General features: G+C 44.7%; 1 protein-coding gene across 1 annotated transcript; it reads right to left on the bottom strand.

Annotated features, from left to right (window-relative positions):
* Window positions 1-15,073: 15,073 nt before the first annotated feature.
* Window positions 15,074-55,258, bottom strand: LOC106589538 (trinucleotide repeat-containing gene 6B protein-like). Its single transcript, XM_045709980.1, has 22 exons — window positions 54,575-55,258; window positions 52,785-52,872; window positions 52,332-52,353; window positions 50,145-50,510; window positions 46,938-49,952; window positions 46,562-46,732; window positions 45,456-45,652; window positions 45,209-45,283; window positions 44,821-45,033; window positions 44,329-44,436; window positions 43,772-43,900; window positions 43,299-43,463; window positions 36,107-36,265; window positions 26,565-26,760; window positions 26,109-26,296; window positions 25,822-25,960; window positions 25,442-25,585; window positions 25,018-25,110; window positions 24,520-24,729; window positions 24,060-24,133; window positions 18,653-18,792; window positions 15,074-18,033 (listed from the first exon to the last, which is right to left on the bottom strand). Exons 2-22 carry the CDS (start codon window positions 52,839-52,841, stop codon window positions 17,487-17,489), a joined length of 6,408 nt encoding a protein of 2,135 aa, XP_045565936.1. The 5' UTR covers window positions 52,842-52,872; window positions 54,575-55,258; the 3' UTR covers window positions 15,074-17,486.
* Window positions 55,259-55,566: the final 308 nt, after the last annotated feature.

Genomic DNA, 55,566 nt, shown 5'->3' with positions numbered 1-55,566 from the left:
CTATGTATGTGCATGACTCAACTCTATACATGTTAGCTACTGCAGCGACTGAAATGACACTTAAAAAAGAGTTGCAGTTAGTTTCAGAGTGGGTGGCAAGGAATAAGTTAGTCCTAAATATTTATAAACCATTGTACTTGGGACAAATCATTCACTAAATCCTGAACCTCAACTAAATCTTGTAATAAATAATGTGGAAATCGAGCAAGTTGAGGTGACTAAACTAAGGAGTAACCCTGGATTGTAAACTGTCATGGTCAAAACATATTGATACAACAGTAGCTAAGATGGGGAGAAGTATATCAATAATAAAGTGCTGTTTTACCTTCTTAACAGCACTATCAACAAGGCAGGTCCTACAGGCCCAGGTTTTGTCGCACCTGGACTACTGTTCAGTCATGCGGTCAGGTGCCACAAAAAAGGACTTCGGGAAATTGCAATTTTGAGGAGAGATTGACTTCATCACTACTTGTTTTTATGAGAGGTATTGACATGTTGAATGCACAGAGCTGTCTATTTGAACTGCTGGCACACAGCTCAGACACCCATGCATACCCCACAAGATATGCCATAAGAGGTCTCTTCCCAGTCCCCAAGTCCAGAACAGACTAAGGGAGGTGATCATCAATAATTTCAATAAGCATTTTCCACGGCTGGCCATGCTTTCCACCTGGTTACCACGGCCAACACCTCAGCACCCCCTGCAGCAACGTGGACCTCTGGCAGTATCTATGGGAGTGCCACAGGGTTCAATTCTCGGGCCGACTCTTTTCTATGTATATATCAATGATGTCGCTCTTGCTGCTGGCGATTCTCTGATCCACCTCTTACGCACACGACACCATTCTGTATACATCTGGCCCTTCTTTGGACACTGTGTTAACAAACCTCCAAACGAGCTTCAACACAATACAACACACCTTTCTTGGCCACCAACTGCTTTTAAATGCTAGTAAAACTAAGTGCATGCTCTTCAACCGATTGCTCCCCGCACCCTCCCGCCCGACTAGCATCACTACTCTGAACGGTTCTGACCTAGAATATGTGGACAACTACAAATACCTAGGTGTCTGGTTAGACTGTAAACTCTCCTTCCAGACTCACATTAACCATCTATAATCCAAAATTAAATCTAGAATCGGCTTCCTATTTCGCAACAAAGCCTCCTTCACTCATGCCGCCAAACATACCGTCGTAAAACTGACTATCCTACCGATCCTTGACTTCGGTGATGTAATTTACAAAATAGCCCCCAACACTCTACTCAGCAAACTGGATGCAGTCTATCACAGTGCCATCCGTTTTATCACCAAAGCCCCATATACTACCCACCACTGCGACCTCTATGCTCTCATTGGCTGGCCCTCACTACATATCCGTCGCCGAACCCATTGCTTCCAGGTCATCTATAAGACTTTGCTAGGTAAAGCCCCACCTTATCTCAGCTCACTGGTCACCATAGCAACACCCAACCGTAGCACGCGCTCCAGCAGGTATATTGCACTGGTCAACCCCAAAGCCAACACTTCCTTTGGCCGTCTTTCCTTCCAGTTCTCTGCTGCCAATTACTGGAACGAATTTCGAAAATATCTGAAGCTGGAGTCTTTTATATCCCTCTCTGACTTTAAGCATAAGCTGTCAGAGCAGCTTACCGATCACTGTACCTGTACACAGCCCATCTGTAAATAGCACACCCGACTACCTCATCCCCATATTATTACTTACCCTCTTGCTCTTTTGCACCCCAGTATCTCTACTTGCACATCATTATCTGCACATATATCACTCCACTATTAATGCTAAGTTGTAATTATTTTCGCCTCTATGGCCTATTTATTGCCTACCTCCCTACTCTTCTACATTTGCACACACTGTACATAGATTATTTCTATTTTTATTTTCTTTTGTGTTATTGACTGTACGTTTGTTTATGTGTAACTCTGTGTTGTTGTTTTTGTCGCACTGCTATGCTTTATCTTGGCCAGGTCGCAGTTGTAAATGAGAACTTGTTCTCAACTGGCCTACCTGGGTAAATAAAGGTGAAATAAAATAAATAAATAAATAAATAAAAACATGGAGCCATGACTACATGGAACTCTATTCCACATCAAGTATCTGATGCAAGCAGTAAAATTTGAGAAAAAAACCCAGAGAAAAATACACCTTATGGAACAGTGGGGACTGTGAAGCAACACAAAAATAGGCACACACACATGCATACTCACACGATAACAGGTGCACTATAGATACACATACACATGGATTTTGTACTGTAGATATGTGGTAGTGGTGGAGTAGGGGCCTGAACTGCCTTAATTTTGCTGGACCCCAGGAAGCTGCCTTGGCAGCAGCTAATGGGGATCCATAATAAATACAAAATACGTAGAGCTTGATCAGACAGTCGTCTCATGCATACTTCAGTGTTGCTTGCCTCGAAGCGCATATAGAAGTCATTTAGCTTGTTTGGTAGACTCGTGTCACTGGGTAGCTCGCATCTGGGCTTCCCTATGTAGTCAGAAATAGTTTGCAAGCCCTGCCACATCCGACAAAGGTCAGAGCCGGTGTAGTAGGATTCAATCATAGTCCTGCATTGATGCTTGCCTGTTTGATTTGATGGTTTGTTGGAGGGCATAGCGGGATTTCTTATAAGCTTCCGGGTTAGAGTCCCGCTCCTTGAAAGCGGCAGTTCTACCCTTTAGCTCAGTGCGGATGTTGCCTGTAATCCATGGAAAGTATTCAGACCCCTTGACTTTTTCCACATTTTGTTACGTTACAGCCCTATTCTAAAATCAATTAAATTATTTATTTCCCTCATACATCTACACACAATACCCCATAATGACAAAGCAAAAACAGGTTTTTAGACATTTTAGCAAATATATTAAAAATAAAAAACTGAAATATAACATTTACATAAGTATTCAGACCCTTTACTCAGTACTTTGTTGAAGCACCTTTGGCAGCAATTACAGCTTCGAGCCTTCTTGGGTATGACGCTACATGCTTTGGACACCTGTATTTGGGGAGTTTCGCCCATTCTTCTCTGCAGATCCATTCAGGTTGGATGGGGGGCACCGTTGCACAGCTATTTTCAGGTCTCTCCAGAGATGTTCGATCAGGTTCAAGTCCGGGCTCTGGATGGGCCACTCAAGGACATTTGTCCCGAAGCCACTCCTGCATTGTTTTGGCTGTTAGTTTAGGGCCATTGTCCTGTTGGAAGGTGAACCTTCACCTCAGTCTGAGGTCCTGTGCGCTCTGTAGTAGGTTTTCATCAAGGAACTCTCTGTACTTTGCTCCGTTCGTCTTTCCCTCGATCCTGACTAGTCTCCCAGTCCCTGCCGCTGAAAAATATCCCCACAGCATGATGCTGTCTCCACCATGCTTCACCGTAGGGATGGTGCAAGGTTTCCTCCAGATATGACGCTTGGCATTCAGGCCAGAGTTCAATCTTAGTTTCATCAGACCAGAGAATCTTGTTTCTCATGGTCTGAGTCCTTTAGGTGCCTTTTGGCAAACTCCAAGCGGGCTGTCGTGCCTTTTACTGAGGAGTGACTTCCGTCTGGCCACTCTACCATAAAGGCCTGATTGGTGGAGTGCTGCAGAGATAATTGTCCTTCTGGAAGGTTCTCCCATCTCCACAGAGGAACTCTGGAGCTCTGTCAGAGTCACCATCGGATTCTTGGTCACCTCCCTGACCAAGGCCCTTCTACCCCGATTGCTCAGTTTGGGTGGGTGGCCAGCTCTAGGAAAAGTCTTGGTGCTTCAAAACTTCTTCCATTTCAGAATGATCGAGGCCACTGTGTTCTTGCGGACCTTCAATGCTGCAGAAATGTTTTGGTACCTTTCCCCAGATCTGTGCCTCGACACAATCCTGTCTTGGAGCTCTACGGACAATTCCTTTGACCTCATGGCTTGGTTTTTGCTCTAACATGCACTGTCAACTGTGGGACCTTATATAGACAGGGTTGTGCCTTTTCAAATCATGTCCAGTCAATTGTTTTTACCACAGTTGGACTCCAATCAAGTTGTAGAAACATCTCAAGGATGATCAATGGAAACAGGATGCACCTGAGCTCAATTTCGAGTCTCATAGCAAAGGGTCAAAAATACTTATGTAAATAAGCTATTTCTGTTTTTTTAAATTTTCAATACATTTGCAAACATTTCTGAAAAACTGTTTCCGCTTTTTCATTATGGGCTATCGTGTGTAGATTGATGAGGCAAAACAAATATTTTTATCCATTTTAGAATAAGGCTGTAACATAACAAAATGTGGAAAAAGTCAAGCAGTCTGAATACTTTCCGAATACACTGTACGTACGTACGTACCGTCACTGTGGGGACAATGTCATTGATGCACTTATTGATGAAGCCGGTGACTGATAGTATACTCCTCAATGCCATCGTATGAATCCTAGAATATATTCCAGTCTGTGCTAGCAAAACAGTCCTGTAGTTTAGCATTTGCGCCATCTGACAAACCATTTTGTCAAACCAATACAACAAACCATTTCGATGGTATTGATATATATAACGCATGCACCACTCTCAAGTTGAGACTTGTTGACTGATGCCAAACGCGGCGGCTGTGAAGAAGGGAGCAGCTGCGGACCAGAAGACTACAGTCATAGCAGCACTGGTCCACACCTGCCCTGACTGTCGGGTGAGTAGTATTGGTTGGTACTGTATGTGCCTTTAGGTTCCTCTTTATGTGAAGGCTGTTGTACTGGCCTGTGTGGTACAGTCTTTTATATGTGTATTCATTTGTTACATCGTATTGCTTTGTTTATCATTTGTGTCAACTTTGAATTCAATCTAAACCACAGATTAACTTCCTCCATTTTGTACATGACATTAGACGCAGACCTGAAGACATTCAAGCAGCACTTAGAGAGCAAGCATCTCCAGTCTCCACTGGTCCCAGTACTGGTTGATGCGCAGGCCTAAGTGACCACACACACTTTAATGGACCTACAGGTGGCTTAAGATTCTTCCATCATTCACACATAGTTGACATAGTGTGAACCATCATGTTGTCAATCAAATTCTGTCCTCAATGCTTAAGTTGTATTGTGTATGTCTCAATTGGTGGAAATGCTGTGATCACTCATCGTCTTTAATGCTGTGATCACTCATCGTCTTTAATGCTGTGATCACTCATCGTCTTTAATGCTGTGATCACTCATCGTCTTTAATGCTGTGATCACTCATCGTCTTTAATGCTGTGATTCACAGACACAAGTTGACCACGATTTGAGTGTGACTAGACATGGGCTGGATATTTATGACAACAACCTAAAGGGGTGCAGAAGTACACATCACCCCATTTTATGTTTATTCCATGGCCATCCATCCCTCTAGCAATGTCCCATTGTCCCTCAACTTCGAACACTTTGGAACTCTTCATTTTATCTTTAGAAATCCACCCTGCCTTCCCCCATTTTGCCTACGCTGATTCCTTAACTTGTTCTTCTCCTGATGTGATAACATCTAGACTCGGTAACACGTTTAAAAGTGTTGTGGTGTACTGTTTCTGCGACCTTTTTTAAACCTGTGTAATGTTGTCCTGCTTATTCTGGGATTCAGGCTGAATGCAGTGGTAAATGTGCTGCTCACAATTGACAGCAGCAACACAGACCTGTTAAATTGACAAGAAGGATGTTGATATAACTGCGTTTAGGCATGACTTCCTTGTTTTGAGTTAAGTGTATTTCTCATTCTGCTGGAGTTGGCCTAGTATTACATATTAAACCTACCTTAGGGACAGTTTGACATTTACTGGGGTAAGAGGGCTGGTCCAAAATAGGGGAGGGTTGTCAAACGTAATATTTTTATATTTGGCACAGAGGGTGGTGTTTTTCCCCTGAAGGTTTTACTATATATCTTCCATGTAGCCACATTTCCTCATATGCTCCTCCCCTATCAAGATGATTTGGTGCTAACCTTATGCACTACTTTTTTCTGTGTGCTTACTATACCACAGGTCAATGCAGGGGCGGAAATCCCGGGGGGGGACGGGGGGGACACGACCCCCCCATCCTGGGAAAAATATGATTTGTCCCCCCCAATATATCACTGAAACATAACTATGTAATTTAAATAATATTAATAATACGCAATGAAAGCAATTGTGCTGATTATAGACACTTAATAACGCATTAAGTTTCAAAAGATTGCGACCCCCCGCCCTTTGCCTCACAATGGTTTGATCCACTGCCAGTTCCTTAGCTTGCTATGTAACTGCCGTGAGGTTCATCCAGTCAATCGCGCACACACACACTAGCTGAATATGCAGAGCTAGCGCGCAAATATGAACTATTAAGCTAGCTAGTACCTATTCCATTTATGTGGCGTCGTCAAAGATGGAATCAGCATGCAGATGATGTAAGTTAGTGCTTCAAAGTCCCTGTGATAAGGTTAGCGATAAACTGAAGTCCAAACTGAACAGAACTACACTCTCTTCTACCATTGTCTTAAATATATTTAATGGTCTCGTTGCAAAAGCTAAATTGTCGCAAGGGAACTTTTATTTATTTATTTTATTTCACCTTTATTTAACCCGAGTAGCAAAGATTATAGCAAACACCACTGAAACTGAATTGGTGCTCGCTAGCTTTGCAAATTCAGCTATTGTTGGAAGCCAGTCAATATGAAACAAACTATTAAAATTACAAAAGGTTGCAGCATATGTTGTGTAAATGGTGAACTCATACAGCTGTCAACTCTTGTCATTTTAATCCGTTTCACATTTGCTAGCTACCTTTTAGATCGAAGCCCATATAGAACGATTGAAGATGATAGAAGCCCATCTCCTACTGTAAATAACCTACACACTGTGTGTGTAGCCAGCCAGGTAGAAAAATGGCAGAAAAATAAAAGACGGACATCAGAGTATTTTTCAATACACCAAAACGCATAGTAAGAACCCTAGTAGCCTAATATCTCAAAGACTAGTTGATAAAATGTTCATAAGAAAGAAATGAAATTCTAATGGAAATGTTTCACAATGATGTCATTAGGCAGAGCAGGCAACAGATGGCACACAGACAGCAGAGTTGGGGACAGATATGCAGGGACAGACTGGCAGAGACGGAGTCTCAGGTAAGTTTGTTGAGTCTTTGTTTGGCAACATTATGAAAGGTTCTCAATTTTTTTGACTTGTAAAATAGGAACATAATTGGAAAATGCCATGGATAACCCCACTCTCAACTTAAACTGGTGACTGAACTAAGATTTGTTAAAGGCAATGGTATTGCTGTTGTGATTAGTTGCGTAGTTTTGGGTACCGGTTAGTTAGGAGTACGGCAAACACCTTATTTCTTTGGTTCCTCAATATACATTTACCATATTACAATGTAGGCTATGTGTTACAGCACTACTTTTGGTGTCCCCCTCAGGAATTGCTCTTGAGAAAATGTCATGTAATTGTCCCCTCCAAAGTGGATATCAGATTTTCGCCCCTGGGTCAATGTAGTCTACCAGTCAATTGTCTATCCTGCCCTCTATCCATAGTGACAATAGTGGTAGTTGGATCGTTTGTCCAATAGGTTAACTAACAATCTTACCACACATAAAATCATTCAAATCTGCACCAATTTTCAATATAAATCCACAAGATAGAGCTGATAGGCAGTTCAAAAAGCTCCCCTATTGATCTTGTTTAGGGACAATAAAATGATTCTACGTAGACTCGCCTATACCACCACATTCCAATGAACAATTGAGTACAATTCTTCTCCAGGCTCTAAACTGCATTAAAAATGTAATTTGAATAATGGCGCAAAAGCACTGTTATTTGAATGTTCCATTCATTCCGTTTGGATCAATTGTGGGTCTACTCTCTACAGTTTATAGAAAGACACAGTAGCAGGCCAGTCGTATTTTTACTTCTGATACGATGCGCTATCTGCAGGGCCTAAAATGAACATCCGCTACCCGCAAAATGCAGGTAGACTTGAGCATTCGCGAGTACGATTTTAGCTAATCACACAAAGAACCACGAATCCTATAATATCCCACCTCAGCGCAACACTGCCTGGCTTGGGAGCTGTGCGCACTGTGATTGAAGTGCCGAAGCAAGATTCATTTTTAGAAGCGCTGTGCACAGGCATAAAAGTTGATCTAATTTACTCAAAAGTAAACTAAAGTGAGACTTTCTCCTTGTGTTTCTTGGCTATTTAAATAGTTTTGTTCACAAGCTCACTTGCTAGAGACACATCGGCTACGAGTCAGATTCTCTATCTCACAGGCAGGTGTAATTATGGCAAAAATATATTTTTACCACCCATAGCCCTGTGTGGTATTGACTGTATCACAAAACCAGCCTGAAATGGTAAAGTCGATATCCACGTTTGTAAACACAGGGTTGCTACAGTTATTTATTTATAGTGGTAATAATCATTTTAGAGTTAATTTTATGAGGGGGATGGTGTGCACATAAACTCAGCAAAAAAAAGAAATGTCCTCTCACTGTCAACTGCGTTTATTTTCAGCAAACTTAACATGTGTAAATATTTGTATGAACATAACAAGATTCAACAACTGAGACATAAACTGAACAAGTTCCACAGACATGTGACTAACAGAAATGGAATAATGTGTCCCTGAACAAAGGGGGGGTCAAAATCAAAAGTAACAGTCAGTATCTGCTGTGGCCACCAGCTGCATTAAGTACTGAAGTGCATCTCCTCCTCACGGACTGCACCAGATTTGCCAGTTCTTGCTATGAGATGTTACCCAACTCTTCCACCAAGGGACATGCAAGTTCTCTGACATTTCTGGGGGGAATGGCCCTAGCCCTCACCCTCCGATCCAACAGGTCCCAGACGTGCTCAACGAGATTGAAATCCGAGGTCTTCGCTGGCCATGGCAGAACACTGACATTCCTGTCTTGCAGGAAATCACGCACAGAACGAGCAGTATGGCTGGTGGCGTTGTCATGCTGGAGAGTCATGTCAGGATGAGCCTGCCGGACGGGTACCACATGAGGGAGGAGGATGTCTTCCCTGTAACTCACAGCGTTGAGATGGCCTGCAATGACAACAAGCTCAGTCCGATGATGCTGTGACACACCGCCTCAGACCATGGCGGATCCTCCACCTCCAAATCGATCCCGCTCCAGAGTACAGGCCTCGGTGTAACGCTCATTCCTTCGACGATAAACGCAAATCCGACCATCACCCCTGGTGAGACAAAACCGCGACTTGTCAGTGAAGAGCACTTTTTGACAGTCCTGTCTGGTCCAGCGACAGTGGTTTTGTACCCATAGGTGACGTTGTTGCCGGTGATGTCTGGTGAGGACCTGCCTTACAACAGGCCTACAAGCCTTCAGTCCAGCCTCTCTCAGCCTACTGAGGACAGTCTGAGCACTGATGGAGGTATTGTGCGTTCCTTTTGTAACTCAGGCAGTTGTTGTTGCCATCCTGTACCTGTCCCGCAGGTGTGATGTTCGGATGTACCGACCCTGTGCAGGTGTTGTTACACGTGGTCTGCCACTGCGAGGACGATCAGCTGTCCGTCCTGTCTCCCTGTAGCGCTGTCTTAGGCGTCTCACAGTATGGACATTGCAATTTACTGCCCTGGCCACATCTGCAGTCCTCATGTCTCCTTGCAGCATGCCTAAGGCACGTTCACGCAGATGAGCAGGGACCCTGGGCATCTTTCTTTTGGTGTTTTTCAGAGTCAGTAGAAACAAGCATGGGAAACAGTGTTTAAATCCTTTACAATGAAGATCTGTGAAGTTATTTGGATTTTTATGAATTATCTTTGAAAGACAGAGTCCTGAAAAAGGGACGTTTCTTTTGTTGCTGAGTTTATTTCTTTACAGTACAATGGGAGGGTCATGTGAAAATCTTTTTTATGTTGGGGAGGTTGGTGTTTTTTACGCATGACCCCCCTTCCACCCCCCACACACATTTCTAACTGTCCTTTACGCTTCCAGTTGTTTCTCCATTTGTAACTCACCCACCAAAAATCACAATATGCTGTTTTACATTTTGTGTTACTTGTGCTGATCTAATTCCTAAAATGGAAAAGCAGAAGAATCTGTGTGCTCTCAAATATCAATAATAGTTCATAAGGTGCTCTTTGATGTACCAGCTTTGTGGCATTGATTAATAAATTGTTTTATCTTTCCTTCAACTCAGATGTTTATATGTTATGTATAAAAGGCATATGTATGCATTGTTTACTATTTTGATCTCTTTAAAACAATGTAATTGCTGGAGTTCAGGTGTTTCACGTGATTGATGGGTGACTAGGTGCATTCTTGTCAAATAAATATGCTTATTCATTCATGATTATAGAGACATTCTGCAATGAGTTAATCTGGCTTTGATTAAATATAGACCTCCACAGGCTGAACGAGAAAAGGATCTGGTAAAATAAAGGTAGCCTAGTATTCATGGCACATTGTAAATATCTGACTGCTACTAGGATAGTATTCTGTACAAGATACAAGAACAAATGCATAAATAAGCATTTGGTATTAAATGAAATATTGAAAATGTTAAAAATATATTTCGTTTAAGGATCAAGGTAGCTATAGTTAGTTAGCTGACAGCAAAGGTGTCAGATAGAGATTATGTGTAGGAGCTTGCAGGGATTTGTAGTCTTGCATGATATCTACAGTTGAAGTCGGAAGTTTACATACACCTTAGCCAAATACATTTAAACTCAGTTTTTCACAATTCCTAACATTTAATCCTAGTAACAATTGTCTTAGGTCAGTTAGGATCAACACTTTATTTGAAGAATGTGAAATGTCATAATAATAGTAGAGAGAATGACATATTTCTGCTTTTATTTATTTCATCACATTCTCAGTGGGTCAAAAGTTTACATACACTCAATTAGTATTTGGCAGCATTGCCTTTAAATTGTTTAACTTGGGTCAAACGTTTCGGGTAGCCTTCCACAAGCTTCCCACAATAAGTTGGGTGAATTGTGGCCCATTCCTCCTGACAGAGCTGGTGTAACTGAGTCAGGTTTGTAGGCCTCCTTGCACGCACACGCTTTTTCAGTTCTGCCCACAAATGTTCTATGGGATTGAGGTCAGGGCTTTGTGATGGCCACTCCAATACCTTGACTTTGTTGTCCTTAAGCCATTTCGCCACAACTTTGGAAGTTAGCTTGGGGTCATTGTCCATTTGGAAGACCCATTTGCGACCAAGCTTTTAACTTCCTGACTGATGTCTTGAGATGTTGCTTCAATATATCCACATAATTTTCCTTCCTCATGACGCCTCTATTTTGGGAAGAGCACCAGTCCCTCCTGCAGCAAAGCACCCCCACAACATGATGCTGCCACCCTGTGCTTCACGGTTGGGATGGTGTTCTTCGGCTTGCAAGCATCTCCCTTTTTCCACCAAACAAAATGATGGTCATTATGGCCAAACAGTTCTATTTTTGTTTCATCAGACCAGAGGACATTTCTCCGAAAGTACGATCTTTGTCCCCATGTGCAGTTGCAAACCGTAGTCTAGCATTTTTATGATGGTTTTGGAACAGTGGCTTCTTCCTTGCTGAGCGGCCTCTCAGGTTATGTCGATATAGGACTCATTTTACTGTGGATATAAATACTTTTGTACCTGTTTCCTCCAGCTTCTATAGCCATGACATAATTTTCGGGAATTTTCCAAGCTGTTTAAAGACACAGTCAACTTAGTGTATGTAAACTTCTGACTCACTGGAATTACAGTGAATTATAAGTGAAATAATCTGTCTGTAAACAATTGTTGGAAAAATTACTTGTGTCATGCACAAAGTAGATGTCCTAACCGACTTGCCAAAACTCATAGTTTGTTAACAAGACATTTGTGGAGTGGTTGAAAAACGAGTTTTAATGACTCCAACCTAAGTGTATGTAAACTTCTGACTTCAACTGTACTTTGATGCTAATTAGCTTTTTCGAATCTAAGAGTAAATAGAGCCAAATATGTTGATAAAAGTTACCTTGTCTGTGATTGATTTAACATGGTCGTCAAAATGTCACGCCAGGGAAAACCTACATGAAACAGGCCTCGTTTGAAGTGCTTCTAAAATCCTCTATCGGAAAAATGAATGGTGAAAAAAACCCAAACGGGAACATTTTCTGTGGGATTCTATTACAGATGACTGTGAAAACAGACTATAGAGGGACAATCCAGGAGGAATAACATTGTTGTGGATGACATACCAGAGTCTCCACATGAGACCTGGACGGAGTCTGAGGAGAAAGTGAGAAAAGATTTCACCAAAAAGCTACAGATGGACCATAGGAAGATTGAGGTGGAGCGCGCCCACAGGTCTGGAAAACCTGGAACCAGCCCAGGTGACAGACCCAGGCTGATAGTGGTCAAGTTCCTAAGGTTCAAGGACAAGATGGCTGTTCTGGAGAGAGCCAAGAACTTGAGGAACCAACATCTAACTCAACAAGGACTTCTCTGAAGCTGTGCACCAGAGGTGGAAAGAACTTATCCCAGCTATGAAAGCTGCCAGAGAGCGTGGGGACATTGCTTAGGCCTACATCCGCTACGACAAGCTCATTGTCCACCCTTCCTCGCAAAAGCCTGGGAGGAGTGAGAGTCAAGCTTTTGGGTCAGTAGCTTCAAGCCATCCACACACACACACACACACACACACACACACACACACACACACACGTGCCTGATTGACTGACTATTAGTCAAACAATGTTTAAATTGTTATTTTACTTATTTTCATTTCACCGATAAGCTACCCAGGAAAGGTCTGAGAATATCCCATATTAATATAAGTAGCCTTTGAAATAAGGTTCATGAAATCAATAACTTGCTAACATCATAACATTCATATACTGGCCATCTCTGAAACTCACTGATAATTCCTGTGACGATACAGCAGTAGCAATACAGGGATATGACATCTACAGAAAAGGCAGGAATGCCTGTATATGTTCAGAGCATTATTCCTGTAAAGTTTAGAGGATCTCATGTCAAATGTTTTTGAAGTGTTGTGGTTGCAAGTTCACCTGCCTTGTCTAAAGCCTCTTCTTTAGGGGTGCCATTATAGGCCACCAAGTGCTAACAGTATCAAAATCAAATCAAATGTATTGGTCACATACATCTGTTTATTGTGGGTGTAGCGAAATGCTTGTGCTTCTAGCTCCGACAGTGCAGTAATATCTAACAAGTGATATTTAACAGTTTCACAACATATACTCAAAATACACGTACATCTAAGTAAGGAATGGATTAAGTATACATATATGTCAGAGCAGCATTGGACTAAGATACAGTGGCATAGAATAGAATACAGTAAATACATGATGGGTGATGCAATATTTACACACAATCAAAGTGACTAAGATACTGTAGAATAGTGTAGTTTATACATGAGATGCATAATGCATGATACAGAAACATTAAAGAGGCTAATGTTTCATTTCCTTAAAGTGGCCAGTGATTCCTAATCTATGTCTATAGGCAGCAGCCTCTGAAGTGCTGGAGATGGCTGTTTCACAGTCAGTGGTGTAGTATAGAATACAATACAGTACATACATATGAGATGGGTGATGCAATACGTAAACAATTTAAAAGTGACGAAGATACCGTAGAATAGTGTGGAGTGCAGTTTATACATATGAGATGAGTAATGCTAGATACGGAAACATTATTAAAGTGGCTAGTGATCCATTTCTAAAAGTTTTAATCTATGTCTATAGGCAGCTGCCTCTAATGTGCTAGTGATGGCTGTTTGACAGTCTGATGGCCTTGAGATAGAAGCTGTTTTTCAGTCTCTCGGTCCCTGCTTTGTTGCACCTGTACTGACCTCGCCTTCTGGATGATAACGGGGTAAACAGGCAGTGGCTCAGGTGGTTGATGTCCTTGATGATCTTTTTGGCCTTCCTATGGCATCGGGTGCTGTATGTATGTGTTCAGGAGGGAAGATCGCACCACCCTCTGGAGAGCTTTGGGCGGTGCAGTTGCCGTACCAGGCGATGAAACAGCCCGACAGGATGCTCTCAATTGTGCATCTGTAAAAGTTTGTGAGGGTTTTAGGTGTTAAACCAAATTTCTTTAGCCTCCTGAGGTTGGATAATTTGTATTTGGATAATATGTGTGCAATGCTTGATAGTGTATGTAATGTTAACAGAGGTCTATTTTCTGGGTGACCTGAACATTGACTGGTTAGCAACTAGCTGTCCTCTCAAGAGGTAGCTTCTAACTGTGACTAATGCCTGTAATATGACCCAGGATATCACTCAACCAACTAGAGTGCATACCAATAGTGTTGGATCTGTGACATCCGCTTGTATTGATCATATCTTCACTAATGCTGCAGAGCTTTGCTCCAAAGCAATATCAGTTTCCCATTGGCTGTAGTGACCATAATATTGTGGCAGTAACAAGAAAGCCAAAGTGCCAAAGGTTGGGCCTAAAGTAATTTATAAGAGATCACACAAAATGTTCTCTCAGGTCTCTTTTGTTGAACATGTTGGTCTGATGTGTATGAGGAAGTGAATCCAAATGCAGCACTAGAATGATTTGTAAAATGATTCATGCCAATTAAGTGTGAGAACCAGTTGGAGAGTTATTTATCCAACAGAACCCAGAGTGTTCTCCAATGGAATCTTCTCTAACATCAGATATGTACTGTGCGTTGTCCCTCAGGGCAATTGTCCTGGACCTACTCCTCTATATTTTTACAAATGATTTGCACCTGATCTTACACAAAGCTAAAATTACAATGTATGCAGTTGATTCCACACTCTCCATGTCAGCACCCAAACCCAGTGAGATCCCTTACATTCTAAACAAGGAGTTAGTTATCAGGATGGGTGATTAATAAACTGGTCTTAAATACATCTAAAACTAATAGCATTGTATTTGGTTCAAAACATTCTCCAAAGACCTAAACGCCAACTGGAGTTGTACATGAAGGGTGTGAACATTGAGCAAGTTGAGGAAGCTAAACTCCTAGGTATAACAGTGGATAGTTAATTATCATGGGCAAGCCATTGAAAAAGAGTTGTGAAGATGGGGAGGGGTATGTGTCATAGACTCACTGAGGTAGTGGTATGGTTTTAACATGTAACACAATGACACCTGAAGAGTTGAATTCAACCTTTATTGTGTTTGCTTAAATTAATGATCTCCTTTGTAAAATCTGAAAACAAACAAAAAGAACCTGAACAGGAGTGATAAAGCCCGCCTTAATTTAAATTGATACACAACAAAAAAATTAAACAATTGGTAACTTTAACGTGTTTGCAAAACACCGCTCCAGCTCAGCTTGGTATGGTAGGTTTTGGCAGCTTAATATAATTGCCTTCAGTTGTTTGCTTCTTTAAAAAAAATATTACTGCAATTCAGACAAAAAAAATTATATTTCTGCTAAAACCACAACTTAAGAGAAATATGCATTAGTGCCTATGTTCTTGAACTTTCCACACACACACACTTGCATCAAGTACATACACACGGAACACCTGATGTAAAAAATGTCCGCCTCCCAAGTGTTTGCAGACACACACACTGTCTCTCACAATCACTCGCTTGTTAATCATGAATCCACTTGTTAATCATGAATCTCTCTTGGACAAAAACACATTCACCACGGCAACGACAGACACAGGGCGCGTTCCTATGCTTAGACGTTGCTGAAGCCAGACAGATCTTACTTAAAATACCTATCCAGGCGTTGTATCAGCTAACCACATCATAGGTTACAGCAATTTGTCAGTCGATGATGTGGCACGCACCCGTTGGTTGTTGCATCGCCTCTCCTTAGCTGTGGACCGCGCCCACAGCCTCACAATATCATCATCAACATCCCGTCACGCCTAGCACATTCACACAGGCAGGCAGGAGGGAACATTGTACAGCTAGTAATAAGTGATCAGTCATCATCATCATCTGCATGACATAATAACCAACTTGATTGAGTAAGAAAAAATATATAACGAGGTCAGCATTTTGAAGGAAAAACAAAAAGAAAAAAGACATCTCGGATTTTTCCACTGTTCCACAATTTGTTTTACAAACAGGGAAAAACAATTACATACATTTTTGCTTGTTAAACATCAGAGCAGTGTGTAACTGGTGAGAAATAGAGAGAAGGTGGTTCCGAATGTCAGAACGGGTTGGGTCAGGTAGGTACTGTAAGCCCAACTGGCCCGGCGCTGTAACGTCCTGTAGGTTTGTGTAGTAGAGAGTTGTTTTAGTAAGTTGTTACACATCACATAGGAAGACCTCCATGTGTTGTCACGTTGTTAGTTCCTCTACAGGGCATGCCTGAGTGATAGGGGCTCAGTATGCTCAGTGTGAGTTCTGGTTTTTATTACATGGGTGTAGAAAGAGGAGTCATCCAGATGAGTGTCAGTCCAACAGATTCCACCTCTGTCTGTTCAAGTCTTGCTGTTGAAGTCTTCATTTAAAGGTAAAAGGTGTGCGAATGTATGTGTGTTTGTGTGTGAGATTTTGTGTGCGGGTAGTGTTGGCATGTCACCGTCTATTCGTGACATAATGTGTGTGACAGTTAACTTCAGTGGACCTGCATGTTTGTCACCAGTGTAGTATGAACTCATTTCATCGGTGTGATAACGTATATACACACACTTAGTGGCCAGTTTATAAGTTACACCAGCTCGTTCCCGAAAAGGGCTCGCTCCTACAGACAGTGAGTCACGTGGCTGGCTATATATAGCAGGCAGACGGGCATCAAGGCATTCCAGTTACTGTTCGATGGAACGCTAGAATGGGCAAAACAAGTGACCGTAGCGACTTTGAGCGTGGTATGATTGTCGGTGCTAGGCGTACCGGTTCCAGTCTCTCAGAAACGGCCGGCCTCCTGGGCTTTTCACGCACAACACTGTCTAGGGTTTACTGACAATGGAGCGACAAACAAAAAAGATCCAGTCAGCAGCAGTCCTGTGGGTTGAAACAGCTCATTGATGAGAGGTCGAAGGAGAACGGCAAGAAAAGTGCAAGCTAACAGGCGGACCACAAACAGGAAAATAACGGCGCAGTACAACAGTGGTGTGCAGAAGGGCATCTTGGAACACACAACACGTCGGTCCTTGTCATGGATGGACTATTGTAGCAGACGACCACACCGGGTTCCACTCCTATCAGCTAAAAACAAGAAGCGGATCCAGTGGGCACGTGATCACCAACACTGGACAATTAAGGAGTGGAAAAACATAATCTGGTCCGGTTCCTGTTGAGTCATGCTGATGCCAGTCAGGATTTGACGTAAGCAGCATGAGTCCATGGCCCCATCCTGCCTGGTGTCAACAGTACAGGCTGGTGGTGTAATGGTGGGGGAATGTTTTCCTGGCACACATTAGGTCCCTAGATACCAATTGAGCAACGTTTCCATGCCCCGAAGAATTCTGGAGGCTCTGGAGGTTTGACCCGGTACTAGACGGGTGTATCTAATATACTGGCCACCGGGTGTGTGGGGGAGAATGTGTGTAAGTGCATGTTTTTTCGTAATGTATGTGTTCATGTATTAGGTGCGGTCATTCAGATAGAATCAGCCCCTCCTCCTAGCAGGTCTCCAGGCAGCAGAGCAGCAGGACTCCCCATCTGGTGTCGATCCTCCATGGCAGGGGACCCCCACATACTACTGCTGGGGTACCCTCCACCCCCCATCCCTCCCCACAAACCCTGTCTGCCGGGCTCTACACCCCCAGCCACCCCTCCTCCCCCAGAACCGTTGCTGCTCCACTGGGCAAACATACTCAGGCCGGGCCCCTGGGTGGGGGTAGGATCCAGGGAGCCTCCTGTACCGTCTAAACTCTGCCAGCCAGAGCTGCCTCCTCCCCCTCCGTTACCTCCTCCTCCAGGGGCAGATCCCTCTCCTTCTCTGGTTCTGTCTCGTTCCCTCTCCCCGCTGCTGTTGGCCCCCATGGCGCCTGTCCCTGTGGGGCCCCCCTGGCCTCCACTGGACCCTGGGGCCCCAGCTGCTCCGCTGGACCCTGCCCCTCCCGCCTGGGAATGTGCAAAATAGCGAGCGACCTCCTCTTCGCTCACAAACTTGGCCAGGATGGTGGTATTGCCCAGGACACACCTGGAGAGAGAGAGGAGATAGTAAGGAGTGATTGAATGTTTGTTTGTGTTCACCGGCTATTATTTATTAGTGTTCACATTCTATTATAGTAGTCGCCATTAAGTCTACGCAGGTTTTCCCCAGCCCATTCCTACAAAATGAGTGTGTTCCAAGCCCACCAGACAGCCAGCATGGAATGTCCTTGATTTTCAGTCTATGGTATGTCCATCTATGGAGCTGGAGCTTGTTCATCAACAGCAGTGGCTCCAAACTGTGGGCATGCATTAGTCATTGCATAGCTTACATGTCTAGATCAACTAGCCCATGTCAGCGAACGGTTGATGTTTTAGGCCGTAGATATTTGAGTGACAACAAAACTACAAGTATCAAATGAACACACATTAGACATGACAAAATGTATACAACTGCAGGAAATAAGCTTTAGACCAGGAACATTCCCGCCACCAAAACAGGGGTGTGAATAGCTTGTCATGAACAGTGCTTGTGCCCATAGAAATAGATGTGGTGCGCACGCGGGGGGGTAGGGGGGTGTTTCCCCCAATGCTGAAAAAGTTTGAGAACCCAGATCTCCAAAACTACACCACTGAGGCTGATTGACAAGCTGAGAGGAGGGGCTTACATGTGTAGTGCGCTCTGGGCCTTTGCTGCTTCCTGTGGGGTGCTGTAGCGAATCAGAGCGCTGCCCTGGGTCAGGCCGAGGTGAAAGGTCAGCAGGGGGCCATGCTGCATACAGATGGTACGGAGGGTGGAGCCGTCAATCTGCAGGAGGGAACAACAGAGGGACATGGGTTAGGGATGACTTGTGTGGTAGAGGGGGATATGTGAAGGAGAAGTGATGGTTTGTGTGCACATGCATGTGGTTGTCTCTGTTTTCCTGAGGGATGAGTGTGTGTGTGTGTGTGTGTGTGTGTGTGTGTGTGTGTGTGTGTGTGTGTGTGTGTAGGTAGTCTTGATGAGGGATGGTGTATATTGTGTGTAGTCTTGATGAGGGATGGTGTGTGTGTGTGTGTAGTCTTGATGAGGGATGAGGTGTGTGTGTGTGTAGTCTTGATGAGGGATGAGGTGTGTGTGTGTGTAGTCTTGATGAGGGATGATGTGTGTGTGTGTGTGTGTGTGTGTGTAGTCTTGATGAGGGATGGTGTGTGTGTGTGTGTGTAGTCTTGATGAGGGATGGTGTGTGTGTGTGTGTAGTCTTGATGAGGGATGGTGTGTGTGTGTGTGTAGTCTTGTGTGTGTGTGTGTGTGTGTAGTCTTGATGAGGGATGATGTGTGTGTGTGTGTGTAGTCTTGATGAGGGATGATGTGTTGTGTGTGTGTGTGTAGTCATGATGAGGGATGGTGTGTGTGTGTGTGTGTAGTCTTGATAAGGGATGATGTGTGTGTGTGTGTGTGTAGTCTTGATGAGGGATGATGGTGTGTGTGTGTGTGTGTGTAGTCATGATGAGGGATGATGTGTGTGTGTGTGTAGTCATGATGAGGGATGATGTGTGTGTGTGTGTAGTCTTGATAAGGGATGATGTGTGTGTGTGTGTAGTCTTGATGAGGGATGATGTGTGTGTGTGTGTAGTCTTGATGAGGGATGATGTGTGTGTGTGTGTAGTCATGATGAGGGATGATGTGTGTGTGTGTGTAGTCTTGATGAGGGATGATGTGTGTGTGTGTGTAGTCATGATGAGGGATGATGTGTGTGTGTGTAGTCTTGATGAGGGATGGTGTGTGTGTGTGTGTGTGTGTATGTGTGTGTGTGTGTGTAGTCATGATGAGGGATGATGTGTGTGTGTGTGTAGTCTTGATAAGGGATGATGTGTGTGTGTGTGTAGGTAGTCTTGATTTTACATTACATTTACATTTAAGTCATTTAGCAGACGCTCTTAACCAGAGCGACTTACAAATTGGTGCATTCACCTTATGATATCCAGTGGAACAACCACTTTACAATAGTACATCTATCTTTTTGGGGGGGTTAGAAGGATTACTTTATCCTATCCCAGGTATTCCTTAAAGAGGTGGGGTTTCAGGTGTCTACGGAAGGTGGTGATTGACTCCGCTGTCCTGGCGTCGTGAGGGAGCTTGTTCCACCATTGGGGTGCCAGTGGTGAGGGATGATGTGTGTGTGTGTGTGTGTGTGTGTAGTCTTGATGAGGGATGATGTGTGTGTGTGTGTAGTCTTGATAAGGGATGATGTGTGTGTGTGTAGGTAGTCTTGATGAGGGATGATGTGTGTGTGTGTAGGTAGTCTTGATGAGGGCTGATGTGTGTGTGTGTGTGTGTGTGGGTAGTCTTGATGAGGGCTGATGTATGTGTGTGTGTGTGTGTGTGGGTAGTCTTGATGAGGGCTGATGTGTGTGTGTGGGTAGTCTTGATGAGGGCTGATGTGTGTGTGTAGGTAGTCTTGATGAGGGCTGATGTATGTGTGTGTGTGGGTAGTCTTGATGAGGGCTGATGTATGTGTGTGTGTGGGTAGTCTTGATGAGGGCTGATGTATGTGTGTGTAGGTAGTCTTGATGAGGGCTGATGTATGTGTGTGTAGGTAGTCTTGATGAGGGCTGATGTATGTGTGTGTAGGTAGTCTTGATGAGGGCTGATGTATGTGTGTGTGTGGGTAGTCTTGATGAGGGCTGATGTATGTGTGTGTGTAGGTAGTCTTGATGAGGGCTGATGTATGTATGTGTGTGTGTGTGTAGGTAGTCTTGATGAGGGCTGATGTATGTGTGTGTGTGTGTAGTCTTGATGAGGGCTGATGTATGTGTGTGTGTGGGTAGTCTTGATGAGGGCTGATGTATGTGTGTGTGTGGGTAGTCTTGATGAGGGCTGATGTATGTGTGTAGGTAGTCTTGATGAGGGCTGATGTATGTGTGTAGGTAGTCTTGATGAGGGCTGATGTATGTGTGTGTGTAGGTAGTCTTGATGAGGGCTGATGTATGTGTGTGTGGGTAGTCTTGATGAGGGCTGATGTATGTGTGTGTGTGGGTAGTCTTGATGAGGGCTGATGTATGTGTGTGTGTGGGTAGTCTTGATGAAGGCTGATGTATGTGTGTGTGTGGGTAGTCTTGATGAAGGCTGATGTATGTGTGTGTGTGGGTAGTCTTGATGAGGGCTGATGTATGTGTGTGTGTGGGTAGTCTTGATGAAGGCTGATGTATGTGTGTGTGTGGGTAGTCTTGATGAAGGCTGATGTATGTGTGTGTAGGTAGTCTTGATGAGGGCTGATGTATGTGTGTGTGTGGGTAGTCTTGATGAAGGCTGATGTATGTGTGTGTGTGGGTAGTCTTGATGAGGGCTGATGTATGTGTGTGTGTAGGTAGTCTTGATGAGGGCTGATGTATGTGTGTGTGTAGGTAGTCTTGATGAGGGCTGATGTATGTGTGTGTGTGGGTAGTCTTGATGAGGGCTGATGTATGTGTGTGTGTGGGTAGTCTTGATGAGGGCTGATGTATGTGTGTGTGTGTGTGTGGGTAGTCTTGATGAGGGCTGATGTATGTGTGTGTGTGGGTAGTCTTGATGAGGGCTGATGTATGTGTGTGTGTGGGTAGTCTTGATGAGGGCTGATGTATGTGTGTGTGTGGGTAGTCTTGATGAGGGCTGATGTATGTGTGTGTGTGGGTAGTCTTGATGAAGGGTGATGTATGTGTGTGTGTGGGTAGTCTTGATGAGGGCTGATGTATGTGTGTGTGGGTAGTCTTGATGAGGGCTGATGTATGTGTGTGTGTGGGTAGTCTTGATGAGGGCTGATGTATGTGTGTGGGTAGTCTTGATGAGGGCTGATGTATGTGTGTGGGTAGGTAGTCTTGATGAGGGCTGATGTATGTGTGTGTGTGGGTCGTCTTGATGAGGGCTGATGTATGTGTGTGTGTGGGTAGTCTTGATGAGGGCTGATGTATGTGTGTGTGGGTAGTCTTGATGAGGGCTGATGTATGTGTGTGGGTAGTCTTGATGAGGGCTGATGTGTGTGTGTAGGTAGTCTTGATGAGGGCTGATGTATGTGTAGGTAGTCTTGATGAGGGCTGATGTATGTGTGTGTGTAGGTAGTCTTGATGAGGGCTGATGTATGTGTGTGTGTGGGTAGTCTTGATGAGGGCTGATGTGTGTGTGTGTGTGTGGGTAGTCTTGATGAGGGCTGATGTATGTGTGTGTGTGTGTGTGGGTAGTCTTGATGAGGGCTGATGATGTGTGTGTGTGGGTAGTCTTGATGAGGGCTGATGTATGTGTGTGTGTGGGTAGTCTTGATGAGGGCTGATGTATGTGTGTGTGTGGGTAGTCTTGATGAGGGCTGATGTATGTGTGTGTGTGGGTAGTCTTGATGAAGGCTGATGTATGTGTGTGTGTGGGTAGTCTTGATGAGGGCTGATGTATGTGTGTGTGGGTAGTCTTGATGAGGGCTGATGTATGTGTGTGTGTGGGTAGTCTTGATGAGGGCTGATGTATGTGTGTGGGTAGTCTTGATGAGGGCTGATGTATGTGTGTGGGTAGGTAGTCTTGATGAGGGCTGATGTATGTGTGTGTGTGGGTCGTCTTGATGAGGGCTGATGTATGTGTGTGTGTGGGTAGTCTTGATGAGGGCTGATGTATGTGTGTGTGGGTAGTCTTGATGAGGGCTGATGTATGTGTGTGGGTAGTCTTGATGAGGGCTGATGTGTGTGTGTAGGTAGTCTTGATGAGGGCTGATGTATGTGTGTGGGTAGTCTTGATGAGGGCTGATGTATGTGTGTGTGTGGGTAGTCTTGATGAAGGCTGATGTATGTGTGTGTGTGGGTAGTCTTGATGAGGGCTGATGTATGTGTGTGTGGGTAGTCTTGATGAGGGCTGATGTATGTGTGTGTGTGGGTAGTCTTGATGAGGGCTGATGTGTGTGTGTGTGGGTAGTCTTGATGAGGGCTGATGTATGTGTGTGTGTGGGTAGTCTTGATGAGGGCTGATGTGTGTGTGTGTGGGTAGTCTTGATGAGGGCTGATGTATGTGTGTGGGTAGGTAGTCTTGATGAGGGCTGATGTATGTGTGTGGGTAGGTAGTCTTGATGAGGGCTGATGTATGTGTGTGGGTAGTCTTGATGAGGGCTGATGTGTGTGTGGGTGTGGGTAGTCTTGATGAAGGCTGATGTATGTGTGTGTGTGGGTAGTCTTGATGAGGGCTGATGTATGTGTGTGTGGGTAGTCTTGATGAGGGCTGATGTATGTGTGTGTGTGGGTAGTCTTGATGAGGGCTGATGTATGTGTGTGTGTGGGTAGTCTTGATGAGGGCTGATGTATGTGTGTGTGTGGGTAGTCTTGATGAGGGCTGATGTATGTGTGTGTGTGGGTAGTCTTGATGAGGGCTGATGTATGTGTGTGTGTGGGTAGTCTTGATGAGGGCTGATGTATGTGTGTGTGTGGGTAGTCTTGATGAGGGCTGATGTATGTGTGTGTGTGGGTAGTCTTGATGAGGGCTGATGTATGTGTGTGTGTGGGTAGTCTTGATGAGGGCTGATGTGTGTGTGTGGGTAGTCTTGATGAGGGCTGATGTATTGTGTGTGTGTGGGTAGTCTTGATGAGGGCTGATGTATGTGTGTGGGTAGGTAGTCTTGATGAGGGCTGATGTATGTGTGTGGGTAGGTAGTCTTGATGAGGGCTGATGTATGTGTGTGTAGGTAGTCTTGATGAGGGCTGATGTATTTGTGTGTGTGGGTAGTCTTGATGAGGGCTGATGTATTTGTGTGTGTGGGTAGTCTTGATGAGGGCTGATGTATTTGTGTGTGTGGGTAGTCTTGATGAGGGCTGATGTATGTGTGTGTGTGGGTAGTCTTGATGAGGGCTGATGTATGTGTGTGTGTGGGTAGTCTTGATGAGGGATGATGTATTTGTGTGTGTGGGTAGTCTTGATGAGGGCTGATGTATGTGTGTGTGTGGGTAGTCTTGCTGAGGGATGATGTGTGTGTGTGTGTGGGTAGTCTTGCTGAGGGATGATGTATGTGTGTGTGTGGGTAGTCTTGCTGAGGGCTGATGTATGTGTGTGTGTGGGTAGTCTTGATGAGGGATGATGTGTGTGTGTACCTGTGGAGTGAGGTTGCAGAGCACCAGCCAGCAGCTTCCTCTGGAGGTCCCCCCATCACTCCAAGCAGAGCCTGCTAGAACCAAAGCACATAGGGATCAGGTCCAGATACTAGAAAACCACTACCTCTGTACTTGCGGCAGGCAGCTCTGGAGCAATGAATGATAAATAAGCCCTACTGTACTTAAAGCTTGCAGCACCCAGAATAAAATATGTAATTTATCTGGGTCCACGTCCCAAATGGCACCATATTCCCTTTATAGTGCACTAGTATTGACCAGTGCCCATAGGGAATAGGGTGCCATTTGGGGTGGCGCATCAGATCAAGGCAAAGGACATCCTGGGTACATTTAGTCTGCTGAATGCTTTCCCAGGCAGCAGGGCAGCACAGAACAGTGCAGGGTGGAAAGACTCAGAAACACAGGCCCCTCCATTCTCCACAACATTGTGTTATGACATTACCTGGGCCATATCTGGTTTCCTGGATCCCACTCGAGCTGCCCCAGCCACGGGCCTGCCACGGGCCACGGGACGGCGAGGCCTGCTTCTGATTGGTGAGTCCCGGGGGTGGGCGTGGCAGCTGCTGGGACTGTTGGTTGCGATTGGTCTTCCACATCTTGTTGTGTCCAATGGGCTCAGGGGGCCAGCTGGTCTTATACTCTGTGTAATTTGCTGTGAGAAACAGGAAATGAACAAGAGTCAGAACTGCGTCTGTTATAACCGCACACGTGGAGGATGGAACACACAGAAAAACTAAACCAAGACAGAGTTGAAACTTGATTTACTGAATGATACAACAGCTGAAACAGTATATGAGTGAAAAAAGCAGAGAAACACCATTTCAAATGCCAGGAGAATATTAAGTGAATGTGTAACACTTTCGGTGAAAGGCACATTAGGACATTCAGAAACCATACATAACACATTTACAGTGATACTGAGTGTTTTCCAGACTGCTACCTGAGTTGTGTGCGTTGTTGAGGGGGCTGTCTGAGGCACTGTAGGGCCAGGCACCAGGTGAAGGCAGCAAGGTGTTCAGGGAGGGGTTGGGTTCTGGAACAAACACCACAAGCTTAGCTAGCATCAACACACCATCAAGAAATATGTATTATTAACACAACCTGATGTTTAACTGACTGATGCATGTATTGATGGGTATGATTTCAGTGTTATGTGCAAGTTTCTTTGACTTTATGTGAGAACATGGAGGGCTGACAATATACTTATGTAATGTGTTACTGTTAAGTAATGTCAGGTCAGACGGTCTCAGCAACTAGTGCTCGGAAAGTGGACTTAGTCATAGATACAGTAGTCATAGATACAGTAGTCATAGATACAGTAGTCATAGATACAGTAGTCACTCTGCTTGAATCTAGGTAGGTACCTGTGTTGTCTCTTAGCAACTGGTGCTCTGTGTCGTTGAGGCTGGACGGCCCAGGGATTCCCATCATGCTCCCTGGGGTCATGTAGGGATCAGACTCGGGGTCGATGCTCTGGATCCCTTTCCAGGGCACGCCGGGCTGGAACTCTGACATCACAGACAAACATACAGGAATTCTGGATTAGAATTTCAGAACAAATAGAAGCCCCCTCATCAACTTAACCCTGGTCACAGAGTTGCAGGCTTCTGTTCCAGCCCAACACTAACTGATTCAGGGGATTTGACATTACCCTGAAGAACACACACATCATCCCTCAGGTGTGTTAGTGGTGGGATAGAACAAATCCCTGCCCATTCAGTTGGTATTTAGAAGGGCCACTCACCAGGAGGCCAGCTGGACGTGCCCTGGGGCTTGGAGCCCATCTTGTTCCCAGGAGTACGGTGCCAGTTGTCCCCCTGTGTGGGCATACCAAGCCCCTCCCCTCCCATCATGTCATACTGGGAGTATGGTGAGGCCCCCTCCTCATAGGGGTGGACATAGGACCTGAAAGGGAGAGGGGGATGGAAAGACAGAGTGAGATGAAGAGAAGAAAAATAAAGTCAGATGAAAAAGCAGCTGATTGGTCGACAATGTTGACATGTCATATTGTAATTAATTCAGTACACTCACTACAGAATAAGGGCTTTCGCTCTCACCGTTTTTGTGGAGGCTCTCAGGAAGGGAGGGGGCAGAAGAGTGACCCTCCATCATCCATTTGAAGCGGGATTGCTGCCCCCCCACATCCTTCATCCCCCCTGGGCCCCCCACCACCGAGCCCCCCATGTCCAGACCAGACATGTTCACTCCTCCACCGTACCCTGAGGGGGGGGAGCAGAAAGGTGTCAGAACTGATGACAGGTGGCCTGTACAATGACTCACTTACATGCAAAGCATCAGTCAGTATGCAATGGAAATCCTCAAGACGGTCTACATTGTTAGTTGTTTGTATTGAAAATAATATATTCTAGTTAGGTGTTAACATTTTAGGAATGTTCTCTCGGGTAAAAATGGAAATCTCAAGTATGTGACACAAGAGAAGATTATCTATCCTTTATCTCCATTCATGTCTATGTGTACACCACTCACCAGAGTAGCCCTGTGTTTTCTGGTGCAGGTCCACAGAGCCCCCCATGCCTGGATGGGGCAGGGAGTCTGCCATAGGCAGTTTTGGGCCTCCCCCTCCCAGGTGAGAGGGGGACAGTTTGGAGCCCACTCCCACCCCGCCGACACCCTGCTGCTGCTGTTGCCTCTGCTGCTGGAGAATAGCCACGATCCTGGCCAGCTGAGGAGGAGAGAGATGACGGATTAGTGGGATTGAAAACCCTGTAAGCAAACATGGCAACATGCGCGCATCACCACAGTCTGACTATCCATGCGATGCTGTGACAGTAATTCCTCAAGTACAGAGGTTTACCTGAGTCATAGCATGAAATAAGTGGGGTTGTGTTGTTTCCCATGCAGTAGTATTAGAAGCTGCTGTACCAGTAGGAGTACCTGTTGTGGGTCGGCCTGCTGCCGGACATTCTGGTATATAGTAGAAGTAGTAGCAGTGCTTGACTTGGACTGAAATAGGAGCCTGTACTCATTTTGGGTGCAGTAGCAGTAACAGTAGTAGTGGTAACATTATTATTTATACAAAAAAAAGAAAAGAAAAAACTTTATTTAACTACGCAAGTCAGTTAAGAACACAATCTTATTTACAATGACGGTGGGTCGTTCAGGTGCAGAATGACAAATTCTTACCTTGCCAGCTCGGGGATTAGATTCAGCAACCTTCCGGTTACTGTCCCAATGCTCTAACCACTAGGCTACCTGACGCCCCAACAGTAACAGTAGTGGTGGTGGTAGTAACAATAGTGTTTTTTTTTGTTTATAGATAGATTATTTCATTTATAATTCACTGTATCACAATTCCAGTGGGTCAGAAGTTTACATAAACTGAGTTGACTATGCCTTTAAACAGCTTGGAAAATTCCAGAAAATTATGTCATGGCTTCAGAAGGCTAATTGACATGTGGCTGTATTTCAAGGCCTACCTTCAAACTCAGTACCTCTTTGCTTGACATCATGGGAAAAATCAAGAGAAATCAGCCAAGACATCACAAAAACAATCGTAGACCTCCACAAGTCTGGTTCATCCTTGGAAGCAATTTCCAAACACCTGAAGGTACCACGTTTATCTGTACAAACAATAGTATGCAAGTATAAACACCATGGGACCACGCAGCCGTCATACCGCTCAGGAAGGAGACGCGTTCTGTCTCCTAGAGATGAACGTACTTTTGTGCGAAAAGTGCAAATCAATCCCAGAACAACAGCAAAGGACCTTGTGAAGATGCTGGAGGAAACAGGTACAAAAGTATCTATATCCATGGTAAAACGAGTCCTACATCGACATAACCTGAAAGGCCGCTCAGCAAGGAAGAAGCCACTGCTCCAAAGCCCCCATAAAAAAGCCAGACTATGGTTTGCAACTGCACATGGGGACAAAGATCGTACTTTTTGGAGAAATGTCCTCTGGTCTGATGAAACAATAATAGAACTGTTTGGCCATAATGACCATCGTTATGTTTGGAGGAAAAAGGGGGATGCTTGCAAGCCGAAGAATACCATCCCAACCGCGAAGCACGGGGGTGGCAGCATCATGTTGTGGGGGTGCTTTGCTGCAGGAGGGCCTGGTGCACTTCCCAAAATAGATGGCATCGTGCGTGAGGAAAATTATGTGGATATATTGAAGCAACATCTCAAGACATCAGTCAGAAAGTTAAAGCAAATGGGTCTTCCAAATGGACAATGACCCCAAGCATACTTCCAAAGTTGTCGCAAAATGGCTTAAGGACAACAAAGTCAAGGTGTTGGAGTGGCCATCACAAAGCCCAGACCTCAATCCCATAGAACATTTGTGGGCAGAACTGAAAAAGCCTGTGCGAGCAAGGAGGCCAGACTCAGTTACACCAGCTCTGTCAGGAGGAATAAGCCAAAATTCACCCAACCTATTGTGGGAAGCTTGTGGAAGGCTACTCAAAATGTTTGACCCAAGTTAAACAATTTAAAGGCAATGCTACCAAATACTAATTGAGTGTATGTAAACCTCTGACCAACTGGGAATGTGATGAAAGAAATAAATGATTAAATAAATCCTTCACTACTATTATTCTGGCATTTTACATTCTTAAAATAAAGTGGTGATCCTAACTGACCTAAGATAGGGAATTTTTATTAGGATTAAATGTCAGGAATTGTGAAAAACTGAGTTTAAATGTATTTGGCTAAGGTGTATGTAAACTTCCGACTGTATATATTTTTGTAGTCGGGACCCGCAGTCCGTATTGACCCCGCTCTGGGGGGGGTCAATAGAGAAAATTATTTTATGTAGAGGTGCTGACTAACGGTGAATAAACTATAAGCTATAAAAAATAAAGAGTCGCACACTCTATATATAAACTCCCAGTAATTTATTGGGTAAGTCACCACTGTTTCAGCATCACTGTGACTTCTTCAGGGTAATGTCAAGAATGCTTGAACCAGGTTATGTAGAGAAACAGCTCAACCAATGGCAACAGTGAGGGGTGTGTCATAATTATTAAGTGAATTAGAATGAATTGAGTAAAACTTTTTAAAAAAACAATAGTTTATAGCATATTGAATATATTAGGCTATTGTTATATGGAAAATTAAATATTGTGCATAATATTAGCATAAACATGCATTGTTTAATTAAATTTCACCTATATTTAATTGTTTCCTATTTAATAAAAAAGTGTTACATGTAATGCATAATAAGCATCAACAGGGGAAACATATTGGGTGTACGTTGATGAGCTGTAGAAAGAATACATCCATTTATAAGACTCGCTCATAAAAGAGAGTTGTTCATTTGGGGCCTGAGATCAAAGTCAAGTTTTTTGTACTTTGTTTTTTTGTAAAAGTAGGATCTCGATGTTACCTCCTCTCCTTAGTAGAGCAACATGCTCAATGCCTGTGTATTTGAGGGAGGAGGTGGGATGGTTAGCTTCAACAAAGTGAGCTGCTACTGGATAGAGCAAAAAGTTAATTCGTACCTCCCTCCAAATGCAATGCATCCATAGAAACCTTCTGCAGGATTGTTGAAAATGATGTAGGTGACCTACTGAAAGACTAACAGAAACACAAATCCTATGATAACCTGAGTAGAGATGAGAGAATGGCTCTTAAGGACTTAGTCAGATCCTTCGATTATCATTTAAAAAAAAGTGACAAAGGAGGAGGAATTTGTATACAAAGCAAATGTGACTATGTGAATGAAAGTCGCCGACAACTATCTAAAGGTGACTTCTATCGAACTGAATTATAACCCTAACCTAGAACTCCAGCATAATATCTCATCCACAGTGGAAAGCTGTTTGGAATCAGGCCAAATCACCCAAAAATTATGTGAAATTCCCTAAGATACCAACTTTTTATACAATCACTAAATTACAAAACAAGTGTCTCCTCCCCTAGGTAGACCCATTGTAGCAGCAATCGACTGATGTCCAACATTTCTACATTTGTGGATCACCGTATTAAACCGATGGTTGAGAATCTCCCATCTTATGTCAGACACTAGTCACAAGATCTCATTGATAGAGGGCTTCGGAAGGATACCAGAGGGACACCCTGCTGGCCACTTTTGATGTGGAGAGCTTGTACACCAACATCCCACACACTGGAGGCTTGCAGGCGCTGCAACACTTCCTTCAGCAGCCGTCCAAGAGACACACCCCCTACTTTCTAAAATCCTCCCATGGAAGAGATGCATAGATGTCTTTGTGCTCTGGGAAGGAAGTCAGCAGGAACTAAATGAATTCCAAACTCGCTCTGGATAACTCACAATTCACCATGCAGACTGATGAGAAATAAACTACTTGGATCCTCAAAGAGGATTACACACAGACGTATACACAAAGCCCACAGACCGCAATACCCTGCTATGTGTGGATAGTATGCATCCCCTTCCCCTCAATAATGGTCTACCATATAGCCAGTTATGCAGGGTTAAACGAATGTGGCCACCAGACAGATTTTGAAAGCATTGCTAAAAAAAAAAGACAGAAATTCCAAAATGAGAGGCTATAAGGACAAAACTCTTGATGCTGCAATGATGAAAATATCTCAAAAACCAAGAGAGGAATTGCTAAAAACTCAACCAAAGAAGAAAACAACGCAACAGTCTTTTTCACCAAGTACACCAAGTGTACGGAGAACATGAAAGAAATCCTGAAAAAGCACTGGCATATTCTGTAATCAGACAAAACAATATATATAAGAAAATAATCACGCACCTCTTCAAGGAACCCCCACTGGTGGTCTATAAGCATGGTCACAATATTGGAGATAGCTTGGTGAGATCTGACCTGCCCACTCAGACACCCATTCCAAATGGGAACTCCAAATGGGGCTAACGCACACAGTGCAATAGCACTATAAGACCTAAAAATCCCTGTTAGGTGTATCTCATGCAAGACCAAGGCAGTAATCTATTTTATCACTTGTTCATGTGGGAAAGCCTACATAGGACAAACAAAGGTAATTAAAACAATGCATAGCTGAACACTTCAGCCCCAATCGGGTGTAAGAACATTGACTATCCAGTAGCAGCTCACTTTGTTGAAGCTAACCATCCTATCTCCTCCCTCAAATACACAGGCAGTGAGCATGTTGCTCTACCAAGGAGAGGAGGTAACGTCGAGATCCTACTTTTACAGAAAGGAGGCTACCTGGATATCCTATCTAAAAACATTGACCCCTAGTGGTCTGGATATTCACTTTGACTTCCGGCCCCAAATGAACAATTTTCTCTTATGGATATACTTTTTTTTTATGAAATAGGAAATTAAATGTGAAATTGAATTAAAAAATGTATGTTGATGATAATATTTACAATATTTAATTATGTTTCCATATGATAACAATAGCCTAGTATATTCAATACGCTACAAACTATTGTTTAACAGTTTCACTCGATTCATTCTAATTAACTTAATAATTATGACACACCCCTCACTAGTGTCATTGGTCGCACTAATTGCACTGTGCCTACATAACCTGGTTCAAGCATTACCTGAAGAAGGCACAGTGATGCCGAAACGTGAGTTACCCAATACATTACTGGGAGTTTGTTTGTTTATATATATATATATATATACACACACACACACACGGGGGGAAAAAAGTATTTGATCCCCTGCTGATTTTGTACGTTTGCCCACTGACAAAGAAATGATCAGTCTATAATTTTAATGGTAGGATTATATGAACAGTGAGAGACAGAATAACAACAAAAAAATCCAGAAAAAGACATGTAAAAAATGTTATAAAATGATTTGCATTTTAATGAGGGAAATAAGTATTTGACCCCTCTGCTAAACATTACTTAGTACTTGGCGGCAAAACCCTTGTTGGCAATCACAGAGGTCAGACGTTTCTTGTAGTTGGCCAGCAAGTTTGCACACATCTCAGGAGGGATTTTGTCCCACTCCTCTTTGCAGATCTCCAAGTCGTTAAGGTTTCGAGGCTGATGTTTGGCAACTCGAACCTTCAGCTCCCTCCACAGATTTTCTATGGGATGAAGGTCTGGAGACTGGCTATGCCACTACAGGACCTTAATGTGCTTCTTCTTGAGCCACTCCCTTGTTGCCTTGGCCGTGTGTTTTGGGTCATTGTCATGCTGGAATACCCATCCACGACCCATTTTCAATGCCCTGGCTGAGGGAAGGAGGTTCTCACCCAAGATTTGACAGTACATGGCCCGTCAAATGATGCGATGAAGTTGTCTTGTCCCCTTAGCAGAAAAACACCCCCAAAGCATAATGTTTCCACCTCCATGTGGAGATGGTGTTCTTGGGGTCATAGGCAGCATTCCTCCTCCTCCAAACACAGCAAGTTCAGTTGATGCCAAAGAACTCCATTTTGGTCTCATCTGACCACAACACTTTCACCCAGTCGTCCTCTGAATCATTCAGATGTTCATTGGCAAACTTCAGACGGGCATGTATATGTATTCTTGAGCAGGGGGACCTTGCGGGCGCTGCAGGATTTCAGTCCTTCACGGCGTAGTGTGTTACCAATTGTTTTCTTGGTGACTATGGTCCCAGCTGCCTTGAGATCATTGACAAGATCCTCCCGTGTAGTTCTGGGCTGATTCCTCACCGTTCTCATGCTCATTGTAACTCCACGAGGTGAGGTCTTGCATGGAGCCCCAGGCCGAGGGATATTGACAGTTCTTTTGTGTTTCTTCCATTTGCGAATAATCGCACAAAATGTTGTCACCTTCTCACCAAGCTGCTTGGCAATGGTCTTGTAGCCCATTCCAGCCTTGTGTAGGTCTACAATCATGTCCCTGACATCCTTGGAGAGCTCTTTGGTCTTGGCCATGGTGGAGAGTTTGGAATCTGATTGATTGATTGCTTCTGTGGACAGGTGTCTTTTATACAGGTAACAAGCTGCGGTTAGGAGCTTGTGACAGAAAGATATAAGAAAGCATAGTCGAGTTTGGTGACAGAGAAAGAAATCAAAAACAAACTTATCAATATTCACATTTCAGTATCATCAGAATCCAGAGAGGACCCTTTAAGAGTGTGCTCCTAATCTCAGCTCGTTACCTGTATAAAAGACACCTGGGAGCCAGAAATCTTTCTGATTGAGAGGGGGTCAAATACTTATTTCCCTCATTTAAATGCAAATCAATTTATATCATTTTTGACATGCGTTTTTCTCTATATTTTTGTTGTTATTCTGTCTCTCACTGTTCAAATAAACCCACCATTAAAATTATAGACTGATCATTATTTGTCAGTGGGCAAACGTACAAAATCAGCAGGGGATCAAAAACTTTTTCCCCCCACTGTGTGTGTGTGTGTGATATATATATATATGGAGTGTGTGACTATTTTTATAGCTTATGATTTTGTTTTAATAACAACATAACATGGCAAACATAGTAGTGAAAGTATGGGCATTGAATTATCTTTTTCAAGCAGCTACAGTAGGCTACACACCACTGTTTGAGTTGAGCACTGCAGTGGTGCACATCATAGACTATTTCACTCCCTTCATCTGAACATCGTGTCAGCAGCCATCATACATGTCAGTTCAGTGCACACAGTTTAACACAAAATAAAAAATTTGAGAAAACATTTATACTGAACAAAAATGTAAATGCAACAAGACTACTGAGTTACAGTTCATATAAGGAAATCAGTCAATTTAAATAAATGCATTTGGCACTAATCTATGGAATTCACGACTGGGAATACAGATATGCATCTGTTAGTGAGAGATTTATAAAAAATACAAAAAAATAGGGGACGTGGATCAGAAAACCAGTCAGTATCTGGTGTGACTAGGGCTGTGGAAGTCACAGAATTTTGTCAGCCGGTGATCGTCAAGCAAATAACTGGTCGGTCTCACAGTAATTGACCATTAAAAAACATAAAACACATCTAGCATCTCCTTGCTTCCACACACAGCCTACAAGCCATTTTAAAAAGTCTAATAAAATCAATGTAATATAGCCTACACCTTCACAACAAATCCATTATGTTAGACAGGTCTAAAGAAGCATGATATGAAGAAAATGTAGTCTATTTCAGAAGAACAGAATAGCATACTCTGAGTTGTCCTTATGTTAGGTCCTGATGTAGTTCATTTAGCAGACAAGATTTGCTTATAATTCCGTGGTATTATTTAATAGTATGAAGAATACAATTGAACAAAGCTGAATAAAATATAAATATTTTCTCCAAATGATTTGAGGGAGTGTGCCCATGCGGCTATTCTGTGTTGAGTGGTTAACAAAGAGACAGGTATTCCTATATGCTTAGTTTAGAGTTATTAATGTAACTTTGGTTCTACAAACGTTGGGCTGTATGTTTTGACATTTAATACATTGTAAGGCTGCATGATGAGACTAATGATGATTTGAAAAAAGTCGCTTGAAAGGCATGAGCTCGGCTTGGTTTTTTTGCGAAGGGTGTAGACACTCCAATAGTCTCATTTACAATTTGACAAGCACTTGATAATGCCTCGAATTTCACGGCAGCATGCCCTTTGTGGCTGTAATGCACCCTAAAAAAATCCACGCCTTTTGCGGCCCAGAGTGCTGCGTTGTGCCCTTCTCCCTGAGTGTGCGGCACAAGCCGAAGCTTCTCTCGCTCACGTGATCGGGTCTTTCTCACAGGCTACAAGTTTAAGACAGACAAATTCCAAGGTGCAGATTGAAGATATTGGAAGAAATGTCCACATTTACTTTGTCAGTCAACAAGATGAGAAGGCCAAACGAACAGCAAAAGCACTAACCTACGTCGATCTACTATCCCCCATTGTACAAAAGTGGACCTATTCAATTCTGCGCGCAAAATAAATATTCCAAACACTCTGGGACAGTGGTGGGATGCGATAGATCAAATTAATTACAACCACGAGCATAAAAAAAAACGTTCCTCAGCGACGAGCCCTCACCCTCCGATCCAACAGGTGCCAGATGTGCTCAATGGGATTGAGATCTGGGCTCGTCGCTGGCCATGGCAGAACACATTCCTGTCTTGCAGGGAATCACGCAAAGAACGAGCAGTATGGCTGGTGTCATTGTCATGCTGGAGGATCATGTCAGGATGAGCCTGCAGGAAGGGTACCACATGTGGGAGGATGTCTTCCCTGTAATGCATAGCTTTGAGATTGCCTGCAATGAGAACAAGCTCAGTCCGATGATGCTGTGACACACCACCCCAGACCATGACGGAACCTCCACCTCCAAAATCGATCCCGGTCCAGAGTACAGGCTTCGGTGTAATGCTCATTCCTTCGACAATAAACGCGAATCCGACCATCGCCCATGGTGAGACAAAACCGCGACACATCAATGAAGAGCACTTTTTGCCAGTCCTGTCTGGTCCAGCGACGGTGGGTTTGTGCCCATAGGCGACGTTGTTGCCGGTGATGTCTGGTGAGGACCTGCCTTACAACAGGCCTACAAGCCTTCAGTCCAGCCTCTCTCAGCCTACTGAGGACAGTCTGAGCACTGATGGAGGGATTGTGCGTTCCTGGTGTAACTTGGGCAGTTGTTGCCATCCTGTACCTGTCCCGCAGGTGTGATGTTGGGATGTACCGATTCTGTGCAGGTGTTGTTACACGTGGTCTGCCACTGCGATGACGATCAGCTGTCCGTCTTGTCTCCCTGTAGCGCTGTCTTAGGCGTCTCACAGTATGGACATTGCAATTTATTGCCCTGGCCACATCTGCTGTCCTCATGCCTCCTTGCAGCAAGCCTAAGGCACGTTCAAGCAGATGAGCAGGGACCCTGGGCATCTTTCTTTTGGTGTTTTTCAGAGTCAGTAGAAAGGCCTCTTTAGTGTCCTAAGTTTTCATAACTGTGACCTTAATTGCCTACCGTCTGTAAACTGTTAGTGTCTTAACAACCGTTCCACAGGTGCATGTTCATTAATTGTTTATAGTTCATTGTAAAGGGTTTAAACATTTGTTCAATGAAGATCTGTGAAGTTATTTGGATTTTTACAAATTATCTTTGAAAAACAGGGTCCTGAAAAAGGGATGTTTATTTTTTTGCTGAGATATATATATAGTAGTGGTAGTAGTGGTAGCAGTAGTACCTGTTGTGGGTCGGCCTGCTGGCGTGGGTTTTGGGGGAACTTCCTCTGGTTCTGTAGGAGCTGTTGGAGCTGCTGTGGTGAGGTGAGCTGTTGCTGCTGGGGGTTCTGCTGCTGCTGCTGGAGGAGGAGCTGGCAGGCCTGGGGGAGAGGGATAGACGACTGTAAACACCTGTTATAACACCCTAAGAAGAGGCGGGCAGTTTGAACACAGCATATAGAGAGAGGAGGGGTATGAACAGAGGTTGATGTCTAATAGAGCTGTAAGGTCTCAAAATACATTTAAAACAAATTGGGCCTACAGTATAGTTGGAAAGTATTCAGACCCCTTCCCTTTTTCCACATTGTTACATTACAGCCTTATTCTAAAATTGATTAAAAAAATAAATGAAATCCTCAATCTACACACAATACCCCATAATGACAAAGCAAAAATAGGTTTAGACATTTCTGCAAATGTATTAAAAATAAAGGCAGAAATCCCTTATTTACATAAGTATTCAGACCCTTTGCTTTGCGACTAGAAATTGAATTCAGGTGCATCCTGTTTCCACTGATCATCCTTGAGATGTTTCTACAACTTGATTGGAGTCCACCTGTAGTAAATTCAATTGATTGGACATGATTTGAAAAGGCACACACTTGCCTATATAAGGTCCCACAGTTGACAGTGCATGTCAGAGCAAAAACCAAGCCATGAGGTTTGGCCATCATAGTAAATAAGAATTTGTTCTTAACTGACTTGCCTAGTTAAAGAAAGGTTAAAATAAAATCACCTGGCCAATACCATCCCTACGGTGAAGCATGGTGGCGGCAGCATCATGCTGAGGGGATGTTTTTCAGCGGCAGGGACTGGGAGACTAGTCAGGATCGAGGGAAAGATGATCGAGGGAAAGAAGTACAGAGATCCTTGATAAAAACCTGCTCCAGAGCGATCATGTCCTCAGACTGGGGCGAAGGTTCACCTAACAGGACAACGACTAAGCACACAGCCAAGACAACGCAGGAGTGGCTTCGGGAGAAGTCTCTGAATGTCCTTGAGTGGCCCAGCCAGAGCTCGGACTTGAACCCGATCGAACATCGCTGGAGACACCTGAAAATAGAGCTAAAGGCTAGAGCTGCTGCTTTCAAGGAGCAGGAGACTAATCCGGACGCTTATAAGAAATCCGCTATGCCCTCTGACGAACCATCAAACAAGCAAAGTGTCAACAAAGGATTAAGATAGAGCCGGTGTAGTAGGATTAAAAAGCTTGTCAGATGTAGCAGGGCTTGAAAACTATTATGGACTACAAAGGGAAATCCAGATGCGAGCTGCCCAGTGACGCGAGCCTACCAGACGAGCTAAATGCCGTTTATGCTCACGTCGAGGCAAGCAACACTGAAGCATGCATGAGAGCACCAGCTGTTCTAGATGACTGTGTGATAACGCTCTCCGTAGCCGATGTGAACAAAACCTTTAAACGGGTCAACATTCACAAAGCCGCTGGGCCAGACATATTACCAGCACGTGTACTCAAAGCATGCGCGGACCAACTGTCAAGTGTCTTCACTGACATTTTCAACCTCTCCCTGGCCGAGTCTGTAATACCTACATGTTTCAAGAGACCACAATAGTCCATGTGCACAAGGAAGCGAAGGTAACCTGCCTAAATGATTACCGCCCCGTGGCACTCACGTCGGTAGCCACGAAACGCTTTGAAAGGCTGGTCATGGCTCACATCAACAGCATCCTCCCGGACACTTTAGACACACTCCAATTCGCATACCGCCCCAACAGATCCACAGATGTGCGAATGAGATTGCGCCTCCAACCGCCCTTTCTAACCTGGACAAAAGGAAAACCTATGTGAGAATGCTGTTCATCGACAACAGCTCAGCGTTCAACACCATAGTGCCCTCGAAGCACATCACTAAGCTAAGGACTGGGACTAAACACCTCCCTCTGCAACTGGATCCTGGACTTCCTGACAGGCCTCCCACAGGTGGTAAGAGTAGGCAACAACACGTCTGCCACGCTGATCCTTAACCTGTTGGGTCTAGGGGGCAGCATTTGCACGTCTGGATAAAAAAAATGTACCCGATTTAATCTGGTTACTAATCCTACCCAGTAACTAGAATATGCATATACTTATTATATATGGATAGAAAACACTCTAAAGTTTCCAAAACTGTTTGAATGGTGTCTGTGAGTATAACAGAACTCATTTGGCAGGCAAAACCCTGAGACATTTTCTGACAGGAAGTGGATACCTGATGTGTTGTATTGACTTTAAACCTATCCCATTGAAAAACACAGGGGTTTAGGAATATTTTGGCACTTCCTATTGCTTCCACTAGATGTCACCAGCCTTTACAAAGTGTTTTGAGTCTTCTGGAGGGAGATCTGACCGAACAAGAGCCATGGAACGATGATGGCCCATTAGACACCTTTGCGCGAGTTCATGTTGGGTACCCTCGTTCCAATACGTTATAAAAGAGTATGCATTCGTCCACCTTGAATATTATTCATGTTCTGGTTAAAAAAGGCCCTAATGATTTATGCTATACAACGTTTGACATGTTTGAACGAACGGAAATATATTTTTTCCCCTCGTTCATGACGAGAAGTCCGGCTGGCTTACATCATGTGCTAACGAGACGGAGATTTTTGGACATAAATGATGAGCTTTTTTTGAACAAAACTACATTCGTTATGGACCTGTGATACCTGGAAGTGACATCTGATGAAGAGAATCAAAGGTAATGGATTATTTACATAGTATTTTCGATTTTAGATCTCCCCAACATGACGTCTAGTCTGTATCGCAACGCGTATTTTTCTGGGCGCAGTGCTCAGATTATTGCAAAGTGTGATTTCCCAGTAAGGTTATTTTTAAATCTGGCAAGTTGATTGCGTTCAAGAGATGTAAATCTATAATTCTTTAAATGACAATATAATATTTTACCAATGTTTTCTAATTTTAATTATTTAATTTGTTACGCTGACTTGACTGCCGGTTATTGGAGGGAAACGATTTCCTCAACATCAATGCCATAGTAAAACGCTGTTTTTGGATATAAATATGAACTTGATAGAACTAAAAATGCATGCATTGTCTAACATAATGTCCTAGGAGTGTCATCTGATGGAGATTATAAAAGGTTAGTGCATCATTTTAGCTGGTTTTATGGTTTTGGTGACCCTGTCTTTGACTTGACAAAACATTACACACAACTCTTGTAAATGTACTGTCCTAACATAGTCTAAATTTATGCTTTCGCCGTAAAACCTTTTTGAAATCGTAAAACCTGGTTAGATTAAGGAGATGTTTATCTTTCAAATGGTGTAACATAGTTGTATTTTTGAAAAATTTGAATTTTGACATTTATTTGGATTCAAATTTGCCGCTCTTGAAATGCACCTGCTGTTGATGGAGTGCACCACGGGTGGCACGCTAGCGTCCCACCTAGCCCCAAGAGGTTAACACTGGGGCCCCTCAGGGTTGTGTACTTAGTCCCCTCTTGTATTCCCTGTTCACCCACGACTCCAACACCATTATTAAGTTTGCTGACGACACAACCGAGCATATCAATAGTCATGTCAGAATGCCAAAACTTCAGCAAGCTGTCACCTGAGTAAGGCACTGTCTGTCAAGGCTGTGCCGTCACACTCATGTCTTCGCTCCACAATGTTCTGCCGATAACGATGAGACGGCCTATAGGGAGGTCAGAGAACTGGCAGTGTGGTGCCAGGAAAACAACCTCTCCCTCAATGTGAGCAAGACAAAGGAGCTGATCGTGGACTACAGGAAAAGGCGGGCCGAAGAGGCCCCCATTAACATCGACGGGGCTGTAGTGGAGCGGGTCAAGAGTTTCAAGTTCCTTGGTGTCCACAACACCAACGAACTATCATGGTCTAAACATACCAAGACAGTCGTGAAGAGGGCACAACAAAACATTTTTCCCTTCAGGAGACTGAAAAGATTAGGCATGAGCCCCCAGATCCTCAAAAGGTTCTACAGCTGCACCATCGAGAGCATCCTTACCGGTTGCATCACCACCTGGTATGGCAACTGCTTGGCATCTCACTGTAAGGAGCTAGAGGGTGGTTCGAACGGCTCAGTACATCACTGGGGCTAAGCTTCCTGCCATCCAGGACCTATTTAATAGGCAGTGTCAGAGGAAAGCCCATAAAAATGTCAGAGACTGCAGTCACCCAAGTTATACTGTTTCCTCTGCTACCGCACGGCAAGTGGTACCGGAGCGCCAAGTCTTGGACCAAAAGGCTCCTCAACAGCTTCTACCCCCAAGCCATTAGACTGTTGAACAATTCATAAAAATCACCACCGGACAATTTACATTGACATGCCCCCCCCCTCTCCCCCTCTTGTACACTGCTGCTACTTTCTGTTTGTTTATTACCTATGCATAGTCACTTTGCCCCCACCTACATGTACAAATTACCTCAACTAGCCTGCACACTTGACTTAGTACCGGTGCCCGCTGTATATAGCCTCGTTATTCTTATTGTGTTACTTTTTATTTTAGCGTACTTGGTAAATATTTTCTTCTTTAACTGCACTGTTGGTTAAGGGCTTGTAAGTAAGCATTTCCTGGTATAAATTTGCAAACATTTCTAAAAACCTGTTTTTGCTTTGACATTATGGGGTATTGTGTGTAGATTGAGGGGGAAAAAAACAATTTAATCCACTTTAGAATAAGGCTGTAAAGTAACGAAATGTGGAAAGTCAAGGGGTCTGAATACTTTCCGAATGCACTGTCTATATAGGTACAGTTGAAGTCGGAAGCTTACATAAACAAGTTTTAATGACTCCAACCTAACACGGAAACCAAACCGGCTGCGCACGATCGTGCATACATTTATTTTGTCCCCCTACACCAAACGTGATCACGACACGCAAGTTAAAATATCAAAACAAACTCTGAACCAATGACATTAATTTGGGGACAGGTCAAAAAGCATTAAACATTTATGGCAAATTAGCTTGCACTTGCTATCTAATTTGTCATATTTAGCTAGCTTGCTGTTGCTAGCTAATTTGTCCTGGAATATAAACATTAGGTTGTTATTTTACCTGAAATGCACAAGGTCCTCTACTCCGCCAATTAATCCACACATAAAAACGGTCAACCGAATCGTTTCTAGTCATCTCTCCTCCTTCCAGGCTTTTTCATCATTTAACTTATATAGTGACTGGCATCTAAACTTTCATAGTATTACCACGACAACAGTTCGTCTTTCAATCACCCACGTGGGTATAACCAATGAGGAGATGGCACGTAGGTACCTGCTTCTATAAACCAATGAGGAGATGGGAAAGGCAGGACTTGCAGCGTGATCTGCATCAGAAATAGGAATGTCTTCTATTTTAGCCCTTGGCAACGCAGACGCTCATTGATGCGCACGAGCAGTGTGGGTGCAATAATTGAATAACATAGATTCCTAAATTTATTTTGCGACGCGAGCGGTGTAGTCAGGGTATTAGTGTTTCAACCACTACACAAATTTCTTGTTAACAAACTATAGTTTTGGCAAGTCAGTTAGGACATCTACTTTGTGCATGACAAGTAATTTTCCCAACAATTGTTTACAAACAGATTATTTCACTGTATCACAATTCCAGTGGGTCAGAAGTTTACATAGACCAAGTTGACTGTGCCTTTAAACAGCTTGGAAAATTCCAGAAAATGATGTCATGGGTTTAGAAGCTTCTGATAGGCTAATTGACATCATTTGAGTCAATTGGAGGTGTACCTGTGGATGTATTTCAAGGCCTACCTTCAAACTCAGTGCCTCTTTGCTTGACATCATGGGAAAATCAAAAGAAACCTGCCAAGACCTCAGAAAAACAAATTGTAGACCTCCACAAGTCTGGTTCATCCTTGGGATCAATTTCCAAACGCCTGAAGGTACCACGTTCATCTGTACAAACAATAGTACGCAAGTATAAACACCATGGGACCATGCAGCCATCATACCGCTCAGGAAGGAGATGCGTTCTGTCTCCTAGAGATGAACGTACTTTGGTGCGAAAAGTGCAAATCAATCCCAGAACAACAGCAAAGGACCTTGTTAAGATGCTGGAGGAAACAGGTACAAAAGTATCTATATCCACAGTAAAACGAGTCCTATATCGACATAACCTGAAAGGCCGCTCAGCGAGGAAGAAGCCACTGCTCCAAAACCGCCATAAAAAAGCTAGACTACAGTTTGCAACTGCACATGGGACAAAGATTGTACCTTTTGGAGAAATGTCCTCCGGTCTGATGAAACAAAAATAGAACCGTTTGGCCATAATGACCATCATTATGTTTGGAGGAAAAAGGGGGAGGCTTGCAAGCCGAAGAACACCACCCCAACCGTGAAGCACGGAGGAAGCAGCATCATGTTGTGGGGGTGCTTTGCTGCAGGAGGGTCTGGTGCACGCCACAAAATAGATGGCATCATGAGGGGGGAAAATTATGTGGATATATTGAAGCAACATCAAGAAATCAGTCAGGAAGTTAAAGCTTGGTTGCAAATGGGTCTTCCAAATGGACAATGACCCCAAGCATACTTCCAAAGTTGTGGCAAAATGGCTTAAGGACAACAAAGTCAAGGTATTGGAGTGGCCATCACAAAGCCCTGACCTCAATCCCATAGAACATTTGTGGGCAAAACTGAAAAAGCGTGTGCGATTAAGGAGGCCTACAAACGTAACTCAGTTACACCAGCTCTGTCAGGAGGAATGGGCCAAAATTCACCCAACTTATTGTGGGAAGCTTGTGGAAGGCTAACCCGAAACGTTTGACCCAAGTTAAACAATTTAAAAGGCAATGCTACCAAATACTAATTGAGTATGTAAACTTCTGACCCACTGGGAATGTGATGAAATAAATAAATGATTAAATAAATCCTTCTCTACTATTATTCTGACATTTCACATTCTTAAAATAAAGTGGTGATCCTAACTGACCTAAAACAGGGAATTTTTACTAGGATTAAATGTCAGGAATTATGAAAAACTGAGTTTAAATGTAGTTGGCTAAAATGTATGCAAACTTCAGACTTCAACTGTATATAAAAACATTGATGCTTCAACCAACATGGCTTTAATCAGAACAAATCTAAGGTAAGTTTTTGTGTTCCTCAAGGCTTTGTTCTCTGACCACTACTGTGATCATTCTAGTGTTGTATAGGAGTATAGCTACTCACCAGCTGGAACTGGATGTGCGGGGGGTAGATGCTGCTTAGCATGGCGATGTGCTGGGGGGACAGCTGAGGGGGGAACACTCCCCCTCCTACACCCCCCACCCCACCCACACCTCCGACTCCACCCACGCTGGGAGGCGGCATCTGCTTCAGCACAGAACCTGGCACCTGGAACATGGACCATCGGTGTTACCATGGGAACGTGGAATATAAAGCATCTTCTGTCTAGCACATTCCATTTCAAAACAACAAATCAGTGAGTGCACTACTCATCGATTTGGTGAGTTTTTGTTTATCCATTGAGTGTGGTCACCTAAATACTCCCATTAGCCGATGATCAAGAGCAGGCTGGTGAAATAAATCACATCTCTGGAAACAACGTTTCACAGAAAGAACTTACTAAGAAGCCAACGGACCAAAAATCTATTGTTCTGAGCGGAGGTTTGGGCATATAGGACTGATTTACATAAGGGTACCTGAGGTGACAGGAACTGATGAGGCACTTGTGCTCGTATCCCTGCGGACGGGTTTATGGGTGGCACACCGGGCTGGTGTCTGGACGGAGGCATCCCACCACCGCTGCTGCCAAACATGTTATGACCACCCTGACAAGGAAACAGAAGGAGGGAGTGGGTTACAAACATGGCTAACTCTTTGACAGACAATGATGGGAGAGATAGGGTGGGAAATGAGAGACAGAAGAAGAGGACGATACAACACTGACACAGAGGAACTGATTTTGGGGGACTTTTTACTTGATGCTTAAAGGGAAAATCTGCAATTGCTGTATACATGTTTTTTTTCTTCTATTAAATGATATGTACTCATTGATTTTTGAAGAACACAATTTATGAGGGATGGACAGTAAGAGAAGTTTCTATGTACAGGGAGACGTGGTGAAGTAGCCTGGTCCCAGATCTTATGGAATAACAACAATAGTCAGAGTTGGCTAAAGCAGAAACAGATCTGGGACCAGGTTAGTGGTGAAGCAATGAGCTGATGGTCTAATGGAGACAGAGGGACACAGCCTTACTTGTCTAGGGGGGATAGTGTGGTTGTAGAGGGGGGAGGGCTTGTAGACAGAGGGCGGAGAGTACTCCTCCCCAAGGCACCCATCCTGATTGGTGAAAGGCAAGGTCTGCTGATTGCAGTGACAGCCAATCAAAGTAGTTTCCCAATATGGGGGAAGAAGTAGGCGAGACAGGGAAGGGACCGGAAGAGGGACACCAAAAGAAGGAGGGTACAGGAAACGGGACACCAAAATAAGGAGGGGACAGGAAGAAGGATACCAAAAGAAGGAGGGGAAGGAAGAAAGAGACATAGAATAAAGTGTTAACGAGACAAGTGGTACTTGGAGAACAGTCAAAGTCACAGAGGTTGCGTCCGAAATGGAACCATGTACCCTTTAGTGCACTACTTTTGACCAATACCTATAGGGCTCTGATCAAATGTAGTGTACTATAAAGGGAATAGGGTGCCATTTGAGACATATCCACAGAGCATTGCTATGGTCTGAGGTACCAACCTTATCAAAGTAAGGCCCAGGGTCGCCAGGCCCCATCTCTTTGGAACCAGGTGAACGGTAGACCATCCCTCCTCCTCCCATGGCTCTCTGCCCTCCTTTACGCATCTCTCCATTGTAGTCATTCAGGCCCATCCCTCGCTTCTCTCCTTCCATCTTCTTATCCTGAGGAGGACCAGGTGCCAAGTCCAGAGGCCGCCCACTAGGATCATCACCCTGCAAACACATCACATATCCTCATCACTACCACCATCATAAATCAACCCCACCATATCTATTGGCATGCCATTCTCATTGTAATAGATACAACACATTTCTCACTACATACAGTATCTCAAACACACAGTGGGTGCCTGTGGGCTCTAAACTTAGCATTTTCTCTGAAACTTACCAGGAGCCCCATGTTGGAGAACTGTTTGTTCATGGGGTTCATCCAGGAGTCTCCTCCTCCACTCTTCAGGGGAGCCTGAGAGACAAACATACAGATATAACATTTCTGGCAGTAGGTTTTTTTCTGGCACAAACAAAGGCCATCTTCCCACCAAAAGGCCTCATCAAAAATCCAACTCCTCTCAAGTATCTGAATGAGGCAACCACCATAGAAAACCTAACCTAACCCATTGTGGATGCTGTCCTACCTTGTTGTTGGGCTTCTTGCCCCCGTGACCTTGGCCCCAGCCCCCACTGTTGTAGGAGGAGCTGCTGCCCTGGGACTCACTGTTCCACACCCCTGCTCCTCCCTCCTCCCCTTCCTCCCAGCTGGAGTGACGCGAGGCCGCCACCGAGCCCTGGTCTCCCTCACCCCAGCCTCCTTCTTGCATAGACTTTGAACCTGCTATGGAAATAACAATGAGTAGCATTATTACACCAATAATATGCTGTGTGTTATGATGACACTGCAAATCTGTGATTGTGTCGATTTTTTGGGAGACATTTTGTAAACAAACCCTATGTCTCTACCATTAATGGTTAAAAAGTTACTGACGATTCACTCTGAGAATTTAGCATGATTAGAGTGAATAGAATATTATAACGGCCATGGTCAAAAATGGTCGCTGCTCACTAGAACTCGGTCACTGCTCTGTGGGCAGAATGGCACTAACTTCATGACAGTCCACTTGGACTTTGCCAAAGGGCACCTAAAGGACGCAGACCATGAGAAACAAGATTCTCTGGTCTGATGAAACCAAGATTGAACTCTTTGGCCTGAATGCCAAGCGTCACATCTGGAGCAAACCTGGCACCATCCCTACGGTGAAGCATGGTGGTGGCAGCATCATGCTGTGGGGATGTTTTTCAGCAGCAGGGACTGGGAGACTAGTCAGGATCGAGGGAAATATTAACAGAACAGAGAGAGATCAGAGAGATCCTTGATGAAAACCTGCTAAATAGCTGTGCAGCAATGGGAGAAACTTCCCAAATACAGGTGTGCCAAGCTTGTAGTGTCATACCCAAGAACTTGAGGTTGTAGTCGCTGCCAAAGGTGCTTCAACAAAGTACTGAGTAAAGGGTCTGAATACTTACGAATATGTGTAAATCGGTTTATTTGTAATTTGCAAAAAATTTGAAAAACCTGTTTTTTTACATTATGGGGTATTGTGTGTAGATTGATGAGGGGAAAAATAAGGCTGTAACGTAACAAAATGTGGAAAAAGGAAAGTGGTCTGAATACTTTCCGAATGCACTGTACCTAATCAGACATCGTCATGTATTTTTGAGGCTTTACAGTAGTTATTTTCCTTACCAGATTTGATGGGGTTGGGTGAGGGGTTTCCCCAGCCAGAGGTGTTCTTCCCAGGTTCCTCCCCAGGGTCTCCCCAGCCGGTGGGGGTCTCAGTGGGCTTCCCCCAGGCTGCGGTGCCGTTGTCCACCGGGGGGTCGGAGGGAGAGCCACCGTCCCAGCCAGACGATGGAGCTACACATGGGCAGGCATAGGGATGTATCCATCAGTGATACAGTGGTGTGATTTATGTACTGTGCTCTATAGGTTTATGGGAAAGACTGATTTCCACTCCGCATGTCTATTAGGTAATAGGCTTAATCTTATATTTAAAAAAAATCTACGCGAACAGTCCAGTATCACAAAGTATAACACATCAGCCTAACAGTTAGTCTCTTACCCATCCCTGGAGCTTTCCCAGGTCCAGGTCCATGGCCAGGGTTGATGTCCCTGCCTCCCATCCCAGTGGGCTGCCTCCCAGGCCCAGGCTGCTGCTGCAGAGCTGGAGGCCCAGGCGGCTGCTGTTGGGGCGGTGGTCCTGGTCCCTGGCCGTGCATTGGCAGCTGCTGACCAGCGGGAACGCCGTTCTTCTCCCACAGGTTGACAGCCTTGTTATTAAACTGGCTGGGGTCTCCCCAAGCCGACGTCCCATCGTCAATGTCCATCTTCCTGCTAATGAATTGTGGTGAAGGTTCCTCCCACCCGCTGGACTGCGGCCCCTCTCCTCCGTTAGGACCACTGGGGATGGGTCCGGCCGTCCAGCCTGAGCTGCTTTGGTTTTGAGCCTGGGGGCCCGATGGTCTCCCCCAGCCCCCTCCTCCTTGCATGTCCCCTGGGTCCAGCGCTTGCTGCGGTAGCGGCTGCTGCTGGGGCTGTGATTGGTGCTGCTGCTTTTGTGCCATGGGGCCTTTCAGAGAGGCTGTCTGGCTGTTTGGCATCTGTGACGGGTGCATTTTCCCACCCCCCCCTCCACCCCAACGCCCCTGGTGGGGTTTGCTGCCCCCCATGTCCACATCTGCCCCTCCTCCACATGTACCTCCTGCCCCCCAGGCTCTCCTCGGGGCTCCCTCATCCCAGCTACCCCACGTACCGACTTCTGAGTCTCCCCCACCTTTCCTTTCCTCTCCCCATCCTCCTCCTCCACTGCTTGATTTGGCCTCTCGCTCTCCCCAGTCCCCCCCACCCCTCTCCCTCTGTCCACCACACCCTCCTCCATCCCTCCCCATCTCCTTCCATCCTCCTCCTGTCCCCTTCTCCTCCTGGCTGCCTCCCCAGCCACTTCCTCCTCCACCTTGGTTACCCTGTTGTCCATTATCTCCCCACCCTCCTCCTCCACCACCCCCACCACCTCCTCCTCTACTACTACGTTCCCTCCCTCCACCCCACTCTGATCCTTCATTCCCCCATCCTTTTCCTTGGCTCTCCCCTGATCCTACCCCACCCCAGCCTCCTGTAGGCTTCCCCTGGCCTGGTCCAAGGCCTCCTCCTCCTCCCATACCTGCTCCAGTGGTCATTGACGCAGATTGTGTGACACCAGAAGGATTCCTCATGTTGGATCCCGGGTGAGGTGGTCCTCGGTTGGGTAGGGAGTTGCTGCAACCGCTGCTGCTGTTACCACCACTCTCCCAGCCCTCCCCAGAGCCACCAGAGGTCCCCAGGGAAGGGTTGGAGTTCAGGTTGGGAGCTGAGCCAGGGAGAAGGGAAGGAGAATCAGTAGTTGTAGCAGAGCCAGTGGAGTACTGAGAAGACGGACCAATGGGAGGTGGAGAGTTTTTGGATGAAGCAGACAATCCAGAACCTCCTTTTCCTGGTTCTAGGTCCCAGGCCACGTTCTGTCTGATCTGGGTCTGGCCCCAGCCCGTGTTGGAGAGGACGCGCGGGTCCAGGTCATTGCGGCTGAGCATTGCCTGTAAGGCCACTTCAGGGTTGGGTGGTGGGGGGTGGGAATACCGGTGGTGGCCATACCCATGGTGTTGATTGTGATTTCCGCCACCTCTGGAGTTTCCTCCACCGCTGGATGAAGAATGACCTCTTCCGCCCCGGCCTCCCCCCCACTCCCCTGTGTCCCCCTCTGCCCCTCCGTCCCCCACTCCAACTCCCTTCTGATTGTCCAAAGCTCTTGTCGTAGTGGTGGATGATTTGGGAGAAGAGGCGGCGGCAGGGGGGTTGCCGATGCTGCCCCCACTGCTGCTGCTGCTACTGCTGCGGCCGCCGACACCACCAGCCTCCCCTCCTGAATTGCCAACTCCACCACTTCCACCCATACCACCTGAATTACCTCCCCAGTCTCCAACTGAAGACCCTCGCTCTCCCCCTCCCCACCCTCCCTGAGATACCCCGGCGGTCTGAGTGTTACCCCCACTTCCAGCGCCCCAGGCTTTCCCTCCATTACCCCCCTGAGCGCTGTACCCCCACCGCGAGCCTCCACCACCCTCAGCAGCTCCCCCTTCCCAACCATCAGTCCTTGAGGCACCCGTTTTGGAGTTAGCAGCGGGGAAAGGCTGGCCTCCCCAGGAGGAGGAAGAGGTTTGGGAAGCAGAGAGGTTGTCTCCCCCGTTGGCTCCTCCCCCACAGTCTATATTGGCTCCCTCCCCTGTCCCCGCGTTTTTTGGTCCTGCTCCGGTCTCCAGTGCTGCTCCACCCCAGCCCCCATCCGACGGGTGCTCTCTGTCTCTGGATTGCATTTGGTGAAGTTGGTGCTGATGAGCGGATTGATTCAAAGCTAGAGGTGGGTTCCCCAGGGCCGGGGGAGGGTTGTTGGCAGACAGAGACCCAACCTGGCTCTGGAGGAAGGAAGAGGGGGGGGCACCTTCAGAGGAAGCTGCCCCAGCTCCATCCTGCTGCACTAGGGCAGGCCAGGCGGAAGGGTTGGCATTTGGGTTGAAGTTGGCACCAGGGATCCCCCCACTGCCACCAAGGGAGCCATCAGGCCCCACTGGCAGAGGGGAGGATTTGGGAATGGGTGGCAATGACGTCCCTGGGGCTGCATTCCCTTCTACAGGACCCTGTGAGGCAGCAGACCCCCACACCACACTGCCGGACAGCATACATTCATTGGACATTGAGAACGAGGAAGTGGGTGAAGGACTGCCAGGATCACCCCCTTTCCATGAGGCACAGCTGTTCGGCATTCCACCACCGCCCTCCCCCGACGACTCACTACCGCTTCCAGGCCCTGAAGCTCCACCTCCTCCGCTCCCGTCGCCAGGGGCGATGCTAGGCCACTCCTCTAGGTCCGAGCCGTCCACAATGACCTTCTCCCTGCCCTGAGAGGAGGGCAGGCTGCCAGAGCCCGTCCCCCACGTGGAATTTGCATAATTTGAAGAAGTAGAAGAAGCAGCGATTGATGATGAAGAGGATGATGAGGTGAGGGGCAGTGAGGGTGCAGCTGGACCCACATAGCCTGGACTGGAATCTGGACGGGAAACAACAAAGACACATGATAGACACACATTGACTGCCGCCCAATTTTTATGGACTTGGACAATGAGAGAACAAATAGTTTTCCCCAAAACGTTATACCAAGACAAAGCGAGTAAAGTGGGATGCACTTCTAAAGTATTCAAACGGAGCCTAACTTCGCATAATGCCCCATGTCGACTCATGCCAGACACCCACCTGAGGCAGCAGCCATGGTTGCGTTGGGGCCGTCTCCCCCTCCGCCCCCCACCCAGTAGCATGGAGGACAGCGGCGGCTGGCCCCTCTTCAGTAGCACTTTGTGGTCTTGCTGGCAGCGGAATCGCGGGGGCACTTCGCGGGGCATGTAGCGCTGGGGGGCCTGGGTGCCTGCTGTGGGGGGCTGTCCGTTGGCCACCGCCGGCCGCTTCGCATTGTTCCCGCCCTGAGGGGGGGCGCCGCCTGCAGCCGCGGTGGCAGGGGAGGAGGATGGCGAGGGGGTGGGTCCAGGGCTGGGGGAAGCAGAACTGGGGGCAGCAGGAGACTGGGTGGACAAGGGCTTGGTCAATTCTGGCACTGCATGGTGAAGAAGAAGAGAGAGAGGTCAGTAAGGAGTATAGAGGACATTCAGCATAAAAATGGTGATATGAAATTAAAAGAACATTTCCTAGTGGATAAAAAAAAACATTTTATCAAGCAATCATCGTTTGAAATAAGAGTCAAATAGCCACATGCATCTAAACAATAGACCAGACCTGGTTCAATACATGTGTATTTCAAATAATGTAGCCAAATATACTACTTTCATTTGAAGTATTTTCAAGTAATTGGCTTGGGTTATTTGAAATTGGCTTGGGCTGTGAACAGGGGTATTTGGAAATAGCCAATGGATGACCGTTGAAACTATTTAAGATTCTTTATCATTCGGAATAACTGTAGCTACTTTTTAAGTCAATAACTGCAGTCAACTTCTGCCCTAAGTTAGGAGATAAAGCAGATTGCGTTCTTCATTTCACATTTCAAAGCTTACTGGTAGTCCCCAGTCATATGGTGTATGTTTTCAAGCACATAACGACGAGAGACCGTTGACTGTTGTGCAGCACCCGTCAGGAAATCTAGTTACAGTATGGAAATTACAACTTTGCCAGCTAGATATCTTATAACTAAGTTAACTGTCTAAAATGTGCTAAATGCTCTGCAGTTGTACATTTGGTTTGCTAATTTAGAGGCTAGTTAGCTAGCTTCTTGCAAAATTAAGAGTCTTGGTAACAGCAAAGAATCCCATCCTGGATCTAGAGACTTACTGTCTAATATTTGCTTAGTAGCAATTTTGCATTACTTGTATAACTTTAAGAGCTGGGATGTCTGTCCTGCAAATTGTTTGTCAGAGACTGTATAAAATGTTTGCAATGCGTTCATGAGCATTTAGCTAGCATTCCCTATGGGATTTTACATATACTTGTTAGCATTGCTAACCTTTGGGGTTCGAAAATAGCACCCCTTGTGTTCAGTGTCAGTACTACCGAAAATCCTGGGATCGCATAAGGTTTCCAAATACATTTCAAATAACCCTAGAGCAAATCAGACCAGAGTTACAATGCATGGAGTACTGCAATATTTGTATGAGTATTTTCAAATGCATGTCAATAGTTTCCAAATGCATTCCCTAATATATACAGGGGGTACTGGTACAGAGCCAATGTGTTGTACCGGTACCCCCTGTATATAGCCACCCTATTGTTATTTTACTGCTGCTCTTTAATTATTTGTTACTTTTATTTTATTATTATTATTTTTTTTAAACTGCATTGTTGGTTAAGGTTGTAAGCATTTCACTGTAAGGTCTACACCCGTTGTGTATGGCACATGTGACAAATACGATTTGATTTAATATATTCCAATATTCAGTTACTTGTGAGAAGGATGGAAGAGGGAAAGAAACTGTGCTCTTTATCTGCTGGATAGTGTGTCACTGGAGTGACAAAGCACAAAGCCAACCGCATAAACAAACAGAGCTCAGGCACCCAGAACTAAAATCTTGCGTAATTGCATCAGATGCTTGATTAAGTTCTGGTGGGAGAAATATTAGAAAATGTACTAATGAGACTAGCGAAGTCGCTAGCAAAGTCTCCACCCCTCCGAACAGAAACTCAGACAGTTTTGGGCAAGTCTATGGGCCAAAGATGCAAGCACTTGCGAAATCGTGATTAGTACAAATGATCAGTGACAAAAAAAATCTGCATACTGGAACAGTACTAAGTTCCTCGTTAGTTGTCGCAAAAAAAAATGCTAGCGATGAGAACGACAAGACTGCCATAAGCAGACAGAGAAACAGGTGCGACGTTGTGAACATTGCAACCAGGTGAATCTAGCAGAGGACACAAAGACACCACTCACCTTTGTTTTTTTGCTCTGCAACCTGAAATAAGAAGCCAAATATGGAGATATTAATTCATTCATTAAAGACATTCAAGTGAAAGACAAACAGAACTGTATGAACGGCAAAGTAGGTCAATGAAACAGTAAAATGTTCGGCAGTGGCACTGGCTGGTTGGAGTACTGTGGTCTGGACAGAGTGCCAGGCATAACAACAGTAATCAACAATCTATTATTCATTACATTTAATTTATTGAGACGTGTTGTGTGTATTGCATACAACTTTGCAATACGGAATATGCCCCAGCTGGCCAGGTCATCACAACTTGGTGATATCATGTAGCCTATAATCTGGTTCATCAGAGTACGACTGTGTCAAAACTTAAGTTCTAAGAAAAACAATAAGACTGCAACAAGTTAAACTGAGCATCATTCAGGGCAAAGTTGTATGTTGGCGTGGAAAAACATCATTACCTTCTGAGATGCTTCCCTTTTCCTTTTGTCGTCTTTCTTCCTTTTCTTGTCTTCCATGAACTACTGTTCCCTTTCCTGATACTCCTTTCTTGGGGAGAGAGGAAATAGAAGAAACACATTATAAACCGCAAACCAGTGCAACTGTCCTTAGAACAATCTGTATACTGGCTTGAGCCACAATGATTTACAGCCTAGGGCTCAGAAGACTGAACAGTACAGCACCTGCCAAGCATAGGGTAATTATCCACATAATACACCTGCAGGAAATTTCAGGTTTATCCTCCCCTCCAAGCCTTGTGAGTTAGCCAGTAAAAGGATGGAGTGTTCAGGTCTTGTTCTAAGCTTCGAATGCTAAAGGCCCAGTCCTGTTGACAAAGCAGGGACACACTTTCTAATGCCTTGTTTTCAAACTATGACTTATCGCTAGCTAGCCTATACCATGACAGCATTGTAAGGGATCTGAAGTATGGCTGCCTTGACTTTTACATTTTAGTCATTTAGCAGACGCTCTTATCCAGAGCGACTTACAGTAGTGAATGCATACATTTTTTTCTCTCCGTACTGGTCCCCCGTGGGAATCGAACCCACAACCCTGGCGTTGCAAACACCATGCTCTACCAACTGAGCCACACGGGACTGACACACCTACTAAAATGCAGTTACTGTTTCTGAAAGGCCAGATATACTAAACGGGTTGGTATTTATCTTAAGGAACCCATAAGTAAGCATTCAAATAAAAAACGGGGCATGTAACGTTACATCACAAAAATACATGAACTGCCAGCACACTCATTGTTGATAAGAGTCAAGGTGACAGATTGTCATGGACACAATGCTCTGAAAATGGCCTGTAAAGACATCGAAACTGATCATGATGCGAATGTGCAGCTATCTGGCCCTTATTTATCAGTGACATAGTTAGCGTTAGAGGCTATGGGGGCTCACTATGAGCCACAGTTGTCATGATTTCGGGAGCTCAGGGTAACTACTGTAGCTAGTTACGTTAGCTGCAACAGCCATCCTTCATGCACGCACGTAACCTTTCGTGCATGGGAATAAGCAACATAGTTCGCTAGCTACCTTTGCAAGTATGAAGGTGCAACAATTATTACAATATAACTAGCTAATGCTAAACCCTGCTGATGGTGGCCATTTATCAACCGTGGCTAACAACCAAAACGCTGCATGTCGATGGATGTTAGCCATCGTTATGAAACTATGGCGGGCTAAAAATGGACACATGACACGAACAGGCTCAGATCACGAAACCGAGTAGCTAACGTTATCTATCCACGCAACACAGGTAGTTCGCTGACTAACGGTAAATGGACCAACATCTTCATATTTTTAGTGTACGCGAGGTCTTGCACCGACCTAGCAAGGTAAAAGAGATGTAGCTAAATTAGCTATCTGCTGTGTCGACTAACTACACACCCTGTAACAAGTTGCTAAACTAGCTAGCAAGCTAACACCATCTTTGTTTTTTTAAATACAAGTATGCCAGCATTATTTGCTGCAGGATTACTACCCAGACTCCGAATTTATATTGCTAGATTGGTCTGCTCGTGACTGAAGTAAGCGTCAAGAGAACTTCTCCAGATGCTCACTCGCGCGACGACATCAATTCTGTAGCATGCTAGTTAGCCATATTTTAGCATCGATGTCGACAGAAAATTGCTGCGTTGCAAGACTGTTAGCAATAGCCTCTTATCTATGGAATATGCATATTATTGCAAAATATGCATGCAGTTAACCAACAACTTTACAAATAGTGACGAAGATATACTCACCTCAGGAATCACATATGAAATAGAGCTAGCTAACTAAAGCTAAGATTATTTCCTCTTTCATCTGTGGCTAAAGTGCTTCAGTGCGAAATCCTCTTTTTTTTTTTGTCATTCGAGGCTACTTGAAAATCAACAGCCCCTAAACGAATAATGAAGTAACGTTATGTGGCTAACAAAGAAATATACTTGTTGGTGCTCTTGATTTGTAAGTAAGTACTAAGATAATGTAAACCTAGCTAATGTGCAGAAGAATTCGTTTTTAAAGCGCTGGAAAGTCAGTTGGTTGACGGTCGGCCATTTTGCAGCTATGAATCGAATGTCTCGCCAGCAGCAAGCTCTCTCTGGTGGGGGTGAGGGAGATTTTTGTCCTTCAATTAGACAACTGTGGAGTTAGTTTCATACAGCATCATTACCGTAAGACAAGAATTCCTTCGTCAAATAAAATACCAGTTTTAATGAATGTCATGGGTTGATCAAGTATGGACACTGTGCCTGTCTTTGTAATGACGTCGTATTTCAAAAATGTCTGCCATAAAAATGCTACAAATGTTTTAATTTCATGGATTTGGTATTCTAACTGAAACGTTTAGATGCCCCCCGCCCTTCCCATATTATTTAGAGGCATTGATTGTAATGCACTTTTTTTTGTGCTGCAGTATTGACTAAACCCTGAGAGTGGCGCAAGACTTCACCACACTACACATTTTTTGCTTATTTTCTCCCCCAAATAATCCGCTCGTTTGCTGTCTGTCTGCGAGGCGTTTGTCTTCCTTTGTGTTGATCTTGTCAGGGATACAGCATTTTGGTTGCAACAGTGGTGAAATTGAACTGATTACAACTATATTTCAAATGTACAAGTACAGTTGTCTTCTTTATTGACTTGGATGCTGTCTTCAACTTATTTTTTGTCTATCAAGAAAGAGAGAAGCAAGGAAAACGAAATAAGGAGTGTTGGATGAAGAAAAGGTTTGAGCAGGTGAACCAACAGAAGACAG

The sequence above is a fragment of the Salmo salar genome, chromosome ssa28, assembly GCF_905237065.1.
Source record: "Salmo salar chromosome ssa28, Ssal_v3.1, whole genome shotgun sequence".
NCBI classification, from domain to species: domain Eukaryota; kingdom Metazoa; phylum Chordata; class Actinopteri; order Salmoniformes; family Salmonidae; genus Salmo; species Salmo salar.
This window is presented reverse-complemented; position numbering and strand designations above follow the sequence as displayed.

Excerpts from the sequence above, each read along its gene's own strand:
- LOC106589538 (XM_045709980.1), bottom strand. The coding sequence starts at position 52,841 with ATGGAAGACAAGAAAAGGAAGAAAGACGACAAAAGGAAAAGGGAAGCA. Across the intron at positions 52,354-52,784 it reads AAAGGGAAGCATCTCAGAAG|GTTGCAGAGCAAAAAAACAA; the intron begins GTAATGATGTTT and ends TTCTTATTTCAG. Across the intron at positions 18,034-18,652 it reads GCCCAGAGCGCACTACACAT|GTGTGTCCTGGGCAATACCA; the intron begins GTAAGCCCCTCC and ends CTCTCTCTCCAG.